Here is a 72089-nt window from a genome sequence, read left to right on the forward strand (position 1 = left end):
TTTTAATAATATTGACTTCTTGTTTTAGGTCTCGTATAGTAGCTTTTTTAATAATTTGAATTGGTTTAGTGGAGGATTGAGAAGATATGCTGTTGGGACAAGAATTCTTTTCCCTTTTTATTTTTGTAACTGTTGTGATTGTTTTGACCTTCTTATAATATTTTTCTAGGTAATTGAAAAAATAAATTTCAGTCCTCGTATCTTTCATAAAGCTTTCCCATCGAGCTATTATTTTCTCTTGTTGGGAATATGAATATTTATTAGCATAGTCTCTTCTTTTTTGTTTATTTTTCTTTGACTTAAATTCTATGTATAATTTATCAAAATCAATTTCAAAATCTTTATTTAAAACAAGTAAAGTTGGGTCTCCTTGGTTTGAAATTACTTCTTCAAAATCTGTTTGAGTTGGATATATATATATATATATAGATAATCAAATATGAAATTTATTCACAGAAAGGAGGCTCAAGTACAACATAAAGGGAAACTTACTAAAAGAGGATGAAGATCAGGGTCTTCGTATCCTGAAACTTAGAGAGAGGGGGAATAAGAGAGTAATGAAACTAGAAAACGGAAAATTGAGCCTGCCTCTTACTGGAGTCTGTGGTTCCTTTTATAGAATAAGGAACCAGAAACTGTTTACAAATAATGAGTGGATTTACTGTGGCCATGTGACTTGCTTTTACTGTGACCATGTGACTTCTTTCGGTGGGAAAGTGACTGGATTACTGTTGGGAGATGCCCTTGGTCCTCTTTGAATGACCAATGATGCCTTTTCTTTTGGTAAAGCTGACTGAATAGGAAAATGTTTCCTCATTGCGTGGGTAAGCTGGTGATGCTTTTGTCCTTCATGAGTGACTGTTAAGAGATGCTGTCGGTTCTTGATGACTTTTGCTTATGGTGAAATCAGAATTCTTTTCAGAATTCCATCAAATTATCTAAGTTGTGCATTTCTTCCAATGTCAAATTATCCCAATAATCTTGACCATTATCTTCACTAGCAGAAAAATCTGATGCTGTTGAAGAGTTGTTGCTGGTTTGTTGACTCTGGTATTTGGCCACTAATTCTCCAAAATGAGTATGGAAAAGAAATGGAACTTCTTCAATAGGTTCAATAGATCTGATCTTCTGGATTGAATCTTCACAAATTAATCTGTAATTATCTTCAGAGTAATGATCAATATCTCCCAGTTTGCAAGCAATTGACCAAGCTCTATGATGTCGGATTTGACTTCTGGTTGATTGTGAACAAGGCCATGGGACCTCATCTTCAATAAGTTGAATCGGGAGATGAATTCTGCTGAATGGCCAGTTGGCTGAGAGATACATAATATGCTGGGCTGGTATTATGCTCCCAGTATGTGTCCATTCCGGCATTTTACTCTTGATCAGAAATTGGCAACGCAAATCTCCATATTTGGCGAAAAGGTTATTAATACAGACTGCCAGTTTTCTGGTGACTTGGTCTGTTTGCTCCGGATCAGTAAAAATGATTTGTCTAAGAAATCCATGATCTAAAAGAGTCATGGGAGTAATTTCAATATTTTTATTTTTGTAAGTAGTATAAATATTTTTAAAGTACTGCATATCAATGCAGGCTTTAGGAATGCTAAAAGTTAGTTGACAAGGGCAATCAATTCTTTCTAAAGGTATATTTTTACAAAGAGGGTTGGTTCTGGGACAATTGACTCGATCTTGATTTTCTCTATAAAGAGTTTCCCAAGTGATTTGTAAGCCAGGAATTATTTTTGTAGATAATTTAGTAAGAGTTTGAAATAGAAATTCTTGAAAATGATAACCACTTTGTCTACCCAGATGTTGAATATGGCTAATTATATCAATAGGGAAATTGTTTGGAAAATATAATCGGTTTTTGGGAGACAGGTGGTTGGTTGAAATATTTTGCATAAGAACAGGCAAATGGCTAAGTGCCTCTGGTAGCTGGAATATTATGTTACTGATGTTTCTTTCTACAATCTCACTGCTCCCTCTAAGCTCATTGCTTTCTACAATCTCACTGCTCCCTTTATGCAAATGTTTACTGATGTTTCTTTCTACAATCCACTGCTCCCTCTGTGCAAATGTTGAGAAAATTGTTGCTGAATAGTTTTGATTTCATGTTGTAAAATATAATTTTTTGCTTTAAATTGAATATTTTGTCGTGAGATTTTTGAAAGTTTAGTAGTTGAATGTTGTAATTCATTGACTACTGAGACAAAAGATTTATCATTATTATCTCGAATTTTATTTTGCTCACAAAAGTAATAATTTAAACTATTTAATGTATTTATATAACTAGGATTATAACGATAATCCCCACACAAGTTCCAGAGAGCATCTAGGAGACATTGTTGGGTTTCGTCAATATTTTCTAAATAACTGAGTTTCCTAAATTTAATACTAGCTCCCTCAGGAATGACTGGTAGTGTGAATGCTCCGAAGGCTATTCTTTTTTGAGTCATCATCTGTAGAACAATCCAAGAAATCATTAGTGGGATAAATTGAATAAGTCTTGAGTTGTTGTAATTCATTTTGTCTTGGCTTAGTAAGGAATTCAAACTGAATTTTTTGTTTATTCAAAGTAGTAGTAATCTTGTTACTAGATACCGTAAATGGATAAAGTAGATAAATAAAAGGTACTCCTAATATTACTTTATCAGATAAATCCTTTACTAAAACAAAAGAAGTGATAAAATCTGTTTTGTTTTGTTGAACAATTACTTTGGGCAGCTTATATGCTATTTTCATGTTACTACCATTTGCTGAGCTTAGCATTTCTGTTGTTGACTGATAATATTTGACAGGTATTAAATTTTCTTGAATACAATTGAGATCTGCTCCAGTGTCAATTAGAGCTGTTATTTCTATAACAAAATCATTTATTATGAGCTTGACTTTTGCATGCCATTTCTGGATATTTATGCTATTTATTATTTTTAATCTAGTATTTTCATTTTCGTTTTCTAATCCTTCCATAAAATATTCTGTATTTTTACTATGGTTGGATCTAGAATTACTAGAACTGGACGATTCAGATAAAGTTTGGTCATCAGGAGTAGATGAGTTGCTTTTAGAAGTTTTTAATTTTCTTGGTTGGAATTCTAATTCTAATTTTTGGGTTATTACTTTTAATTTGGTTATTTCTGTTTTAATGAGATTTATTTCTTGTGCCAGATCTGTGACAGTGATTTCTTTGTGGGTTTTATTAAATCTTTCTATGGTTGCATTGAGATTTATTATTGGTTTAGTGTATTGTGGTTGTGTTTTATTTTGCTGAATCATTACCCTTTTGAGTTTGTCAATATATTGTCTTTTTAACTCAAAATCATCTATTTTACTAATTAGATCAATTAGTAATTCTTCTTCAGGTATTTCTCTGTTGAGTGTACTTATACTTTTATTACAGCAATTATTAGTGCATCCTATTTGTATTGGATCATCATTAGAACTGTCATTTAGAGAGTGATATTCAGATGATTCGGATGATTCTTCTAAACTGTCTTCTAAATCAGTTGTATTTGCTAATCTAAAAATTTCTAAAATATGTTTCTTTTCGGTTTCTGAGATATTTAGTTGATTGATTTTTTTTTTGACTTTGCATTCTGTTTTATAATGTCCCTTTTTCCCGCAATTATAACATGTAACTTGACTTTTGTCATTTGTAGTAATTTTCTTTTTGTTTTTTGATTGGTGACTTCTTGATTTTTCATAATATTTATCTTTGGAGAATTGAGGTTTATTTCTGGAGTATTTTTGAATTTTTTGTTTTTCAACACTTGATTTCTTTTTACTTCTAAAAGGGGCTATAGGGGGTAAACCATATTGTTGACAGAAATTTCCTAATTCATATTTAGCTTTATTCTTATCTTTCTGTGCTTGTTTATTAATTTTCATATCAATACACATTCGTAGTCCTTCTTTTTGAATAGTACGGACTATGTCACCATAAGTAAATTTATCATATTCAATTATTCCAGTAGGTTGACTTAAGACATCCCTAATCTTATGAGCAAATAGGTTAGGAAGGCCATTAATAAATTTTTCTTTCCAAAACGACTTTGTGCAGTCGTCACGGAGCATTACTCTGGACATAAAAACATCTTTGTACCATCTAAAGTCACTCAATGTTGGACAGTACAAATTACTTAACTGGTCATGGATTCTAGAGGTAATGTTACTAGGTTGACCAACAAAATGCTTAATTATAGTATAAATTAATGTATTTATTCCATCAGGTATTCCTAATCCTATTTCATTATCAAAAATTGGGAGGCCATCTTCTCCTATTTGGGTGGCATGTATTATTTCTTGTCTTGACTCATGGGAGAGGTACTTATCCCACCATGCTTTTAGCATTCCAGTGAAACCGGAGGTTAACAGTTCTACTATTTGTGGTTGACCATGGTCAAGGTTACTTAGGTAACTATTTGCTACCATGGACATATGATTTAATTTTTCTAAAATTTGATTTTCACTGAGTCCATCAATATTCCATTCGTAGAGTTTACTAGAAGATACTGAAAACTGATGAGTTATTTCTTCATACTGTAAATCGGGTGGAGTGGGGTGAGAGTACCAATTTTTGGTTAGGCTTGTTGGATTAAATGTTGGTGTAACTAATTTATTTATTCTTTGGGCAGAGAATTGTTGTTGTAGTTGGGAAATATCACTGTCAGACGAAGACTGTGATTGTTGACTAAGAATAGGACGTTTAGTAATGGTGCTAATTTGTGATGGTTCTGCTTTAATGGTTAATTTGGTTAATAATTCTTCTATTTTATTAATATCTTGTTTTGTTGTAGGGATTTTTGTCCTGTTTTCAGTGAGTCTTATTAGGGGTTTTTCTATAGTAGACTTACTGGTTGAAGGGGTGGATTTTACTGATAATTCATCCATTTTAATTTCTAGTTTATCTAATTGTTTACTAATGGTATTGAGGCACTGATTGGTATAATTATTTTGTTCAATAATTTGACTGTTGTCTGGTTTACTAGGTATTTTAAATGGTGAGGCAGTAACAGCGGAGCCTTTGTGATCTATAATTATGGTGTCTAAAGGGGGATGACTTGTGTGGACTATGGAATTATCTGATTTTTTCCATCTTACTTTTGTAATAGTATTTACTCTCTTGTAATGATTTTCTAGATATTCAAAAAATGGGACTTGACTATTAGTTTTGGCAATATATTTTTTCCAACAGACTTTTATCTTTTGCCTCTTTTCTTTGTTGTACTTTTTCCTAAACTTTGCACGTTTTTCTTTGTTTTCTTTTGACTTGTATCAAAGCCAGGTTGAGGTTCTTGGTAGTTTAATTACACTTTAATTTATCTGTTTAAATTTTTGGTTTTAGGATTTTAACTGGTCGTCCGGTTCGTAATAGTACACGTTTGGGCACCCGGTAAAGCCACCCATCGTCTAGACACCGTTTTCACTTAAGCCGCCTCGCGTAGGTTCCCAGTAATTCCCGTTGGTAAGTCCCAGGGTAGGGCAGTGGAGGGTTTGGATTAGACCGAAATGGCATGTGTGTATGTGGCGGTATGTGCTAGGTCGGAATTGGGTATGTGTGTATAAGGGTATGTTCCAAAAAGTACCAATTACGAATTAGAATACTAGTTCGAAGTTTCTAAAATTAAAGAATAATGAATAGATTATTTAGGTGTAATTCTTCAGCCAGCTCTTCCTCTATGGCTTCGTTAAACCAGGATACAGAACACAAAATAGAAAACTCTGTTGTAAAGTCTATTAGCAGTGTAACTTTGATAGGAAATTTTTTTCTGATAATTTAAAAAAATAATACAAGTCAAAAGAAAACAAAGAAAAACGTGCAAAGCTTAGGAAAAAGTACAACAAAGAAAAGAGGCAAAAGATAAAAGTCTGTTGGAAAAAGTATATTGCCAAAACTAATAGTCAAGTCCCATTTTTTGAATATCTAGAAAATCATTACAAGAGAGTAAATACTATTACAAAAGTAAGATGAAAAAAATCAGATAATTTCATAGTCCACACAAGTCATCCCCCTTTAGACACCATAATTATAGATCACAAAGGCTCCGCTGTTACTGCCTCACCATTTAAAATACCTAGTAAACCAAACAACAATCAAATTATTGAACAAAATAATTATACCAATCAGTGCCTCAATACCATTAGTAAACAATTAGATAAACTAGAAATTAAAATGGATGAATTATCAGTAAAATCCACCCCTTCAACCAGTAAGTCTACTATAGAAAAACCCCTAATAAGACTCACTGAAAACAGGACAAAAATCCCTACAACAAAACAAGATATTAATAAAATAGAAGAATTATTAACCAAATTAACCATTAAAGCAGAACCATCACAAATTAGCACCATTACTGTCACGCCCTCGATTTTCAACATAAATAAAGATAGCTTTTCATAAATAAAACCCCTCACATTATCTTACATAATACCCCAAAAGAGTTCACCAAGTCCAAATCATTAAATTACAGATCCAACTCCAAGAGTTTGAATATATTACATCATAAAAAGAAATAGAGTTAAGGTGCTATTACATTCCCAAAACATGTTTTATCAAAAGTCCATGAGTCTCTTTTGCCACTTCTTTTGAAAATATGCACTTGAATGCATGCACTTCGCTCCATTCTACTGCTCCGGGTTCACACCTGAAAAATGATAGGTTGAGCTACACTAGCCCAGTAGAGAAATCTACACAACCATTATATGCAAATGGGATGACTGGTAGGATGAATAACAAACCCAAGAGTGAATAACAGAAGCAAGGTACGATATCTCAATGGAAAAACAAAACACGACTAGTAGTTTTTCCAACGTCGATGACATAAATGAAGTACCATGACTACACACCAAGACTCTAAGCTAACCACAACACCCTATTCCGAATACTCTATCCGCTCTTTGACTTCACTTTAGTCATAACGTCACACGTTTAAAGAAAAGAACCTGTTGATACATGACTCTATGGTGTTGTTTCGACAACCAATCATTTCTCTCGTACATTCATCAAACAAACCCTTACGTTTACTCACATATATCACTCTTGCAATCCCACATCACACGTCATAAGCAAGTACTCTTTCCGGGCTGTTTATGGAGCCCCGCTACTCCTTACAAATACCTTCCTCACTAAAGGAACTAAATCACATCACATAGTATAGATCACCATACCACAATTCGTCCAATGCGCCTCACAATTCAACCGTTCATCTCAATCACATATAATGATTTCACAACGAGGACTTATTCACAAGAGGTAGTTGTTGTAGTAGTAATAAGGATAATCCGACTTCATTCAACTCATAATCATTACACCATTCATTCTTCATATAAGCATTCACACATCAAAGGATATTCTCTCGCAACGGTTCATAGATTTTCACCTTACAACTCATAAAACCATACAATTTACGCAAATGACGTATCACATATCGAACATAAGGAACATGTCTCACATACCCCTGCCTAGCATTGCTTAACTCAAAGGAGTGCCCTATGTGTTTGTTTCTCACATTGCATGTCAACACACACAACCCTCGCCCACGTATATTTCTTATGTTATCTAAACCCTTGTTTCGGTGTCATAAGACTCATACGGAACCCAACGACCACCACAAAGCCTAGTATACCACTAGCCTCGTCAAACCACTCAATTAAGTACTTAGGAAAACCTAAGAACATCCATGTCTCACCCAAACGATTCTAAGGAAAAGGATTTTCCAACATCTACGAACGTTTTCATCTTATTTTGGCTACCGAATCTTATTGGTTAAGAATTAGGAGATGAGACCACCACCATTGGAAAGTAGATTTCCGGTACATGAATTTCGATATAAAATTTGCCCAAAACGGAGTTCGGATGAATAAGTTATGCCCGTTCGAAGTTTTGCCCAAATAGCTGAATTTTCATTCCCTACCGGTAGGACATCTTCTCCTACCGGTAGGAGACCACAATTTCACGAAAATGACATTACTGGACAGCTTTTCTACCGGTAGGGCCAAAACTCCTACCGGTAGGACCTGGGTTTTCAGTGCAAGATTTTCAGACTCCACCAGAACATTTCTAACAACAAAAGCAATGATTTAGGGCACGATTCAAACACCAAATCAACACATAAACACATAACAGAAGTGAGAAATCCCTACCTCAAAGTCGAAGAACGAAATCCAAGCCCAACCAAGCAAGCCCTAGCTCCGAAAACTTCGAATCATCCGAATACTCCTCTCCGAGCTCAAACCCACGAATTTCCAAGCTCTAGAACACTTGAATGCGAGAACTTTGCGGCGGATTGAGGTGGGTTCGAGGTATTTTGGGGTGTTAGAGTGTGAGAGTTTGAGAGAGAGAGAGAGAGAGAACGAGAGAAGCCGAGAGAGAGAGATCGGGAGGAGAGAGAAAGAGGGTTGGGGATTTTGATCCTCTACACCCTCACACACACACATATATACTAGGACACACACCAACCACACTTGCACTCCCTCCACTTTTAATCCTATCACATTGACCCCAAATCAAATAAATTCAACAAATTTCACATTTACTCGATAGTCTAACATTAATAAAACCTTAAATGATTTTTTTCGAAAATACGGGTCTCTACATCCTACCCTCCTTAAAGAAATTTCGTCCCGAAATTTGCATAGAATAGATGAAAGCACACCATCAATGAATTTCTTGTCCTAAGGGCCGTGTTCACCACACAACGCTTCGTATCTGCCACTTCCGTGTCCAAAATGCAAGAAAACTGTATAATGCCACAACTAACTAGCTTAGCTTCTTACTAAACAATTGCCAAGTTCCGATGTTCATACACGTCAAATCACGAAGTTGTCGTATTCATACAAATCATAGTCATGTTACCAACTAATTTCAGTCTCAAAAACCATATCCATTCTCATTACTTCAGACTAACCAATCTCGGTTCCATGGACCCTGTCCAAACTCAAAGGAGAATTTCATAACGTCGTAGTTCAACAATATTGTTAAGCAATACATAATCAACAAGTTCTAAGATTAACTCATCCATCCTGAGATTTTACTAAATTCTTCACGTACGTTTTTCGGGAAACCCACTTTCTCACATTTCATTTTCACCTCGTTTCTTTACTTCCCGACGTACTCAAATTACCAAGACTCACACAAGTAGAGCTCTAATAGTAATACTAACTCAAGATAGACTCCCTCAAAAGACAAACGCCGAGTAGATGTTAAAGTGTCCGACACGATAAAGTCTAAACTAAACAATGATCATGAATTTCCAACTTACATTTTTCAAAGCAATGGTGAAGTGTGCGTTTTGACGAAAATTCTATCCCCTTGAAAGCTCTTATTCGAGTAGTTGCAAAGCCATTGAAACATGCTCATGTATGGCAAAGTTCTATAGAATTTGAAAGGAAATATTCATTTTGGAAAGACATTATCAACAATCAATGATTAACACCTCACTTAGTCATTTGAAGATGATGACAATTTTGACAATCATGGAAATGAACTATGATGTAGCCGACTCCAAGTCTATACCGTTATCATTTTTGAAAATGAACCATGCAAAGATTCAATTTTCACCAAGCATTATCCCCTTCAAAAAAAATTTTGAGTTCAAAATATGTACATCAGTAAGTGTAACAACTTTCTAAACCAGGACCCACCACTCCACACATTTCACTATTTTTACGCGGCGCCCTAAGTAAAGAACTCAATTCATGTTCGGCATATGTCTACAACATCCATGTAGTCTTACTTATTCAATATCTCACGAAGGATTAATTAGACTATTGAAAATCTCAATAAGACCATAATCTATAAAGTGAAAGGCATGCAAAGAAATCATCAAATCGTAAGGTATAACAAAATAAGGAGTTAAGATTAGAGATTTCAATCATCACATAACGTTACATCTAACTACGAGATTTGGGTCACCCCATTCAAACACACTTCCTATCGATCATCTATTTAACACGTAGCAAGTACCCATACGCACATCATCATCTATCCAGTATTGTGTTCCAAAAGCAAATTCCACACGCTAAGATTACATTACAAGTCAAGCATGTAGATTAAAACTAAACAGCAACCAATTTCATACACAATTACCATAATAGACTAACCGGCTGCAAACCCACCGTACGAATTAATGGCTTACACATCATCGAACACATCTACGCATCAACGGGCTCACACAGTATCCAATACAACCACGGGCTCACATAGTGCCCAATACAATGGGTTCACACAGTACCCAATATAGTACGGGCTCACATAGTACCCAGCACACTACGGGCTCACACAGTGCCCTATATGACAACAGGCTCACACAGTGCCCAAAATACCACAGGCTCACACAGTGCCCAATACCATCACGGGTTCACACAGTACCCAATACAACCACGGGCTCACACAGTGCCCTATACACTACGGGTTCACACAGTGCCCAGATACCACAGGCTCACACAGTGCCCTATCTCACCACGAGTTCACACAGTACCCTACACAACCACGGGCTCACACAGTGCCCAATACTTCATAACTCGTGGCTCTAAGAAGCCCAATAGTAATTTAGTTCATTTCAATCCCACAAGACCTTACACGATTTCTATTCATTTTATCAATCTTGAGTATTTTCATCCCACTAGTCTAGTTGTCACAACACTTAGATTTTATCAGACAAGTTCAAAGAGACAACTCCGCAATGCTATCCAACACTAGAATAGACCATACACTTCATAATAACAATCATTTGGCAAATAAGCACTTTGTATATGCATAAGTAATCTCAACATAACATATAAATTCACGTTACCTTGCAACGCGGTATGAGACGCATGACCCGACCCCGTGGGTCTTTGTACGCTCCCTCTACTTGTCGATTGTGGACAATCTACCGCTAAGTGCCCCGGATGACGACACCGATAGCAAACCCGAGGTGGTCTCTGACCATGATATTCCTTTTCCTGAGGACAGTCTACTGCACGATGGCCCGACTGGCGGCACCGATAACACACAATCGTTGACCGAGACGATACTCCTGACGTTTTAGAAAGAGTAGGTGGTTCTAAATTATGCTGTCCTGAGGTGGACAGAAACTGTTCTCTTTGTCTCTTCCTCCCTTGGCTTCCAGACGTTTCTATAGATACACTCTTACCAACGGTTTGTTTTCTTGACTCCCACACTTTCGGCTCCTCTGGTATTTCCTCCGTATACTCAATACTTCTAGCACACTCGATAATGTCAGAAAACCTTTGAATTCGTTGACCTACCACAAACTTCTTGATAGACGGACATAACCCTTTCTCAAAACGCCTACATTTCCTACCATCGGTTGCAACTAACTCTGGCGCAAAACGAGACAAGGTTTGGAACCTAGTGGCATATTCTGAAACGGTCATGTCACCTTGATCTAACCTTTCGAATTGGTTTCTAAGCTGTTCGCGATACGACTCTGGAAAATATTGGTTTTCAAAAAGTGTCTCAAATTCAGCCCAAGTCAAACTTTCCTGAACCGGCTCAATTTCCTGATTTGCAACCCCAGCTGCCCTCCTAGCGTCTCTCCTTACTCCTAAAACAGATTCCCACCACTCGTTTGCCTCACCGGTAAGTTGGCAAGCTACTATGCTCACCCGTAGGTCATCCTCTGTAATCTTGAGGGCATTGAAGATCTTACGAATTTGTGAAAGCCAATGGTCGGCCACAAGGGGGTCGCTACTCTCCCCATCAAACTGAGGTGGATTTCTACGGCTAAACTCTTTCATGGCTACTATGGCCCGACTGTCCGCGTTATCCCTAGGAGGTGGTTGCAAAAGATTAGCTGCCGCAAGTGCCGCTACAATATCCCTAGCAAGCTGATTTTGTCCGACCCCCATTCTTGAATTCCCAATCCTACCTAGTCTATTCTCAGGTCTCGGAGGCATCTCACTACAAAGAAACAATGAAAAGATCATCAACAAACGGATAAATTTCGAATCTCCAACTCCACCAATCCAGTCTAATAACTCTATGCCAATATACGGTAATATAAATGCAATGCCACATAGTTGGATGCATGTCAATCACTCAGCAGCACACAAGTCATGTCAAAATGCAATAATTTTTTTTTTGAACCCATGAGACTCAAAGTCTCCCCACGGTCTCAAGGTATTCTAAACTTATGCTCTGATACCAAGTTGTCACGCCCTCGATTTTCAACATAAATAAAGATAGCTTTTCATAAATAAAACCCCTCACATTATCTTACATAATACCCCAAAAGAGTTCACCAAGTCCAAATCATTAAATTACAGATCCAACTCCAAGAGTTTGAATATATTACATCATAAAAAGAAATAGAGTTAAGGTGCTATTACATTCCCAAAACATGTTTTATCAAAAGTCCATGAGTCTCTTTTGCCACTTCTTTTGAAAATATGCACTTGAATGCATGCACTTCGCTCCATTCTACTGCTCCGGGTTCACACCTGAAAAATGATAGGTTGAGCTACACTAGCCCAGTAGAGAAATCTACACAACCATTATATGCAAATGGGATGACTGGTAGGATGAATAACAAACCCAAGAGTGAATAACAGAAGCAAGGTACGATATCTCAATGGAAAAACAAAACACGACTAGTAGTTTTTCCAACGTCGATGACATAAATGAAGTACCATGACTACACACCAAGACTCTAAGCTAACCACAACACCCTATTCCGAATACTCTATCCGCTCTTTGACTTCACTTTAGTCATAACGTCACACGTTTAAAGAAAAGAACCTGTTGATACATGACTCTATGGTGTTGTTTCGACAACCAATCATTTCTCTCGTACATTCATCAAACAAACCCTTACGTTTACTCACATATATCACTCTTGCAATCCCACATCACACGTCATAAGCAAGTACTCTTTCCGGGCTGTTTATGGAGCCCCGCTACTCCTTACAAATACCTTCCTCACTAAAGGAACTAAATCACATCACATAGTATAGATCACCATACCACAATTCGTCCAATGCGCCTCACAATTCAACCGTTCATCTCAATCACATATAATGATTTCACAACGAGGACTTATTCACAAGAGGTAGTTGTTGTAGTAGTAATAAGGATAATCCGACTTCATTCAACTCATAATCATTACACCATTCATTCTTCATATAAGCATTCACACATCAAAGGATATTCTCTCGCAACGGTTCATAGATTTTCACCTTACAACTCATAAAACCATACAATTTACGCAAATGACGTATCACATATCGAACATAAGGAACATGTCTCACATACCCCTGCCTAGCATTGCTTAACTCAAAGGAGTGCCCTATGTGTTTGTTTCTCACATTGCATGTCAACACACACAACCCTCGCCCACGTATATTTCTTATGTTATCTAAACCCTTGTTTCGGTGTCATAAGACTCATACGGAACCCAACGACCACCACAAAGCCTAGTATACCACTAGCCTCGTCAAACCACTCAATTAAGTACTTAGGAAAACCTAAGAACATCCATGTCTCACCCAAACGATTCTAAGGAAAAGGATTTTCCAACATCTACGAACGTTTTCATCTTATTTTGGCTACCGAATCTTATTGGTTAAGAATTAGGAGATGAGACCACCACCATTGGAAAGTAGATTTCCGGTACATGAATTTCGATATAAAATTTGCCCAAAACGGAGTTCGGATGAATAAGTTATGCCCGTTCGAAGTTTTGCCCAAATAGCTGAATTTTCATTCCCTACCGGTAGGACATCTTCTCCTACCGGTAGGAGACCACAATTTCACGAAAATGACATTACTGGACAGCTTTTCTACCGGTAGGGCCAAAACTCCTACCGGTAGGACCTGGGTTTTCAGTGCAAGATTTTCAGACTCCACCAGAACATTTCTAACAACAAAAGCAATGATTTAGGGCACGATTCAAACACCAAATCAACACATAAACACATAACAGAAGTGAGAAATCCCTACCTCAAAGTCGAAGAACGAAATCCAAGCCCAACCAAGCAAGCCCTAGCTCCGAAAACTTCGAATCATCCGAATACTCCTCTCCGAGCTCAAACCCACGAATTTCCAAGCTCTAGAACACTTGAATGCGAGAACTTTGCGGCGGATTGAGGTGGGTTCGAGGTATTTTGGGGTGTTAGAGTGTGAGAGTTTGAGAGAGAGAGAGAGAGAGAACGAGAGAAGCCGAGAGAGAGAGATCGGGAGGAGAGAGAAAGAGGGTTGGGGATTTTGATCCTCTACACCCTCACACACACACATATATACTAGGACACACACCAACCACACTTGCACTCCCTCCACTTTTAATCCTATCACATTGACCCCAAATCAAATAAATTCAACAAATTTCACATTTACTCGATAGTCTAACATTAATAAAACCTTAAATGATTTTTTTCGAAAATACGGGTCTCTACAATTACTAAACGTCCTATTCTTAGTCAACAATCACAGTCTTCGTCTGACAGTGATATTTCCCAACTACAACAACAATTCTCTGCCCAAAGAATAAATAAATTAGTTACACCAACATTTAATCCAACAAGCCTAACCAAAAATTGGTACTCTCACCCCACTCCACCCGATTTACAGTATGAAGAAATAACTCATCAGTTTTCAGTATCTTCTAGTAAACTCTACGAATGGAATATTGATGGACTCAGTGAAAATCAAATTTTAGAAAAATTAAATCATATGTCCATGGTAGCAAATAGTTACCTAAGTAACCTTGACCATGGTCAACCACAAATAGTAGAACTGTTAACCTCCGGTTTCACTGGAATGCTAAAAGCATGGTGGGATAAGTACCTCTCCCATGAGTCAAGACAAGAAATAATACATGCCACCCAAATAAGAGAAGATGGCCTCCCAATTTTTGATAATGAAATAGGATTAGGAATACCTGATGGAATAAATACATTAATTTATACTATAATTAAGCATTTTGTTGGTCAACCTAGTAACATTACCTCTAGAATCCATGACCAGTTAAGTAATTTGTACTGTCCAACATTGAGTGACTTTAGATGGTACAAAGATGTTTTTATGTCCAGAGTAATGCTCCGTGACGACTGCACAAAGTCGTTTTGGAAAGAAAAATTTATTAATGGCCTTCCTAACCTATTTGCTCATAAGATTAGGGATGTCTTAAGTCAACCTACTGGAATAATTGAATATGATAAACTTACTTATGGTGACATAGTCAGTACTATTCAAAAAGAAGGACTACGAATGTGTATTGATATGAAATTAATAAACAAGCACAGAAAGATAAGAATAAAGCTAAATATGAATTAGAAAATTTTTGAAAACAATATGGTTTACCCCCTATAGCCCCTTCTAGAAGTAAAAAGAAATCAAGTGTTGAAAAACAAAAAATTCAAAAATACTCCAGAAATAAACCTCAATTCTCCAAAGATAAATATTATGAAAAATCAAGAAGTCACCAATCAAAAAACAAAAAGAAAATTACTACAAATGACAAAAGTCAAGTTACATGTTATAATTGCGGGAAAAAGGGACATTATAAAACAGAATGCAAAGTCAAAGAAAAAATCAATCAACTAAATATCGCAGAAACCGAAAAGAAACATATTTTAGAAATTTTTAGATTAGCAAATACAACTGATTTAGAAGACAGTTTAGAAGAATCATCCGAATCATCTGAATATCACTCTCTAAATGACAGTTCTAATGATGATCCAATACAAATAGGATGCACTAATAATTGCTGTAATAAAAGTATAAGTACACTCAACAGAGAAATACCTGAAGAAGAATTACTAATTGATCTAATTAGTAAAATAGATGATTTTGAGTTAAAAAGACAATATATTGACAAACTCAAAAGGGTAATGATTCAGCAAAATAAAACACAACCACAATACACTAAACCAATAATAAATCTCAATGCAACCATAGAAAGATTTAATAAAACCCACAAAGAAATCACTGTCACAGATCTGGCACAAGAAATAAATCTCATTAAAACAGAAATAACCAAATTAAAAGTAATAACCCAAAAATTAGAATTAGAATTCCAACCAAGAAAATTAAAAACTTCTAAAAGCAACTCATCTACTCCTGATGACCAAACTTTATCTGAATCGTCCAGTTCTAGTAATTCTAGATCCAACCATAGTAAAAATACAGAATATTTTATGGAAGGATTAGAAAACGAAAATGAAAATACTAGATTAAAAATAATAAATAGCATAAATATCCAGAAATGGCATGCAAAAGTCAAGCTCATAATAAATGATTTTGTTATAGAAATAACAGCTCTAATTGACACTGGAGCAGATCTCAATTGTATTCAAGAAAATTTAATACCTGTCAAATATTATCAGTCAACAACAGAAATGCTAAGCTCAGCAAATGGTAGTAACATGAAAATAGCATATAAGCTGCCCAAAGTAATTGTTCAACAAAACAAAACAGATTTTATCACTTCTTTTGTTTTAGTAAAGGATTTATCTGATAAAGTAATATTAGGAGTACCTTTTATTTATCTACTTTATCCATTTACGGTATCTAGTAACAAGATTACTACTACTTTGAATAAACAAAAAATTCAGTTTGAATTCCTTACTAAGCCAAGACAAAATGAATTACAACAACTCAAGACTTATTCAATTTATCCCACTAATGATTTCTTGGATTGTTCTACAGATGATGACTCAAAAAAGAATAGCCTTCGGAGCATTCACACTACCAGTCATTCCTGAGGGAGCTAGTATTAAATTTAGGAAACTCAGTTATTTAGAAAATATTGACGAAACCCAACAATGTCTCCTAGATGCTCTCTGGAACTTGTGTGGGGATTATCGTTATAATCCTAGTTATATAAATACATTAAATAGTTTAAATTATTACTTTTGTGAGCAAAATAAAATTCGAGATAATAATGATAAATCTTTTGTCTCAGTAGTCAATGAATTACAACATTCAACTACTAAACTTTCAAAAATCTCACGACAAAATATTCAATTTAAAGCAAAAAATTATATTTTACAACATGAAATCAAAACTATTCAGCAACAATTTTCTCAACATTTGCACAGAGGGAGCAGTGGATTGTAGAAAGAAACATCAGTAAACATTTGCATAAAGGGAGTAGTGAGATTGTAGAAAGCAATGAGCTTAGAGGGAGCAGTGAGATTGTAGAAAGAAACATCAGTAACATAATATTCCAGCTACCAGAGGCACTTAGCCATTTGCCTGTTCTTATGCAAAATATTTCAACCAACCACCTGTCTCCCAAAAACCGATTATATTTTCCAAACAATTTCCCTATTGATATAATTAGCCATATTCAACATCTGGGTAGACAAAGTGGTTATCATTTTCAAGAATTTCTATTTCAAACTCTTACTAAATTATCTACAAAAATAATTCCTGGCTTACAAATCACTTGGGAAACTCTTTATAGAGAAAATCAAGATCGAGTCAATTGTCCCAGAACCAACCCTCTTTGTAAAAATATACCTTTAGAAAGAATTGATTGCCCTTGTCAACTAACTTTTAGCATTCCTAAAGCCTGCATTGATATGCAGTACTTTAAAAATATTTATACTACTTACAAAAATAAAAATATTGAAATCACTCCCATGACTCTTTTAGATCATGGATTTCTTAGACAAATCATTTTTACTGATCCAGAGCAAACAGACCAAGTCACCAGAAAACTGGCAGTCTGTATTAATAACCTTTTCGCCAAATATGGAGATTTGCGTTGCCAATTTCTGATCAAGAGTAAAATGCCGGAATGGACACATACTGGGAGCATAATACCAGCCCAGCATATTATGTATCTCTCAGCCAACTGGCCATTCAGCAGAATTCATCTCCCGATTCAACTTATTGAAGATGAGGTCCGATGGCCTTGTTCACAATCAACCAGAAGTCAAATCCGACATCATAGAGCTTGGTCAATTGCTTGCAAACTGGGAGATATTGATCATTACTCTGAAGATAATTACAGATTAATTTGTGAAGATTCAATCCAGAAGATCAGATCTATTGAACCTATTGAAGAAGTTCCATTTCTTTTCCATACTCATTTTGGAGAATTAGTGGCCAAATACCAGAGTCAACAAACCAGCAACAACTCTTCAACAGCATCAGATTTTTCTGCCAGTGAAGATAATGGTCAAGATTATTGGGATAATTTGACATTGGAAGAAATGCACAACTTAGATAATTTGATGGAATTCTGAAAAGAATTCTGATTTCACCATAAGCAAAAGTCATCAAGAACCGACAGCATCTCTTAACAGTCACTCATGAAGGACAAAAGCATCACCAGCTTACCCACGCAATGAGGAAACATTTTCCTATTCAGTCAGCTTTACCAAAAGAAAAGGCATCATTGGTCATTCAAAGAGGACCAAGGGCATCTCCCAACAGTAATCCAGTCACTTTCCCACCGAAAGAAGTCACATGGTCACAGTAAAAGCAAGTCACATGGCCACAGTAAATCCACTCATTATTTGTAAACAATTTCTGGTTCCTTATTCTATAAAAGGAACCACAGACTCCAGTAAGAGGCAGGCTCAATTTTCAGTTTTCTAGTTTCATTACTCTCTTCTTCCCCCTCTCTCTAAGTTTCAGGATACGAAGACCCTGATCTTCATCCTCTTTTAGTAAGTTTTCCTTTATGTTGTACTTGAGCCTCCTTTCTGTGAATAAATTTCATATTTGATTATCTCTTTCTTTTCTTAACTATATCTTAAAGTGTACTATCTCTTCTTAACTATATCTTAACTATATCTTAACTATATATATATATATATATATATATATATATATATATTTTAACCGTCGGTGGAGGTGAGTTTCATAGAAACGTGCTGATGCAATTTGAAACTAAGGGAAGAATTTTTTTTTTTTGTCGTGCAAACGTCGTGCCCAGTGGTGTTTGGCAGTCTAGTTTTCAATTTCTGAAAAATCTAAGAATTTAATCGTAACATGTTGAAATTATTCCAAGTCTAACAGCAGCCTCGGTGTACGAAGGAGAAATCTTAACGGTCACAAAAAAAAATTATTCTCGTGGATATAAAAGCACTCGCACAATAACTAATTAAATCATAATTAACTTAACAAGCACTAAATATTTTAATCGAATATCGAAACAATATTTCAATTTTTTTATAAAAAAATTTGGAATATTACAGCACAATATATGATAATGAAATGATACAAAGTGAAAAATGACAGAAAATCAACTACTGCCACTGGAACCACTCCCGAGCGCTCAGGAGTTTTGCTGAGCCACCTTGCAATTTTTTGTTAGATCCAGACATATTCTATCACTAAAAATAGAAACATAAAGTTATTAATGCATACCAGTGCTCAGCAAAGGGTTTTAAACAGTTAAGAACTGGTCTTAACCATCCAAACCTTGCTTCCTTGCAACTAAAAATAAACCTAACTGAGCTTTTGAAAAACCAGTGCACACCTAGTATTCAGAAACTTACATAAAAAACAATATAGAGGGAAAAACAAGCTGCAGCAACATAACAATACTCCTGAGCATGCAGGAGCACTCTTGAGTGCTTAGGAGTGATTCTAGTGTATTGAAAAAAAAATTTATACCCTTTGCTCTTGTTGTTAAACCAAGATCATGTGGCTCATAACCACTATAAAGAACTAGTATGGGCCTTAGATCCCCCTCAGAAGTAGAAAAACAATAGATTTTGAAGTATAAAGTGAGCCCTTATACCTTTGCTTGACTTGAACTTGGTTTCTTGGACTAATTCTTTTGCTTGGAAATGGACTAAAAACAGTAGGAAAATGGAGTTCTTGATGAACTAGAGATTTGAGGCTTTTGAAATACTTGAAGATTGTTTGAAGTTTTTCTTAGAAAACACAAGTTTTGGAAAATATTTGAAGGAGGTTTAGAGATTGAAATTTTCAGAAAATAGCTGAGGGAGAGAGTGATTTTTCGTGGTGCCCCTTATGCTGACATGAGGGGGGTATTTATAGGGGAGCCAAAAATTAGAATTTTAATTTGAAAATAAAATCAAAAATGAAAAGAAAATGTTTTGAGGGGGAAACATGTGATGATCAGATTCCTGCTGGCTCAGGCAGGCCTCTGGCACATGCAGATTTGAATTGCAAGTTGAAAGTACGAAAAAAACGTGGTCAAAAGGTCAAGCCCATTATCCAATGGCCTGTCAGAGCTCCTGAGCGCTCAAGAATGAAGTCCCGAGCGCTCAAGAGTGCCACTCCCGAGCGCTCAAGGGTGCCTGCCCAACTTCAGAGGGGCATCACAGACTTTCCGGAATTCGGATTTGGGTGTTTTTTGAAGCGTTGGAAAGCTCGTTAAGTCCTCTTTCTAACCCAGTTAGTTTCATTTAAGGAATTTTTATACATTGAAATGTGTGATAATTTTACTCTCAGGGTGTCAGTAAAAAGGCTAGTTTTGGTTTGAAAAAGACCAAGAAGCATCGTTCAAGCTTTAGCCGAGTCCTATTTTGATTCCGTTTCATCATCGGGGAGCCTCGAGGGCATAAATTAAGGATAATTAATAGGTCCAAATTGGGGTGACTATAGTTGCACCTCTTTGGACGGCGCTCGGTATCATGTCTGGATGCGAGTGACGTCCAAAGATTGAGACAGCCCAATTTGAGCCCTACTAAATCCTTAATTCAAAATTAAATGCAAGTAAAGTTTTACAAGCATTCGAAACATGAGGTCGAGCTCTTTCGAGTTGCCTACGTACCCCGTTTGTAGGGATCAGACCAACGTAGTTCTTTGGGACAGATGCAAACATGCATGCTGCAGAAGGCACAAAAAATATGCAAGCAAGTAATTGACAAGACAAATTGATTGAGGAGCGCACACCGATTGCTCTGTCTCAGTGGGTGAAAATGTTGTAATCGACGCCATGCTCTAGAAACGAAATATGTAAACCGGCGAGACAAGTTAGTTTGTCTCGAAGGGATTAAAATGTGATTAAACCCCAAGGGGTGCCATCCAACGAGACAAGTTAGTTTGTCTTGAAGGGATAGAATGCAATTGAACCTCGAGACAAGTTAATTTGTCTTGAAGGGATAAGATGCGATTGAAATAATTTGAATCGACGCATATGCGAAAGATGAAGACAACCATGCCCCATTTGGTTGAGTTTAGATACTTGACAACGATGACGATAACATTTTATTTTTATTTTTTGAAAAACAAGGGACATGCCTAGGTATCCTTTTTGCTTTACTGTTCTTGGCCAGCGGGCTGGTATTTTCAGGACCTTGGGATTCGGGCTGGAGTTGGTTTGAGTTTGATTTTAATCATGGCTTGAGTTTTGAGCATTCATGCCCCAGTCTTGATGTTGGCTGTATGCTTGCTATGACTGATGATGTTGGGCTGATGTGCACCAGTGACAGACCTTAGTCCTGATTCTTTTCCTTGATTCCATTGATAGTTTTGGCAACTAGTTTTATCATGAGCACAAGTGCGGGTTCTTCCATGTATCGGAGCTTCTTCCATGAGTTGGGGCCTCAAGATCAACATGGCTTGACTAGACAGACGACTTTGTGTAAATTTGGACAAGGCTTAGACGACTCAAAAGACAAGGAAGACCTTTTAACATAGGACTGATTCTTGATGATGACCTTGATTGGACGAGGGATTTGATTTGGACTGGACAAGGAGCTTGATTACTTGAGGGTTCAAAAAATGGCAAGCATGCCCCACAATTGATGTTAGAAATTGTCATGATAAAATCAAGCTTCGATGATCTTCCCATTCGGGGCTTTGAAATTGTTTTAGCCCCATCAAATGATGCTTATTTAGAATTTTCTTTGATCTTGTTTTGTCAAAACACGAGGATTTTACCATGAACCGTGCCCCAAATTGTTGATGACAACCCATGGAATTAGAAAATGCCCCAGCTTGGATTTTGCGGGACTCACAAAATGCCTTGCCGCTCCTTCTTGTTTTCTCCCAATGCTGCGTTTTTCAATTTGAAAGGATTTTATTTGTAGCTAAGGAAAGGATAATAGGCTCAAGAATTCTCATTTTCTTTGGGTTTCGAAAGTTAGCAATCATGTTGAACCTTTTTGTGCTCGTTTTTACTTTTGATGGGCACCTTCTTTCACTTGATCTGCTTCGCATTTTGTTGTATCGGTGTATTTGGCACTTTTATTGATTTTGAACTTTCTCTAATTTTTCTTCGATGTTTTGCTTCTCATTGTACCTATGCATTTGACACCTTCATGCTTCGAATGCCGATGATAATCATGTGTTTAGCACCTTTATCTTCCTCATTTCACCCCGGTGTGGGAGATAGCTGCTTAGCGAGATTATTATCACAAAATGCAAGTTTATTATCACAATTTTGACACAAGAGGCTTGACGTTGGTTTCAAAAGATGGGATTGACCTGTAAAATGATTGACTCAAAAGATCATGACCGAACCTTTGGCAGAGGCTGCCTACGTATCCCATTTTGCAAAAGAATTAGGTCATAACGTAGTTCGGGACTATGAAACCGACTCTCTCTCTCTCTCTCTCTTTTTTTTGGTTTTTCTTCTTTGACTACAAACTTGAATTTGAAAACATACAGACTCGAAAGTATGAAAGACTCGAGGTACAAATTGACTTGAAACTGAAAGACAAAGACGAAGACTTGAAACTCAGAAACTTCCCCAACTCGTGAGAGATTCCATTCATGGATTGACTTCATTGTAATCATGGTCCATCAGAGACCTCTTCTTGGCCTTTTGTTAGCCCTGATGATGGCCATTTATGGGCTTTGAGGGTTTGTTTCAGGGTGTGGTTTGTGGTTATTTTTGAGGGTTGTTTATGGGTTTTGTGGAAGTCGCCTGGCAATCCCAGTTATGATGAGCATTAACTGGGTGATCTGATTGTTAATCTGTTCCCCCATTTGTCGGATAAAGTTCGAATTTGATCCAACTCATACGGATTCCCTGCTGGCTGTTACTCGTTCAAATTTTCCACTGGCTGCTCCATATCTTCCCACAAATTTTGAGCTTCCACGGTTGATTCAGATTGAGATGGTGGTGCTCCGAGCCGAATCAACCTAAGTTCAGATCGAGTCTATGAGGGTATGGTTTTCTTTTTGGCCCAATTGCTCAGCAAAGCAAGAAGTTGTACTCAGACGTATTTTCCTTTTTTCTTTTGTTTTATGAAAAATGTGCATAACAAAAGAAGTGCATTGTTGCCGAAGTCATCGTTCCGACTCCCTAAAGACCTATCTTGAACTAATAGTTATAGCCTCTCAAAGGTTGCCACGAGCCTTAGAATTTCTTGTAAGATGAATCCTTTATTTAGAACGACAGATTCTAAGAGATGTCAAAATGAACTAAGTATTCAACTAGTCCTCATTCGAAGTTTCAATTTTGAACTTGGAATAACTTAGTATAGACGACGTGCTACCATAACTAGAGTGGCGTTAGTGGCATAGTGCCATTAGCCGAAGTGGTGTAAGTGACATGGCACTATAACCTAGATAGTGTTGGTGTCACGGCATCGTTTCCTTGTTATTCTTTATTCTCCGTTGAATCTTCGATTAGGCATTAGTCAAGGACTTAGTATGTTTTGATTTTCCAAAGTCTCATTGTTCTAAGGACTCATGTAGTTTAGACAACATACACCGGGGTGCATGACTCACCTCGGATTTCTTTTTAATGGTGTATCCCTTGTTTAAGACCATTGATTCCAAAAGATGCCAAAATGAACTAAGTATTCGACTAATGCTTTATCGAAACCTTGACCTTAATTTGGAATGACTTGGAGTGGATGGTGTGAGACTATAACCTGAAGTGGCGTGAGCGATACGATGCTGTTAGCCGAGGTGGTGTCGGTGTCACAACGTTTGTTTCTTCGTCATTCCTCCTTTTAGTTATGACTTTGATTAAACGTTAGTCAAGGACTTAGTAAGATTTTGATTTCTCCGAGTTTCATAGCTCAAGGACTCATATAATCAAAGTAACATGTATCAAGGTATGTGACTCATCATCAGGTCTCGGCAACCTTTTATAGACCGTGCAAGCGAGCCTAAGAAAATATGGCTTTAAATGGACAACACAACAACATGACATGGATGATATGCAAGATGCGATGCAGAAAGCAGTAACATGTAAACAGGATATATCACATAATCCTACCCTACGGGCTCCTGTCCTAATTTGGAAGGTTTTATTGCTTTCTACACACGTATGAAGGCCGATTATGGTTTAAATGGGGTTTCCCGGACTAGAGTCAAGGTATGCCTCTCGATTATCGAGCGTACGCCCGATAACGGTACGAATGGCAGGTATGACTCATCATGGTCGAGGGTTGCCAAGTATTCTGGGATTCCCTGTCACCGGCAAACCGGGCAGGATTGCCAAAACACAACAGCGAGGTTGAACAAAATATATATACAAGAGATAAACAATGAAACAAAATATTTTGAAAATCCGATAAACATTTTTCAAGCTTGGCTCGCCAGTTTAATTAATTCTTGAAGAAAAAGACACAAGGGAATAGTTGGAAAGTCCCAGGTCGGAACGGCCGGAAAGAAATCCAGTTAGAATCGCCATTTCCTTCCTTCGATGAGCATAAAGCAACGTCGTTTTTGACAGACTTTTCAAGAACCGTTCACCGATGTATCAAGTTCTTTAAGCATTAATTAAATAGTCCCCAGCAGAGTCGCCACTGTGGGCTACCCGCCCGAGTTTGAAAAATCGAAAGAGTTGCCACCCGGATTTATGGTCAGCCATCTGAGAAACCGATTTAATTGAAAATGATTGTTTGAATTTGATAACCAGAGATTGTTTTTGGGTTCAGAAGCCATGTTACGAGAGAGGAAGGGTTTTATGGCACCCATCTCGCCTGACACGGGGTCGGTCTCTACTCAATATTTGTGGGATTTACTAAAAATATTTTGTTTCACATAAACATTTACCACGTATCCACAGATATATCGAATAAAGAGTGTATGCCTATGCAAGTGTACAATATATGATAATGACATGATACAAAGTGAAAAATAATAGAAAATCAACTACTGCCACCGGAACCACTCCTGAGCGCTCGGGACTGCACTCCTGAGTGCTCAGGAGTTTTGTTGAGCTACCCTGCAAGTTTTTGTTAGATCCAAACATATTCTGACACTAAAAATAGAAACATAAAGTTATTAATGCACATCAGTGCTCAGCAAAGGGTTTTAAACAGTTAAGAACTGGTCTTAACCATCCAAACCTTGCTTCCTTGCAACTGAAAATAAACCTAACTGAGCTTTGGAAAAACCAGTGCACACCCAGTATTCAGAAACTTACATAAATAACAATATAGAGGGAAAAACAAGCTGCAGCAAAATAACAACACTCCTGAGCGCTCAGGAGTGATTCTAGTGTACTGAAAAAAACTTTTTATACCATTTGCTCTTGTTGTAAAACCAAGATCATGTGGCTCATAACCACTATAAAGAACTGATATGGGCCCTAGATCCCCCTTAGAAGTAGAAAAATAGTAGATTTTGAAGTATAAAGTAAGCCTTTATACCATTGCTTGACTTGAACTTGGTTTCTTGGACTAATTCTTTTACTTGGAAATGGACTAAAAATAGTAGGAAAATGGAGTTCTAGATGAACTAAAGATTTGAGGCTTTTGAAGTACTTGAAGATTGTTTGAAGTTTTTCTTAGAAAACACAAGTTTTGGAAAATATTTGAGGGAGGTTTAGAGACTGAAATTTTCAGAAAATAGCAGAGGGAGAGAGTGATTTTTCGTGGTGCCCCCTATGCTAAAATGAGGGGGGTATATATAGGAAAGCCAAAAATTAGAATTTTAATTTGAAAATAAAATCAAAAATGAAAAGAAAATGTTTTGAGGGGGAAACATGTGATGATTAGATTCCTGCTGGCTCAGGCAGGCCTCTGGCACATGCAGATTTGAATTGCAGGTTGAAAGTTTGAAAAAAAACGTGGTCAAAAGGTCAAGCTCATTATCCAATGGCCTGTCAGAGCTCCCGAACGCTCAAGAATGAAGTCCCGAGCACTCAAGAGTGCCATTCCCGAGTGCTGAAGAGTGCCTGCCCAACTTCAGAGGGGCGTCACAGACACTCCTGAACTTAGATTTGGGTGTTTTTCGAAGCGTTGGAAAGCTCGTTAAGTCCTCTTCCTAACCCAGTTGGTTTCATTCAAAGAAATTTTATACACTGAAATGTATGACAATTTTACTCTCAGGGTGTCGGTAAAAAGGATAGTTTTGGTTTGAAAAAGACCAAGAAGCATCGTTCAAGCTTTAGCCGAGTCCTATTTTGATTCCATTTCATCATCGGGGAGACTCAAGGGCACAAATTAAGGATAATTAATAGGTCCAAATTAAGGTGTCTACAAATGTGTCAACTTTTTGTTATCCATTTTTGATTATACTACTGTGGATGACCTTAGAGCATGTACATCTGCTTAGGGAAAATAGCATTTTAGGTATTTTAGCTAAGCAAAACCTCAAAATGTACACTGCACCACGTTAGCAATAGTCTTTTTTGAGGTTAACTAAAGTAAATTTAGGTACAGTGCTTAGATAAATTTACCTAACAACTATTCACCATCTAAATATTTAATATTATTTTCTCTCTCCCCCCACAATAAAAAACCCAAAGATCAACATGAACCTAAAAACCAAATTCTTGGCCGGACGTTGGGGTAATGGTTTTTGGGTTTAATGGATTCGGAGAACTGGGTTTGGGGTTTTAAGCATCGATCGAGTTGAGTGCTTTGCACTTTGCGATTTTGGCGATCGACGGTGATTTAGGTGCTTCTATGGTTGACGCAGCAATCTTGCGAGTTCCGTTTGAACACAACCACCTCCATCGACGGCGTCAAAAATAGGTTGATCGTTGCCTTCTTGTTCGAAAATGTATACTGATCATGTATGTGTGTACATATAGAAAAGTAAAAATAATATTTTAATAAGTGATATGTAAAATAGATAGTATTGTTGTAGTGTTGAAAGAAATATGAGTAGCTAAACTAAAAAATGTGCACTATTCAGTAGCAATTATTACTCAAAATTTACCTAAACCGGTGTACATGCTCTAAGGCCATCTACAGTGGTATAATCAAATGCCAATTGTTTTTAAAGTTAACAATATTGGTGCAAAAGATTACTCACAATGGTATAATCAAATTTAGCAACATCCTTAGAAATAATCAAATTTTGGGCTTTGGATAACCAAAACTAACAACCTTTTTCAATAATCAAAATTTGTGGATCCTACACCACTTAAGTTAACTAGTTCGAAAATTTGTATACACATGTGTTTCAACTAGTATTTTCTTCTTTCCTTCTTCGCCCACTCTTTTTTTTTTTTGGTTAAAAAAATAAAATTGAAGAATAAAAATTTTATGTAGCTAAGCTTTTTCGCTACTCTATATCTTTTTCACTTCACCAACAAACTATTTCTCTTTCTCTTCCTCCAAAAGTGAAACTTATATCTCTCGATCATCTATAATTCAATCCATCGTCGCTGGATTAAGATGTTTCACTCTTCTTTCCTGTTTCTACTACCCATCCCCAAAAAAAAAAAAAAAGGAAAAAATCATAATAGGAGGCAAGGAAGTCGCCGATTTTTTTTTCAAATTAAGAAAGGGAATCTATATATTTTAACTCATAAAAAACGTAAATGGAGGGAAGTGAATGACGGAAAATAGGGGGGAGAGAGAATAAAATTGTAGTGGACCCCATATTTTGATTATGGACTAGAAGTGACCATAGTGAAGCTTAACATTGTTAAGCTTAACAACCTCTTAAGTGAATAATCAAAAGCTGATGTGTCAACTTTTGATTATCCTTTTTTGATTATACCACTGTGGATGGCCTAAGGCCCTAACTTTCCTTTCTTAAATGCCCGAGTTTTAAGAAGACTATGTAGGCTCAGCTTTTCTAACACCCCACCATGGTAAATCAGTTAACAACTGCGCTAAACCATTTTATTAGTATAGATATAGAAACTGTGAAGTGAAGAAGTTATTAGTGGGTGAGAGATGGGCAAGGTAAAGTCAGGTAAGCAAAGTGAATCTACTCTGGTATTTGTAAAGCAGGTTCAAAGTTACGAATTCCCAACGTTACCATAGCCCCAAATCAGCAAAACCCAATTTCATTCAGTTGTCTCCCTCCACTCCCTCCCCTTCCTCCACGGTTTCTCTCTCTATAACATGCATACACTCATTATGTATATAGTGCCACTTTGTTTTTGTGAATTTTTCTGGGTTAATGTTAGATCTGGTTGGTGGTGGTTAGGTTAAGGGAAAGAAGAATTTCTGGGATTTGCACGAGGAGATGAACTGTCAGTTGGGGAAGACCAAGAAGAAGTTTTCTTTATCCAAATCAAAGCACGTGAGACTTCCTTTCTTCTCCTTTCTTTCTCGTGATCAGAAAAAAGAAGGAAAAAAGAAAAAGAACTCTCCCTTTTTATTATTAACACTGTTAAAATGTTGTAGTTTGTTAAGTAAATTGAAGTATCTATAGTACTCTCCTCTTCTGTGTTTCTTAGGAAAATGATTTTGGCATTACATTTTTTATGATGGCACTCCAAAACTTGTCGACAAATTTTGGAGAATCAAAATCATTTTCCATTTAGATATCTCTGTAGATCGTTTACTACTACTTGCGTCAGATCAGAATATTAAGTACTCAACTTGTAGGTGGACAAATTCAAGTAGTGCTTTGAACAGCACTGGAATGCAACGGCTTCACGTGCCTCTTGACCGGAACCCTAGTTTGTCAACGAAACCCTTATCCTGCAAAATAGACAAGGAGTGAGTGCACCTTTGCCTCTCGTGGCAAAGGCCCTCCGATGCCTTTGTTAGTATTTCGTACTAAAGAAACCCTAATTATCAGTAGGTGAATATCGAATAATACAATGTATTGCGTACCTTTTACCTCTAGGTTTACCTCTTATTTATAGATTTATGGATGCTTGCGGCCCAAGTATCCATGTTGCCCTAGGTTTCCTACCTCATATAGGAAAACTAGGATCTCTTGGATTCTCGTTCCCTTATCAGTTTATTTCCTTAATCCTTGTAGGACTCTTTCCATATCAAGCCAAACATCCCATACTCGTTGGGTATCTTTCTTAGATCCTATATTCTTGGGATCTCATCCCTTAACGGAATACCAGTGATTCTGGACCCTTCTAGAATGTTCCCTCTAATAGGACTTCTCTCATCTCATGACCGAACAGACGGCCTGGACCAGTTACTTCACATGTAACTGGTCCTAAGGAAGTAATTTTGGACCATTTCCTTTCTAAGGAGCTTTCCTCCTGTTCTGCTCTCTCTTGCCGACAAGTGTCTTGAACAGTGGCATCTCATGTCATTTTCCTTGTATTTGGTCCAATAACATCTCGTGTTATTGTACCGAGAATCGTACGACCTCTCTGGACCATTGACTTCTCATGTCACTGGTCCATATCGCGTTGACCTTTTCTTTTGACCGTGCTCGGGCTTGTTTTGGACCTGTTCGGGATTACCTCCCTACATTTGCTCCCCAGCCTTACTCGTTTATATTTTATTCAGATGACGAGTAAAGCTCTTTTCTCCGAGCAAATTCATTTTGTTCCTGCACCCTATTTCATATATTGGTGCAATGTTTCATCATTTTGCCAAGGCGAAAACATCTTTTCGTGTGGCCATCACAGGCTTTTTAGCCCTAATCTTTACATGTGTCGATCATTGTATTGCTTTACATTAAATGCAGACAGACGTGTTTTGGGGAACGGAACACTCCAAACGGCGTCTGGGGTGACGTTTCACGTACGCCACCCCACTTTTAGGGTATTTTTGGGTTTTCGTCCCATTTTCAAAACCCCAATCTCTCTCCTAGACTCCCTCTGCAGAAAAAGACAGTTCAAGCTTTTACCCGCCATTGAAGCTCTGTTCATCATCTCAAGGCCTCCTCCTTTCTGCTCTTTAGGGATTCCATCGACTATTTTCGTAAGTCATCATTCTTCTTCTTACTGCTCCATTTCTCTGGTGGATTGTTTACAATCACTTTTTAGGGTTTTATCGTCCCCTTTTCTTTATATTTCAAAGAACCCCAAAAACCTTTCTGGTAATGGGAAGATTTCGGAGACACTGTAATACTCCTCAAACCATGGCTAGTTTCAGATCTCGATATGGGATTCCTGACAACGTAGCTACTGTTTTGGCTCCTGAGGATGCCATTCGTGAAAGTTTCGATTTTGACACCCTTCACATTCCAGTAGTAGCCGTCGTTGAAGGCGGAGTTAGGTTTCCCTTAGCCCCTCTGCTCCGCCAAGTCTTAGCATATTATAGGCTTTCCCCAATGCAGGTTTCTGCTAATTTCTTTCGAGTAGTTATGGGCATAAATGCCCTAAACCAGATGTTAGGGACTTCTTTAGGTTTATACGACATTCACCATTTATATAGTATCTCCAGAACCAGGGATGCCCTTACATATTATTTGAAAAGTAGGGATTCTAGAAAGAAGCTAGTCCTTGAACTCCCTGACTCTGCTCGAGGGGATGACGACGACTTTCTGATCGTTATGGGCAACTTCGAACCCAGAAATGAGGACGGCCAAGTGATTGGTTTCCGTGCCCCTCACATATTCGGGAGCCCACGTTAGTGCTCTCCCCTTAATTCATATGTTTTGTCCTTTTTCATAGGAAAAGCTTTTTCGTGCTTCTAATTATCTGTGCTTTGCTTTGTTTCAGCATCAAACATTAACCGAGGTTATAATATCATAACCCCTCAAGTGCACGTAGCTGATATCAGACGAGCACTTGCTTTCAACGGTGAAGGGACATACCTTGCTGGCCGAGCAAGAGCGGCTCAGGTACTACTCAGCTACAAAGCATCATACGGGGGTTTTATTGATCGGCGTACCCGTGCAGCTGACAACCCTGCAGTAGCTGGTCCTTCAAGACCAGTCCCCGAACAAGAAGAGAGGCGTTCTCGGACACCTCCAATCTCTGACGAACCGATCCCTCTTGCTGAGGAGGCCTCCATTTCCACATCCAGCTCTTCTTCTAGTGATTTCACCCCCTCACCTCCGGAGATGAACCGGCCAATTGATTTAGGCAGCCTCTTCACCATTCCTGGTCGGGGTCGTAACGTTGCTCGGGGCCAAGGTGGTCAAGGTCATGGCCGTCGTATCCAGACTCAAACTGATGCTCCTATTGGATTTTCTCTAGAAGAAATTGAAGCCCTCCACAGAGAAAAACGTCAACGGGTGGAAGAATCCCAAGAAAGACCCCCACCATCCTCCTCATCTCCTGCTCCTGCTTGGGCTCCCTCTTTCTCTCATGGGAACCGAGCTATCACTGCTCGGGACACTGTTGAGACTGATGGGACTGCACTTGCATTATCCCAGGCCTTCTTATTGCCTGGAGATATGCAGAAAGAAGTTGCAATGTCTCCAGACGATCTCCTGAGCACTTTTATGTCCCATAATGCCAAGGTAAATTATTCCTTTAAAAACCACATCGTACCACATCGTTTGGTATTTATGTTTATCATAGCTGGTTTGATCATTCCAGGTGATGCAAAAGATGGTGGCCATGGCTCAAAAGCTCAGTCAGTCCGAGCCCCAACGTGCCAAACTTGTCAATGAGAACACCAAGCTACAACGTACCATTATCAGGCTTGAGAAAGAAAGAAACCAAGCCCTGGGGGTAGCTGAAGGACTCAAGGGTCAACTGAAGGGGGCTGAGGATAGTCTGAATCAGACGCTGAAAGAACTTGAAGCTAGCCAGAATGAAGCCAAAGCTGCATTGGAAAAAGGACACAACGAAGGAATCAAAGTTGCTACAGAAAGCTACACAAGCCAGATGCCTAGAATTCAGGACCAAGTTTGGGTGGCTTTCTGGACAGCCTGCCTTGCAAAAGCGGAGATTCCTGAATCATCTCCCCTTTGGACCAACATTGAATTACCAAGTGCTGCTGCTAGCTGTGAGGAAGATATTGCAGAGGAGAGGGATGAAGAGCAGGCGGTGAACGTGTCTGAACAACCTGTTGCTGAAGTGGAACCTCATAATGACATGACCAACCCTGGCCAAAAGGAAGTCAGTGGTGGTCAACTTGGAGATGAAAATACCACAGAAGACTTAATTGCACCAGCAGCTCCTACAACTGCTCCTACAACTGTGCAAGATCTCACTGAAGATGAATGAGTTCTGTCTTCGTTTTTCTGTTTTGGCATCTGGTTTGAATTGTTCCCTTCAAGATACCAGTTCCAAATGTTTTTATCATGGGTGTTTGAAACGTTTAAGTATTTCGTACTTATGTAAGTCTTTCGTACTTTTAAGCATGTATGAAGCCAAGTATCTTAAGTTTCTCGTACTTGTGCATGTTTCAAGTATTTCGTACTTGTCTAAGTTTCTCGTACTTTATGCATGTATTCGTATGCATCTCAAGTGTTTAAATTCCATACAAGTATTTCCATACTTGTATTCGTTTAAGTTTCACGTACTTAAACTTGTGTTTAAGTTTCACGTACTTAAATCAATAAAAATCATACAAGTGTTTCGTACTTGTGTTTAAGTTTCAATAAAAATCATACAAGTGTTTCGTACTTGTGTTTAAGTTTCACGTACTTAAACTTGTGTTTAAGTTTCACGTACTTAAATCAATAAAAATCATACAAGTGTTTCGTACTTGTATTTAAGTGTCACGTACTTAAATGTATACCCTGCTCCCCAATACGAATGAGGGAAATGAATCTCGGAGTTCGTATTTAAAACAAATACCAAGAACACAACAGTTACACTAAAAAAGTAACTTCATTCATAATCTGAAAAACTCAAGAGGGCGTTATTTGTACCCCTTGCAACTAGAATAACAAAACTAGAACACAAGAGAGTTTTATTCGTAACTCTCACACAATCACGATGTGCATAAAAAAAAAGTTTATTCATATAAAAAACTTTCTCAGATTATGGACATTCCAAGGTCTTGGGACTGGGTTCCCGTCCAAGTCTGCAAATCGATAAGCCCCAATGCCCGCGATTTCTGTAACTCGATAGGGGCCTTCCCAATTTGCCCCTAACTTTCCCTCATTAGCCACTTTAGTATTGCCGAGCACCTTTCGCAGCACAAGGTCTCCAACACCAAACTCTCGTGGGTGTACATTCTTGTTGTAACTTTTGATGAGCCGCTCTTGGTATGAGGCCAAGTGCACCAGGGCCCGCTCTCGTCGTTCCTCGGCAATGTCTAATTCAATCTCCAAGGCTCTATCATTTCCTCCACTTTCAACCAAAGTGGTCCTGTTGGTCGGCAGACCTATTTCCAATGGAATAACAGCCTCTGTTCCATATGCTAATGAATAGGGGGTCTCTCCCGTAGACCTCCTAGGCGTTGTTCGGTATGCCCAAAGTACCAATGGCAATTCATCAGGCCATTTCCCCTTTGCTTTATCCAACCGCTTTTTAATTCTATCAAGAATTGTTTTGTTAGAATCTTCTGCCTGCCCATTACTTTGAGGGTAGGCCGGAGTTGAGTAATAATTTCTTATCCCATACTGGGCACAGAAAGTTTTGAACTTCTTCTGAAACTGGGATCCATTGTCTGTAATCAATGAGTATGGGACCCCAAAACGAGTAATGATGCTTTTCCACACGAACCTCTCTATCATAGGTTCGGTGATTTTAGCCAATGGTTCTGTCACAATCCATTTGGTGAAATAATCCGTTGCAACTAGCAAGAATTTTCGATTCCCAGTTGCTTTATGCAATGGACCCACTATGTCCATTCCCCATTGAGCAAACGGCCAGGGACTCGTCAGAGGCACCAGATCCTCGGCTGGTGTTCGAATCATTGGTGAAAACTTCTGACACTTCTCACAATTTTTAACGTACACCTTGGCGTCTTCTTGCATGTACGGCCACCAATATCCTTGGGTGATTGCTCGGTGGGCGATGGACCGGCCCCTTGCATGGCTTCCACAAGTTCCTTCATGAATTTCGTGGAGGAACTTTTGCACCATCTCAGGATGCACACAAAGCAAGTAGGGTCCTGTAAAAGACTTCCTATACAGTTTTCCCTCTGGGGATAACCAGAACCGAGCAGATTTGGTCCTTATTTTGTGAGCCTCTTTTTTGTCCAAAGGGAGTGTTTTATCTCGTAAAAACTCCACAATTGGGTCCATCCAACTTGGTCCTTGGTTCACGTCCAAGACCATCTCCACGCTTCTCCCAATGCTCGGCTCAATCAGATACTCCACGGCTATTTTTCTTTTAAACTCAGATGGTACAGCTGCGGCCAACCATGCCAATGAATCTGCATGAGCATTCTTTCCAGAACTTATCTGCTCAATATACACCCTTTCGAAGGTATCGAGCAGATCTCTGGTCACTTGTACATAGGCCGCCATCTTCTCGCTCCGGGTTTCATATTGCCCGGACAGTTGATGGACTACGAGTTGTGAATCAGAATACACCCTAACACGTTCAGCTTTTAGGGTTTTTGCACTTCTCAAACCAGCTAAGAGTGCCTCGTACTCTGCCACATTGTTTGATGCATTGAACCCTAGCCGACAGATAGTTCCAACATTGATCCTTCAGGGGGTAAAAGCACAACCCCGATTCTTGATCCAGTGTTGCAAGCTGATCCATCAACGAACAGTTTCCATTCCAAGGGATCTTGTTCTGCAATTACCCGTTTCTTCGTTACAGGTGTCTTCGCTTCACACTCCTTTCTCGTAGGAGGCAAAGGTGCAACTGTGGGTGAGAATTATGCCACAAAATCAGCCAACACTTGGCCTTTGATTGCTGTGTGCGGCTGATAATCAATATCGTATTGGCTTAACTCTACAGACCAAGTTGAGATCCCTCCCGAGAAGTCTGCCTTTCGTAGCAATGATTTTAACGGGAACTCCGTGTAAACCACAACTTTATGACTCTGGAAATAATGTGGCAATTTTCTGGTTGCTGTCCTTAGTGCTAGGACTAATTTCTCGAGGGGCAAATATCTTGTTTCGGCATCTGGTTCTGGAGTCGAAAGAAGGGGAGGAGAGGCCAAATATCCCTTCAGATCCTGGAAGGCTTGTTCACATTCTGCTCCCCATTTGAACCCTTCCCTTTTCTTTAACAGCTGAAAGAAAGGTCTGCACTTGTCACTTGACCGGCTAATAAATCGATTAAAAGCTGCTGCCATCCCAGTCAACCGTTGGACTTCTTTCGTTGTCCGAGGACTCTGCAGATTCTGTAAGGCCTTTATTTGGTCGGGATTCGCCTCTATCCCCCTTAGAGTTACAAGATGGCCCAAAAACTTTCTAGAACTGACTCCAAACGCACACTTCGAGGCGTTGAGTTTCAACTTGTATTTCCTTAAAATCTCAAATGCCTCTCTCAAATCTGCAATATGGCCTTGCCCAGCTTTACTTTTCACCACCATGTCATCTATGTAAACCTCCATAATTTTGCCAAGCAATTTTCTGAACATGATGGTTGCCAATCTCTGATAAGTTGCCCCTGCATTCTTCAATCCAAAGGGCATGACATTGTAACAGTACAACCCTCGTGGTGTAATAAAAGAAGCTTTCTCCTGATCTGGCCCAAACATGGCAATCTGATGATATCCTCGATATGCATCGAGAAAACTCATTCGCTCATATCCAGCAGTGGCATCTACGAGTTGGTCTATCCTTAGAAGTGGAAAGCTATCCTTTGGGCAGGCTTTGTTCAGGTCTGTGAAGTCTACGCAGACTCGCCACTTTCCATTCTTTTTCTTCACCACAACAGTGTTGGATAACCATTCTGGGTAATAGACTTCACATATTGCTTTGGCCTCCAACAGATGATCGACCTCTTCGATAACTGCATCCACATGCTGCACGGCTGCCCTCCGTTTTTTCTGAACGATTGGCTTATGCTGAGGATCAACGTTTAAATGGTGGCAAATTACGTCTGCACTTACCCCAGGCATTTCTTCTGGTATCCAGGCAAATACGTCGACATAAGTCTTTAAGAAACTTATCAATTCAGTCTCTTCATCTGCTGGCAGTGATTCCCCAATTAAAAAATACCTATCAGGATCAATCTCGTTGATCTGTATTTTCTTTAAACCTTCAACTACCCTTTCGGCTGGATCCTTTCCGATATCCTCGATGGTCGGCTGATCGGGGACTTCTACTGAATTGATATGGTGGGCATTTTGGATGCGTTTTACGATGGATACTAAACATTGTTGAGCTACCTTCTGGTTACCTCTGATCTATTCAATCCCATTGGATCCTGGGAACTTTACCATTTGATGGTAAGTAGAAGAGACTGCCCTCATCTTATGTAACCATGTTCTTCCTATAATCATGTTATAGGAGGATGGTACGTCCACCACTAGGAAGTCGGTTCGTAGCACCACTGTCCCAGCCCGAACAGGCAGAGTTACCTTGCCTAACGGCCAAACTGCTCCTGCTCCAAATCCGACCAAAGGAGTTACTGATTGTACCAAATCTTCTTGAGTGAGCCCCAGTTTCTTGAATGCATCGTAGTATAGCACTTCAGTGCAACTCCCTGAATCCACCAGGATTCTTTCCATATCATATTCCCCAACTCGTAGGGTTATGACCAAAGCATCATTGTGAGGTACTTGGACTCCTCCCAGATCTTCATCCGTAAAAACTATGCCCTCGTTGTCTGCCCCTTCGTTGCGCCCTCTTTTCTTCCCCAACTGCATCACATGTTGGTCATGTTTCACTTGTCTCTGAAGCAATCTCACCTCATTTCTCGTATAAGGTTCGGCTAATCCATGTATCAGATGGATTACCCCTTTTGGATTTTGTTCGTAATCCAACTCCATTGCTTTGTCTTTATCCTTGGGATCTTCTTGGATAAATTCTTTGAGATAACCTCGCGAAACCAAATCATCAAGATGCCGTTTAAACATCTCACAGTCCTCAGTCATATGGCCCTAATCCTTATGGTAACTGTAGTGCTGATTCGTAGCACGTTTTGCATCTTTATTCCCACCAAGAGTTGGGGGCCATTTGAAATAAGGTTGATTCTTTATTCGATAGAGAATCCTGTAGATGGGCTCTTTCCAAACCGTGTTTATTGAAAAGAATGACTTGGGATCCGGGGCTTGTTTATCCTTATACTGGTCTTTCTTCGCCTGCCCATAATCTTTTCTTTCACGATAAGTTTTGGGCTCTGGCTTGTCTGCTTTCTTTATAGGCCCCTTTACTTGCTCAGCGGCCAGCTTACCATCCTCCGGTAGAATGTCATCCTCGTTCCTGGCGTGCTGCTCAATTCGCTCCATCAGTTTTGCCAATGTCTGCACGGGACTCATGTTTAGGGACTTACGCAGTTCCCCCTGAACAGGTAAGCATGTCTTGAACATGGCTATTGCGTATTCTTCGCTACAACCTTCAATCTCGTTGAAGGTTTCCCAGTACTTCTTTGCATATGTCCTGATCGGCTCATCCTCGCCTTGCTTCATAAAGGAAAGGCTCTCAAAAGTTTTCGGAGCTTTCCTGCTCGTCAAAAACCGTGCAGTGAATTCCTCGGCCAACTGCACCCATGTTTGGATGGAGCGTGAGCCCAATCTGTGAAACCAAGACAAAGCAACCTTCCCTAAACTCAACGGGAACATCTTGCACATGATTGCATCATCTCCTTCATGCATAAACATTGCCTGCTGGTAATGCTGTATATGTGCCACGGGATCAGCATCTGTCTCGTAGAGGATGAACGTTCCGTGTTTTACTCTGGTCGGCAACCTAGCCTCCTGTAACTTTTTTGCAAAAGGGGAGGATGCTATATTCTGAAGTGCTTTCTGTGCTGCTTCCCGTGCAGTCATGGTTTCATCCTCTGGTCCTTTCTTGGATCTAGTTCTTTCCCAGTCGGAATCAGGTCTCTCGTACCTGTCCCTATGATGTTTCCTACTCCCTTCCTCCTCAGGGGTAGAGCTTCGACCTCTGCTTCTCCTCTTTCTCGGAGAAACCCTCCTTCGCTCGGGTGTTCGGTTATTGCTCCTTCCCTTTCGTGGGGAAGCTTTATGTCGCCTTGGGGTCGGACTTCTGCTTCTGCTCCTTCTTCCTCGTGAAGGAGCCTTTTTGTATTGTACCAAAGCATATTCACTGCCTCTAGAATTTCTTCGAGATAGTCCAGAATCCTCCGGATGTTTCCTGATCCTCTCTAGTTCTCTGATCTCATATTCTCATTTTTTGATCAAACGAGCATACTCCTCGATCTCTTGCCTCTTTTTGTCAAGAACGTCTTCGCTACGGTACACACTCCTGGAGTGTGCAATCGATTCGTCCCCTCGATGGGATTTAGTCCTTCTCGTGGATTTCGATGCCGTCTCTCCATCTCTATTTTTGGAGTTGCCATGGACGGCAAGGGGGCGGCCCTTACTCGTGGTCCTCTTGTGTCCTCCCTCGGGCTTTCTCGGAGCCCCGGGTGGAGATTTATCCCCTTCTCCAACTAACACATCCTTTGGGTCGTGTGGTGTTGCTGGATCTACTTCCACCATGGTCGTATTTCAAAGGGAACTCTTTCGTTTCCCATAGACGGCGCCAATTGTAGGTGGACAAATTCAAGTAGTGCTCTGAACAGCACTGGAATGCAACGGCTTCACGTGATCTGGTGGTAGCCCCGGTACGCATCCAAGAAGCTGAGTCGCTCGTGTCCGGAGGTGGCGTCGACGAGCTGGTCGATACGGGGAAGAGGAAAGAAGTCCTTCAGGCAAGCGTCGTTGAGGTTTGAGTAGTCGACGCAAACACGCCATTTGCCGTTCTTTTTCTTGACCACGACAGTGTTGGCCAGCCACTTGGGATACTGGACCTCTCTTATTGCCCCTGCGTTCAGGAGTCGGTTGACCTCTTCAATGACGGCCTCGGAGTGAATAGAAAAGGACCGTCGTGCCTTCTGTACGACCGGTCGTTTGTCTTTGTCGATGTTGAGCTCGTGGCAGATGAAAGAGGGGTCAAGCCCGGGCATCTCATAGGGGGTCCAGGCGAACACCTCAATATTTCGGTTGAGAAAAGCTACCGTCTCGTTCCGATCAGTATCACTAAGTGAGGAACTGACAAGGAAGAAGCGGGAGCCGTCCTCGGTTATTGGGATAGTGGCCACGTCTTCAACGGTTTTGTCGTCGGGTGATCTACCGACGTCCTCCAGAACTGGAGCTTCGGGGGCTTCGATGAGATTTACCCGGGAGGTCTGTTTGGTGCTTCGGACGGCGTTGACGTAGCATTGCTTGGCCGCGGTCTAGTCTCCGTACAAGTCTTCCTGGTGCCCGTGAGTGCCAATGAAACGTACCATTTGGTGATAAGTGGAGGCAATCGCTTTAAGCCTATGCAGCCAGGTTCGACCGACAATGGCGTTGTAAGGGCCAGGGACGTCGACCACCACAAAGTCCATTTCGAGCGTTACCGAGCCGGCACGGACAGGAAGAGTGATCATACCGATGGGCCAGACAGGAACTCCGTTGAAGCCGATAAGGGGAACTTCGGAGGGACGGAGGTCGGTCTCGGGAATCTTCAGATCCTTAAAAAGAGAGTAATACATGACTTCGGCCGAGCTACCCTGGTCTACGAGGACGCGACGGACGTTGAAATTTCTGATGCGTAGCGTGACCACGAGGGCGTCGTTGTGGGGAAGCTGGACGCGGTCGAGATCCTTCTCGGTAAACGTTATCGTCCATTTGGAGCCGTCATCGGTTCTAGGGCGCTTTGGTTCGGGGCCGACTAACATGACCTGCTTGGAGGAGGAGGCTTCATTCAACTCTGCCCGGATGACTCGAGCGGCCTCGGGGTTCAAGGGACCGTGTATGACGTGGATTGTCTGCACTTCTTCCTCGGTATTTGCTTCGGTCCGCTGTGCCCGAGCCGTCGTCTTCTCGTGATCGATGAAGTTGCCGAGGTGGCCACCAGCAACAAGCTGTTCCAAGTAGGCCTTGAAGGGCTTGCATGCTGTGGTGAAGTGACCTTGTTCGCTATGGTAACTGCATCGAACGATGGGATTCTTGATTTTCCCATTTTCGGTTCTGAGCTTTTGATTGGGGAAGGAGAAAAAGGGCTGGTCCTTCACTTGGTCGATGATCCGGTAGATGGGAATGGTGAAGACGGTTTTTTCAGCGTTGAAATCGCTTGGCTTCGGTCCCCTCCTCGGCGACTGCTTGATTGTGTTGACCTGTTTTTTCGGTGTTGAGACAGGTGCGAGGACCGGTATGGATACCGAGGTGTTTAATGTCTTTGAACTTGTAGGCTTCCCGATGCCTCTCTCTGCCTTGGATTCGATGAGCTGACACCAGCCCTCAATTTGAGTCATAAGGTCCTTCATAGAGTTCAGCTTATGGCGAGCGAGGTCGTCGTAGACTTGCTTGTCCTGCGAGGTGAGACCGAGCTTGAATCCTCGGGCAGAAATGACACCGTCGCAACCTTCTATCTCATTGAACAACTCCCAATAACGGTCGGCGTACTGCCGAAGCGTTTCATCGTTCCTCTTGCGGAGGGCTAAGAGGGAGTCGATCTCCTTCTCGTGCTTGTTGCTCGTTACGAACCGGGCCATGAAAGCGTCACAGAGGGAGTCGAACGAGGAGATTGACCGAGCCGGGAGTTGATTGAACCAGGTGAGGCCCAAGTTGCCGAGGCTTGCTGGAAACACTTTGCACAGGAAAGCGTCGTCCGAGGGTTCATTCCGAAGAAACAGAGACATGACAGCTTTATACTGGACCAGATGAGTGTACGCCTCGGTCTTGCCGTCATATTTGGCAAACTTGGGTTGGGAGAATCCTTTGGGGGGGGTAACCGAGTCGATCTCTCTTGTGAAGGGAAAGGTCGTGAGTCGCGCAAGTCGCGCATCGCGATGAGGTCGGATCGAACGGTCGGGGCCGTCTGGACGCTCAGTCGCTGTACGCTTCTTGGGGACGAGTTTGTCCAATTGTTCGTGCTCCTTTCTCTTTGGATCAATACTAACCGATTTTTTGGGAAAACGCTCCTGGCGATGATGTCGGTAGCTATCCCGAGCAGAAGGCTCGAGGCGCTTGGTTATCGGGCTCCTGCTGTGTGCGCCGCCGGGGTGCGAGACGATGGGACTTCTGGCTCGAGGGCCCTTCAGGCGCTCGCGGTATCCTCTAGTCTGGATCTCGACAAGGCCATCATCTCCCCTGGATGCCCTTGTGAGGCTAGGGGTAGATTCCCGGCCTATCCTGCCCACAAGGACGAAGTGGGTGGAGGAGGCAGAGACGCTCCCACCACCGAGCCTGTCAAAGGCCGATGGTCTCCTTCGAAGTTGCGCAGGAGAGCGAGAACGGTCCCTGCGCGATGTGTCTTTTGGAGCTCGTGTGTCCACCGCTCTTGGTGACTCAAGACGATCCTTGACTGAAGGGCGGGGTCTGTGCTCTAGCAAGTGACCGGCTTCGTGACTGTGTGGGGGGGGGTGCGACGGTTTGTTCTTCCGCCGCGGCTCCCGGAGGAATGAGATGGGGAGATGAGGAGGTGTTTGATCTCCGCCAACTCGTCTCGGACGTGTCTGTCGCGGTCCACGACCGTCGTGAGATCGTCGATTTTGCACTCGAGATGGCGGATGTAGGAGTGGAGCTCGGAAGATGGGCCTGCGTCTGGAGCTGACGCTCTGGCGCCAATTCCGACGGACACATGGGTCTTTCCAAGGGCGGCCGCTCCGCCAGAAGCCAGCCTGTGGTCCATGAGGGAACCGAGCCCGTGGGCGGTACCACCGTGATGTGCGTTGTCGATCTCCACCATGTTTGATTCTGGACGTTTGAACGGAGCAGAAAGGGGGAGGTGAAAGTTGAAAGGGTGGCTAGGTCCCCAGCGGAGTCACCAATTGTAGGGGTTCGATTTAGGAGGAGGGACCTTGGCCTGAACTAATGCTTCTCTACCGCTGCTCTGTTCCTCCGCCGCTTGGACCTGCAACAAGTCACTAAGGCTGGAATAGCCTAGTGACCCTTCGACGATCAAGTTAGATGTAAGGAGAGATGCTTTTAGGTCTAGGGTTAGGGTAAGATGGCATACCTCTCAAAGATGAGTATCCCTTTGTATTTATAGACCTAGGTTAACTTGGGCTCCAAGCTAGTGCGTGGAGGTCACGCTTAGGTAACCGCCCTCGGTGACATCATAGATGACGCACGGGATTAGACGGTTACGAAGCACATGGGCAGACCTGCCCAGATGATCCTTTTCGCCACGTGTCGCTCTTGGTCCCCTCCTGCTATGCTGCATTCTGCCAAGAGACTCTAACGGAATGCACACTTCGGTAATTAACCGAAGTGTCAACAGGAGACCTGACGCCGAGCGAGTAAGGAGAATGCATACTGTCCCGTCTGATATGAGACCTCGGTTAATGGTGGTCCGGTTAGATAACTGAGGCCATTACCGAAGCCTCCACAATTGGGTTTAGGGAGGTCTGACACCTGGACATGCATGCTCCCGGACACACCTATGCTCGATACTAATAACAATTAACAAGTACATGACGCACTACAAACTGTTGGACCTGTTTGGTAAACTATGTTTTATTAGTAGAAAAATAATATGTTGTTCTTTTTTGCTGTTAAAAAAAAGAAAAAGAAAAAGTATATGCTAAAGATTCAGGGCTCCAAAAGTTGCAAGATTTATGGGATTCCATCAAATTAAGGCCGGTAATCCTTGGATAATTTGGGTGTTTTGTTTCTGCTTCTGTAATATACCTACCTGAATTTAGTAAGAAGAGGCTAGTGAAAAGGCTTTGCCTCAACAATTTGGTGTATTGGCTTCAGAAAATTGTTAGGTGCTGCCGAAAGCCGAAGTAATGTGGCATAGCCAATGTCATTCTCCCGACTGAACGAAACATACACCATGTTGGTTGATTACCCAATAAAAGTGAATCATAATGTCCCTCCCGTAAAATTCTATGCTGCGACATTGGTTTGAGTACCATGTGGAAATGCCACATGTACTTTGGGATCACGAGTCCTCTTTCGCTATTGTCCTCTGTCTAGTGCCACCCAGTTTGTCAAACCACGTGGCACTATCCTTGTATGTCCCATGACTATCAGAGTCACTAATCTCTTATTATCTCCCCTTTTGCCAAGCTTTTGTCTTGGATCATCACACTTGTCTTTTTTATCTACGTAGATTGACTTTACACTATATTGCCATCCTATCCTTAATCTGATGTGGAAGTTATTAGGTGTTCATGGTTCTCTTATTATACTTAGGCCCTGTTTCTCTAAGGTTCTTATTTTTTAACTACTTATTTTTCATTTTACGAGACATGTCATTCTCTCACAATACATCACCTTTAATTTAAAAAATAAATACTTATTTCCCTTGGTGGAATGGGGCTTTTCTCTCATTTCTTAACTAACTGTGGATGGAAAAACTAATGGCAAACCTATTAACTTCTTGAACAGGCGGTATCTAATCATGCAGGGAAGCCCATGAGGTTGGTTATAAATGTCAATCTTCTGAATTTTTGTTTTGAAATTTCTTGAGTATGAAATGTGACTATGGATCGTAAAAAAAATTCTGGCTGTTTTTGAAACTGTAAACGAAGTAAGTCTGCAATGATTGGGTTGCCTGTTGAAGTTAAGACACCTGCCATGATTCGAGCTGAGGAGATCCAGTCCAGTTTGGGATGTGAATTTCCTAGCTTTGTAAAACCATTGGTTCGATCGCATGTTTCGAGATGTTTTTGGATGGTAATCATGACTCCTCTGCATTTCGATTTGCATTTGAATTCGGAATCTATTGTAATGTACAGAGTTCAAGTCAAGCCAGAGAGTTTTGTGGGACAAACTCACTCTTTTGTTGACAGGGGCTTCCTGTTCCCTTCAGCAAGTCGCACCTACCTAAAAAGGATACCTCAGTAATTTTGGAAGATGAAAGTGGGGAACAGTTTCATGTGAAATACATTAGTTTCAAGTGAAATACATTCAAGGAAGGTGGGCACTTAGTGGCAAGTGGAGAAGCTTTGCAATGGGACACAAATTGCTTGAGGGTGATGTCTTGATCTTTCAGTTAGTTGAACCAAACAAAATGAAGGTAACATTTGAAGTTGTATTTATTTATTTTTGATGGTTCAGTATGTATCATGTCTTAAACAAATGAAACCCTGGCGATGGGTTGACTATAGTATTAGGTGTAGTGCCTATTGTCCAATATAAAATCTTTCTATATATTCACAAACCTAGGTTCATAGCTTTTTGTTACAATACCTCCTAGAATGCAACGCTAAGTATGAATCAGCCTGGGAGCAGGAGGAAAATTGAATAGCGAATGATGAAACTAAATAAGTCAATGTTAGTGGTGGCATCAAATGTGCTGGTTTTATGAGGTTAGTGGAATGAAAATGGTGGCAGCTAGCAGGGGAAGTACGAATCAAAATATGAATTTCTCAGTTTTCGCTACTTCTGTAGAGGTAGAGGATACATATGGAACCATTTTTCCTTTTTAGTTGTAACAGCCGTGTTTGATGGGTTGAAATAATATCAATAGTCACTATGTTCAATTTGATCGTGTCCCTACCCTTTGTTTGGATCATGGATTTGTGGAGGGATTTACAAAGGGAAAGGAAAAGGTAACAAAAGTATGTAATCGAGAGTTCGTTTCTTCATTGTTATCTCTCCTTCTGTAATTAACTCCGTCCATGAACCCTTGATCCAAACACATTCCTAGCATTTTCTCCACAAAGACCTTATCCATTCTGACTACGTGTTCCCTCATATATGGCACATCCATTTTTAGGGCCAATGGTTTGACTGAGGTAGATGGTGCTCTTAGCCTTCTTAACCTTGATGCTCACGTCAAACAAGATGATACAGGTTAGTTGATGTATTTACAGCATTCAGTGGTCCAAGTATAATTTTGCAGAGTCAGCAGTCAAGAACAACTTTTTCGAACTTAAATCGTAATGGTTTGGCTTGAATGTTGATCTCAGAAAAGGACGATGCAGATAACGGAACAATAGCTCTGGATAATAAGAAGAGGAAGCGTCCAATCTCTCTTCCACTTGCTATAGTCAAGAAGGCAAGCCTCCAAAAATCAGTTCCTAAACTCACAGAATCCGTTGTGCAACTTGAAAATGGTTGTGAAGAGGTTGGTTTATCTGGGATGTCAAAAGCTTTAAGCACTTCAATATTTTGGTTGATGGGTTGTCCATAGATTCAGAGATTCCAAAACATATATGGGTCAATTACTTCAACCTCTGCCAGAGTAGAAGTGCATTCCTTCATGCACGGCTTTTCCGTGGCCTTAACATTAAGTTGGTTTCTGGTATTATTTCTGAAACTGTCAGTATAGCTGATGCCATAAGAGGATGTACCCTTACAATTTCTCGGGACAAATTCGAAGTGTGGGAAAAAAGCTTGAAGTCTTTTGAGCTCGTGGGAATGAATGTCGGTTATTTGCTTGGTTACGGTGCCTTCTTAGCCTTGCTATTAAAACAGAGGTTGATGTGGATGTCAAGAAGTACGTAGAGGCTAAAACTAGAAAATTTCAAGCGGATGATGAGATACGAAAGCTTGAGGCTAAGGTAGTTGAGCTGAAGGCGGCATCCAAAAAGTTGGGTGCAATTATCAAGGCTCTAAAATCTAAGGTCGAGGGCTATGAACACAAGTTCCAAGAAGAAGTTGATGCTCCGTGGTAGTTTTTGCTCTATGGCTTTATCTTCTGTATGATGTTAATATGTTTGTAATGATGATGCTCCCCGGCAATACCTTCTGAATTATGTTATGTTTTTGTATCCTAGTCCATGATGTGTGGCGGGAAAAGGTGGGAAAAACTATGTTTTTTCATAGCAACCAGCCAACCATGTAGTTATATATCGATTGATCTTACATGAAGAAAATGGTGCCTAATAAGAACCTTGTCTTGCTATGTTATGTGTAGATATCCATACATATATCTATGATCTTGCTTCTCGAATTGATAAGTTGTTTTGTACTTATCAGTTAAGCTTAGATTGTAATGTCTCTTGGTTACTGTTCAGACCTTAAATTGAGTTAAGCCGAAATTAAACGACCGAAGTCAAGTTTCACTCCCATGGTACTAAAGGAGATCGAGCTTGGACAGCGGTGGAGATGGTTACAAATTCATGTCCTTTCTAACTTTGTAAGCAGGATTTTTTTAATTATTTTTGGATTCATGCTGCCCTTCCGGATCTAATTTATAGAAGATGAGAGACTGAAGTTTTTTTGCTGCAGAATATGTGATGCTAAGAAGATGGTAGAAACGGTTCAAATGCCTTACAAAAATTGCTTTGTTTGAGACATTGTTCTGTCCGAATTAATCGCTAAATTTGTTTGCACCCAGTTAATAGCGACTCCAGAATCAAATTTCTATCATTTGATTGTGTTTGCATACGCGGGTTCCTGATCCAAACACCTTAAAATTTTTCAGACAGGCAAGAATTTATAAATTTAATTCAGACATTGAATGAAAGGAAGAGAGCCAAAATAATTAGAAAAGCACATGAGCCACATGTTATTGAAGTAAAGATCCAACTTTTTGAAGAAAAGCCATGGAAACCCTAGCAAAGTTTGAAGTTGTTGTGTGTCATCATGCTCAAAAACTCATCCAAATCAACTAGTCCATCCCCGTCCTTATCCACCACCCCTTTCACCATCTTCCGGCACGGCTCCAAGCTGCACTTCTCTCCAATTTTCTTCATAACCTCCCGTAACTCCTCCGTGCTTATTTTCCCATTCCCATCCAAATCAAACACGCGGAACGTGTTGTGAATGTCGCTTAGCTTCACCCCTCCTCCTCCCCCGTGTCGTTATTCACTTTCATGAACTCTTTGAAGTCAATGAATCTGTCTCCATCTGCATCCATCACCTGAAAAGCCCTAGCCACCTCTTTTTCCGTGTTTGCAGCGCTCATGGCTTTCATTGCTAACTTGTACTCCTTGCAGGAGATCTTTCCATCCTTGTTTGTGTAAAATTTGTCAAAAACTTTTTTCATTTCCACCATATTTGGTTGGAAATTTACCTGAGTGGCCGACAAGTTAGACCTTTGCCTTTCTCTGGGTAAGCTTACTGGAGTGGGAATCATGGAGGAGTTCATTGAATTAGAACTCCTATATTTGAAACTAAGAAAACTGATTTTCGACATTTTCCAATGCTATTTGGTGTTGTATGAGTAGAAGATGAAGAAAGTTGATGATCTTAAACTGAAATCCGACCTCCTTTAATAAGAGCTTTAGATTCCTAGCTATTGCCTTTCTTCCCTTCCCCCCCCCTTTTTGAGAATATATAATACAAAGATACTAGCAGTCATTCTAAGCAATTCATGGGGTAAATAATTACCAATTCACTATTCAAATTTCAAAGCCTCGAATTAATTTTTGTTTTTATTTTTTGCCAACAGGATAAGTGTAACGACCCTGATTTTCGGTAAATAAAAATTTCGTTAAATATTTGAATTTTATTTTAATTACTTGGTATTACTTTTAAAATTCCTTTTTAATTTCTATAATCCGTCATAATTAGATTTCAGCCCTTAAAAAATTATATTTCTTAACTAGAAATCCTACATGGTAAGTAGAATTAGTTTTCAACCGATTAGTTAGAGGAACTGAACTACCAAATTACCTAGTTACAATTCCCTAACCCTAGATGGACATTTTTGACCATCTTTGAGCCTTGTGAATCCCTTCCAACCCTAATTGAACCATTAGGCCATTAGAGGTAATCATTATACCCCATGACTAGTCATTCAAAGCCCATACCTATCACCTTTATTTCTCTACCCATTGGTTAATAAATGTTAGGGAAATCTTTATCTTTTGGATAATGGAAGCTAGACATGCCAAAGAATACAAAGATTTGACAAGACAAAAGGGAGCCATCATTTTGCTTCCAAAAGAAACAACCTTAACCTTGTCATGCATGTCAACCTTAGACTTATAGCCCTAAACCTAATAATTACCCTCCAAGACTTACTTTCCTAGATTTCTCTCTCTCTCTCTCTCTCTCTCTCTCTCTCTATATATATATATATATATATATAAAGGAGCTATATATATATATATATATATATATAGAGAGAGAGAGAGAGAGGGTATATATATTATATATATAGAGAGAGAGAGAGAAAGAGGGTATATATATTATATATATAGAGAGAGAGGGTATATATATATATATATATAGAGGAGCCGAGAGAGAGAAGTGTGTGTGTGTGTGCATGTGTTTTGTACACTCCATTAAGCTACCTCTTTTAGCCAACTTCACACTCAAGCATGACAACTCATTTATAGGCTTCTTTAATCATAAACCTAGCCCATGATTTTGATATTTCTTGCAAGCAACCCCTCCTATGACAAGACAAGACCATACCTATCATAATTACCCTTTTTAACATTGGACAATAATTGCTAGGGAAAATTTTATTCATTGGGTAATAGAAGTTAGTTTTGCTATAAATAGGATCCCTCACTTGCCATTCAACTCACACCTTGAAACCTTTCAACTTCTCAATAAAAGTTAGTTTTGCTATAAATAGGATCCCTCACTTGCCATTCAACTCACACCTTGAAACCTTTCAACTTCTCTCTCTAGAAAGTCTTGTATTCTTGCATTGTTCTTACTTGTTCTTCTTTGTTCTTGAGTTCTTCAAGAAACTCATCCTAAGCCACCACTAAACCACCACTCGACCACCCTCCTGATCCAAAAGTTTTAGTAGTTTAGTCAAGATCTAGTTTCGAGAGAAACCTTTCTCTTTCGAAGCTATCGGAAGCTCATCGTAGGAAGTTACTTCGTTCGACGTACTTACTTTTTCCATAACCGTACCTACCGCCAAGAAGAACGGTAGATTTCTCCGTCCTCATTATCTCTAAGTGTATATAGTTTATCCTTACTCTCTAATTCTAAGTATAAATAGAAACTTGTATGATGCTTGTATGATGAAATGCATGAGAACTTGAAAAGCATTTTACTAAAAGTTTAAAAAGGAAGGGGAGTATGTTGAATACTCCGACTTTATTTTCCGAAGAAACATGTGTTATTTTGAACTTCCCACAAGGGAAGAAAGAACGGATTTTGAAAAATAGGAATTTAACGTTTCATTAGAAGTAGTCGTATTTTAATCTTTAGGATGATTATGAGCATGTATACATGAATTGTTTGCATTACTTGTTGTGTGATAAAGCATAAGTGATTTTCATTTCAAAGGCGTCCATACATGTGGCGTTATGCTTTAAGTGGTATTTGAGCATGATCAGTAATATAGAGTTGGATGATCTTACTAGTTTTGTAACGCCCCGAATTTTGGGTACGTTAAAAAGACATTTTCATTAAAAACCTCAAAATAGAGTCTGGCTCTTATTACAACAAAACTCCCACAAGAGTTTAATATTTATACAAATGGAGGGGGGTTCTAGGGTTCCTAACTACAGCTCCTCCTGTTTCTCCATTCTTGCCAGCTCCTCAGCTTCAAAAGCCTCCACGGTGATCTGCTTACCCTGATTATCTACAAAATCTAACACATTATACCAGCATCACCACCGATATAATATGTCAGGGTCACCAAAAAGGCAACACCGTGAGCTACAAAGCTCAGTAGAGTAATCCCATACCCGCTAACCCATAACTTACAAACAACAGGTTAAACAAACATCGATTTCCACATGATACATGTATACACAGCTAACAATGACACATCCACATTCGCTAATCAACTATCGTTGGTGTCCAAGATTTTCTTTGTTTCTCCTATGCGACTCATCGTAGACTATGTCAACATTTTCATTTACAAATCAACCTTTCAAAAACCACTTTGTTTAAACACACCCAACCTTTCAAAATCATTTGCATTGGCTCCGTACCGTGGATAACCAAGCTACACACCCAACCTCGGTTCCGCCGCGCCGGTCTCCCGAGTATCCTCACAATGGTTCCGCCGCGCCGGGTTCCCATTGGCACACAAAAACATTCGCATTGGCTCCGTACCGCGGATAACCAAGCTATACCTCACCATGGTTCCGCCGCTCCGGGTTCCCATGGGAATGCACACATTTCAAAACCCTCGGTTCCGCCGCTCCGGGTTCCCGAGTATCCCACAATGGTTCCGCCGCTCCGGGTTCCCAATTGGGGTTTTCAAAATCTAAAAACCTCGGTTCCGCCGCTCCGGGTTCCCGAGTATCCCCACAATGATTCCGCCACTCCGGGTTCTCATTGGGTTTTTCAACACACACCACACAATGGGCTACCACGTCCGGCCACATTGCGGTTTTCAAAAATTCAAAACCTTTTTAAAACACGTCTTTTACACACGCACACAACTCACATAATGCCACCCAAAACCGGTCATTATGTTGTTTCAAAAATATTTCCTTCCTCGGAAAACATTTCCCTTCATTAACCACACCCTAGGTGTCATGTTTCTACTTTCTCGATTCTCGTGTCTCGTTACATGCAAAGACTCCGCGGTAGGACAAGACCATCCAATTCTATATTATTTATCACGCTCAATCACCACTTATAGCATAACGCCACATGTACGGACGCCTTTGGAGTGTATCACTTATGCTTTATTCAAAGCACAACGCCACATGTACGGATGTCTTTGGAGTGAAATCACTTATGCTTTATCACACCATAATTAATACAAGCAACTCATATATGCATTAATCATCTTAAAGATCAAAATACAAATACTTATAAACAAACGATAAGTTCTATCTTTCGAATCCGTTAAGGATAATCTACTTTCTATCATACGGTTCTATACGTAGAGTTAGGGGCAAGGGTTTCTACCTTACTTCTTGGCGGTAGTCGGCTACGGAAGGTTAGTCGGCCACGGAAAGTACGTCGGTGGTCGGGCGGAGTAACTTCCTACGGTGGTCTCCGGTAGCTTCGAAAGAGAATGGTTTCTCTCGAAACTTCTTCTTGACTAACACTACTCTACTTTTTGGATCGAAGGGTGGTCGAGTGGCGGTTTAGTGGCGGCTTAGGTTGAGTTTCTTGAAGAACTCAAGAAGAACTCAAGAACAAAGGAAGAACAAAAGAAAGAACAAGAATTTCTAGAGAGAGAAGTTGCTAGGTGAAGGTGTGAGTTCAAATGCTTGGAATGGGGTCCTATTTATAGGAAAAACCTTGGCTCTCTCTCCTCTCTTCATGGCCGGCCCCCCCTCTCTCTCATTCTTCAATTTTTGACACTTGTCAAGCACTCATGGAAGGTCAAAGGCTAACCCTAGGCTTGCATGGCTAAATGGTGTACCTTGGATGGATTATGGAAGATTTGTTGGAAGATTTGGGTACTAAACAATCCTAGAAGTACAATGGGGAGTTATGTTTGGTTAGGAGAAAGATTCACCCATGGACTTGAAAGATGTAGGAAGATATGGAAGATCAAGGAAAGTACGATCCCATCTCCTTCTTTCTTCCTTCCTCTCTCTCTCTCTCTCTCTCTCGGGTCTCTCTCTCTCTCGGCATCTCTCTCTCTCTCCCTCTCTCTCGGTCTCTCTCTCCTCTTTCTCTCTCTCTCTCTCTCTTGTACTAACTTGCAAGAACACAAATAAAATATAGGTACTTTTGGTACTTGGGTCAAGGAAACTTAAAGGCTAAGTTTCTCCTACTAACAAATAAATAGGCACATGTTTGATTAAATAAATAAACTAGTTTACTAATGTACTCTAGGAAGATCAACTCCCCAATAAATAAATCCAATTGGGTACAAAACCCTAATATAAAATAATATTAAGGTACCTAGGAAATCTTAGGCTTTTAAGACTACTAAGTACTTACATAATAAAATATAGGTACTTCATCACATGGGCAATTAGGAAAAAGACTAGCTTAATAAACCCATGTACTAGTTGAAAGAATAACTTTATTACCCAATGGATAATAAATCTCCTAACATTTATTGTCCAATGGACAATAGCTACTAGGAAACTTTTATAGTAAAATAATCAAAAAGTACTTTAAAGTAAAGTCTATAATAGTACTTTGTTGAAATCTTTCATTAAACCCTTTTAATATAAAGAATTGGATTTCTATTATCCAATGGATAATAGTTCCCCTAACTTTTATCGTCCAAAGGATAAAGAATGTAACCAAAACAATAAAAGAAAATAATTAAACAATTTCTAGTTTAGGTTTTGAAAAGGTTCAAAAGGTTCAAGATGACTAGTCAAATCATCTTTATTGGAAGGTTCCCTAGTCACATCGGTACTTTATTGGTCAAAAGACTCTATTACCCAAAGGTCACTAATTTCCCTAACGGTTACTACCCAATGGACAAAAGAGTACAAGTACTTTTTATCTTTAAAATAAGATTTTGAAAATACTACATGTACTTTAGTCAAAAGCTTATTGTCCAATGGACAAAAATTACCCTAACACTATGGACCAAAGGGTAAAGGCAAAAGGTTCAAAAGTTTCAAAAGGTCCAAAAGGTTCATCTAGTAACTAGGTGAGTTGGTTGCTCGGTTCCTCCAACTAGTCGGTTAGAAACCAACTAAATTGGTCAAGTAGGGTTTCTAGTCGAGAGTTAAACAATGACCAAAATTTAACTACAACGAAAATTAACAAGAATCATATAGCCACTCAAGAGAAAATAAGTAATTCCAATAAAATTCAAATATTTAACGAAATTTTTATTGACCAAAATTCAGGGGCGTTACAAGTTTAGTTTCAAGATTACAATGAATGATTTATGATTACGTATGTGAAAAGTCCTACCGCGGAGTCTTTGCATGAAAACGAGACACAGAAATCGAGAAAGTAGAAACATGACAGCTAGGGTGTGGTTAATGAAATGATGTGATTTGCAAAGGAGAAATGTTTTGGAAACTGCAATGTGGCCGGACTTGGTAGCCCATTGTGAGGAGTGCGTGTATAAACTATTTTCGAAAACCCAATGGGAACCTGGAGCGGCGGAACCATTGTGGTATACTCGGGAACCTGAAGCAACGGAACCTAGGGATGAATTGTGGTTTGGTTATCTGTGGAGAGGAGCCAACACAATTGGTTTAATGATTTTTGAAAACCCACATAGGAACCTGAAGGGGCGGAACCGAGGGTTTTGAATTGTGGATTGGTTATCCATGGAAAGGAGCCAATGTCAAATTTAATGTTTTTGTGTGCCAATAGGAACCCGGTGCGGCAGAACCATTGTGAGGATACTCGGGAGACCGGAACTGCGGAACCGAGGTTGGGTGTGTTAAAATGATTTTGGAAATGGTAACTTGGTAAAGGAAAGGCGAAACCAGTAACACAGTCTATGAAATATCGCGTAGGAGAAACTCAGAAAATCAATGACACCAACGTTAGTTTGGATAAGTGAGCGTGGATGCGTCATTGTTAACTGTTTGATAGATATGCAGGTACTAAGTAGAAATTGCCCTAAAGTTTGTAAGTTAAGGGTTAGTGGGTATTGATTATTCTATTGAGCTTTTGTAGCTCACGGTGTTACCTTTGGTAACCCTGACATATTATATTGGTGGCGACGCTGGTATAATGTGTTAGACCTTATAGATGAACAGGGTGAACTCGACACCTTGGAAGCTTTTGGAGCCGAGGAGTTGGCTTGGATGAAGGAATAGGCAGAGTAGTAAATAGGAACCCTAGTTCCCCTTTCATGTTTGAATAAAAGCACTTTTGCAAGAGTTATGTTGTAATATCGAGCCAGACTCTATTTAATTTTCAATAAAATTGTCTATTTAACGTTCCCAAAATTAGGGGTGTTACAATAACCGATTCATTGATCAATGGTACGAAGAAAAACATCAAAGGGCATATCCATCCTTATACAAAGGCGTAGATAGTCAATTCAGTGGATAGGCCTCCCATGTAGAGACACCTACACAACCATGAAAGAATGATAGAGAAGAGCATGTTAGCAAACTATAATACTGCATACTAGTAGGACTGTAGGAGTATATTATTCTAAGGGCGTGTTTAGTTCATGAATTCATCTTGGGGATTGTTGCAAAACAAAGGATTGTGGTTGGGCGCTATCGGATAAGCAATAGCATGAGATATAATGAATGAGACAAAAGATGGAATGTATAAGTTCATCACTTATCAGAATTATTTTAGCTATAAAAAAATGGATAGGAAGAAAGAAAAAGGAAATTGGAGTTCCATATTGTTGTTAAATGGTGAGCCGTCGTTCTTTTTCCATTGTAATCATTTTTTCCATATCCCACAATTCATATGGTGGCTGAGCCCTAAGTTCTCCAATCCACCTCCTAAAATATTCTAGGTTATCAAACATGCCCTAACCTTAGACTCTCTTAATATTATGTTGTGTGCTTTTTCCTCTAAAGTTGTGCTCTTTTTTATATTTTAAACTATAAAAAAAAAACTAAGTTACCGTTATTGTTTATAAAATTGACAAGGATACTTTTTCAGATTCGGAAGTACTTGGCACGAAAGTTTCAAAACAGAAAAGGCAACTTTCCTTATAGTATTGTATTTCGAACTACCTCAAAAAAATTAAAAAAGAAAGAAAATAAATACTCCTTAGGAAAACTTTCCTAATTTCGGTTGTCAAAGTCCGACTTGAACTAGGACCAAAACGAAGGAAACCCATATCCCAATTCTCATTGGATTTGAAAACAAGAAATTTCCCCATATATGTATATATGGAAACTGATTTTTGTGCTCTACTTTTTACTGATGGCGCTCCGATTTTAATGTAAAGTTACTAGTAACTTTATGAATAAAGTGGAGTGCCATCGGTAAAAAGTGGAGCGCGAATATCAATTCCTATATATATATATAAATTTTCCTATCAGGTGTAGGGAGGTATTCCCGAACAGATAAAATAATGGCTGAACACGTGGTCCGAAGGATCACGGGATAAATACAATGAACCACCACAAGTGGAGATTGGCGATATAGACCAATGATATGAGAAGTCATTGGTTCAAGCTATCTGTTCGGCAGATAAAGATATATAATTATATTATTCCAAATAGACAATAGCGGACCAGTTACATGTGAGGTAACTGGTCCAAGCAGTCTGTTCGGCTATGAGAGAGCTGGACAGGAGAAGAGCTCCCGACCAGAGTAGGAGCAGAAGAAGTACTCTGGAAGAGTCCAGAACCATAATATCCCTTAAAGGATGGGATCCCGAGAGTATAGGATCTGGAAAAGATACCCAACGAGAATGGGATGTTCGGCCAGTTATGGAAAAGAGTCCTAAAAGGACTCTTAAGCAATAAACTGATAAGGGAACGAGAGTCCAAGATATCCAGGGTTTCCTATACGAGATAAGAATCCTAGGGCAATAGGGATGCTTGGGTAGCAAGCATCTATGAATCTATAAATAAAGAGGTAAACCTAGAGGTAAAAGGTATGCAATACATTGCATTCATATGATACTTCCTATTGAGATTTAGGGTTTCCTGCTAAGTACGTGATACTAACTTAGGCATCGGAGGGCCTTTGCCACGAAAGGCAAAGGGGCACTCACCCCTTGTCTGTTTTACAGATTAGGTGTCCGACGAGAAGCTAGGCTTTCGGTCAAGGAGCACGTGAAGCTGTTTTATCAACGTATAGCTATTTACACAGGGCAGTTTTTGTCCACCCACAATTGGCGCTGTTTGTGGGAAATGAAAGAGTTCCATTTGAAATACGACCATGGTGGAAGTAGATCCAGCAACACCACATGATCCAAAGAATCTGCTAGATGGAGGAAGAGATAAATCTCCACCCGGGGCTCCGAAAAAGCTCGAAGCTGGACTTAGAAGGACCACGAGTAAGGGTCACCCCCTTACTGATCATGACAACACTAAAAAAATAGAGGAAAGAACGACCTCAAGATCCATGAGAAGGAGTAAATCCCATCAAAGAGATGGGTCGGTTGCACACTAAAAAAGTGTGCACTGCAGTGAGGATGTCCTCGATAAAAAGAGGCAGGAAATCGAGGAATACGCTCGTTTAATCAAGAAACGAGAGTACGAGATCCGGGAGTTAGAAAGGATCTGAGAACACCCGGAGGATTCTGGACTCTCACGGAGGAATTCCAGGGGAGATGAGTATACCATGGTGAAATACAAAAAGGTTCCTTCACGAGGAAGAAGGAACAGAAGCAGAAGTCCCACCCTAAGGCGACATAGAGTTTCTCTCCAAAAAGAGAGGAGCCGAACACCAGAATGGCGAAGGGCTACTTCAAGGAGAATGAGGAGTAGGGGCCGAAGTTCTACCCCTGAAGATGAGGGGACTAGAAAACATCATAGGGACATGTACGAGAGACCTGATTCCGATTAGGAAAAGAATAAACCCAACAAGACAAAGGGACTAGAAGACGAGACCATGACTGCACGAGAGGCAGCATAGAAGGCACTCAGTAATATTGCATCTTCCCCCTTTTCAAGGAAGCTACAGGATGCTAGGTTGCCGAGCAGGGTAAAGCACGAGACGTTTGTCCTCTACGAGACAGATGCTAATCCTGTGGCACACATCCAACACTACCAGCAGGCAATGTTTATGCATGAAGGGGATGATGCAATTATGTGCAAGATGTTCCCATCAAGTTTGGGGAAGGTGGCTTTATCTTGGTTTCATAAGTTGGGTCCACGCTCCATCCAAGGATGGGTGCAGTTGACCGAGGAATTTACTGCTCGATTCCTGACTAGCAGAAGGGCCCTAAAGACTTTTGAGTGCCTCTCCGTTATGAAGCAAGGAGAGGATGAGCCAATCAGAAGCTATGCAAAAAAGTACTAGGAGACTTTCAACGAGATTGAAGGTTGCAATGAGGAGTACGTGTGGGCAGCGTGCCCTTTGGAATTTCCGGATTCCAAAATGCAAGGGACCCAGATCGAGGGAGCGCGAGCAGGGAAGCAAGCGCTCGCAAAATACAGAGTCGCCACTCGGGTTTGAAGGTCCAACACCCAAGGAACCGTATTTCGAAGCACTTGCCACGCTGTTTGATTTGAAAAAGTTTAAGGAACCAGTCCGTCATAACCATATCTGGGTTCGGGAGCCAGGTTACGAGAGGGGAAGGGTTTTATGGCACCCCTCTCGCCCAATCCGGAGATTGGTCTCTACTTAGGCATTTGCGAAAAATGTTTGTTTTGCGATTCTGTTTCATTAATCAATTTTTAGCCAATTAGCGCGGGGGAACAGTTAATCGGGGATTTAAAACTGTAACAGTTTGCAGGATGTGATAGATATGGCATGGATAGGCGAGATAACAAGTAATAAATGGAATGAAATTCAAAACATCGATCAAACATCAAGACAGTGCTGTGTATGACTTTGGCACGAACAAGCGGCCAGCTTGCATGCGTGAATCCATCTGCATGCAAGCACACCGTAGCGCGACAATTCCATACACTCGCGCGAGTGTTGATGTCTCACCAATAGTTTGAATTTTACCCCCTTCTGAGCTCTGGAAGGACCAGTGCTCACCCAGGTGCAAACCAAGCAGTTTATATGAACTTGAAAGTAAATAATATTACAACAGATGGAAATATTTTGGAAACACGACCCCTAAACAGTGGGGGTGACTAAACTGAGGCCAAGGCCAAGCTGCTCATGCAAGGGCAGTCCCTGGAAATTAGAGAACCATCGCGCAAGGGAGTGAGACACGCGCGCGATTGTTCTGACTAGACTTCCAGGAATTGCTTTGCATGCTTAGGGCTCTGAGACATGTTCTAGAGCATCCCAAGAGCATTCCGAACCAAGTGAAGTTGTAAACTAAGCTAAACTATGATTTTTAGCATGCAAAGCAGTGAGCTAATACTTCAAGTAAAACAACTTGAAAGTGACTATGAACATGACAATAAACTTAAAGACCAGCATCCCTTCCCCACGTGGTCCAATCTCGTGCAGACAGAACTGTCGCGCGAGTGAGCGGGACCATCGCGTGAGGGAATGCTTGGCAACGGCTCTTGAAACCTTGCTAGCTTTAGGGCCAGAACTGGTATTGATTACCAGCCTTGACCCTGCCAGCCCCCCTCAGGGGTTCGAACAGTAAGCAGAAAGTATTATACCTTTGCTTGAGTGTCTTGGAGATGGCTTGAATGAGGTGGTGAGGCTTGGATAGTGATTATGTGGGAGTGAGTGCAATATGGGATGCTTGTGTTTAAATTTCCTTCTTCTTTCTTGAGGAAATGTTGGTAACCCTTTGAAATGAAGCATGGGGGGGGGGGGGGGGAGGGGGGGTGGGTACTTATAGAAGGAGGAGTTGGTTGGTGGCCAGGCAAGGCCATGCAACCAGCCAACAAGGTTGGTCACAATTGCTTGGTGGAGAAGTGGGGTGGCAAAGGTGATGGGAGAATGGGGTAGAGGTGGTGCACGGGGAGCCCCCCAGAACGCTGTTCAGTCGACGAAACGGGGTCACATAGGCCTGTAGCCCCCTGATCACCACGCAATCCGGGTGAAAATGAAAGGTGTTGACCATCGCGCGAGACAATGAGTCCATCACGCGAGTGTCAAGCTAAACCCCGCGAGGGTCAGTAGTCAAAACTTTGACTTTGACCACCACTTGGCAAGCAAAGCATCGCGCGAAGGTTCTAGTGCCTCGCGCGACTATAAAACCTGAGGTCCAGGTTTGGATTCAGGGCTAAGGATGGGTTCCAGACACGCCAAACTCAAGCCATTCCATGTTCTCAAGACTGTTTTCGACCTGATTCATCATCGAGGAAACAAGAAACCGAAAAACGAAGTAAAACGATCGGAAAATCAGATTGGGGTGTCTACAGTAGTCCCTCTTTGACGGCACGCGGAGCACCATTGGCTGGTACGGGTAACGTCAAAGATTTCTAGACACCCATCCAATTTACCCAAAAGCCGATTCGAACGAGAAATGCAAGCAAGTATATGCAAATACCGTGCACCAATGGATCGGTGAGCAGATTGATTGCTGATCCGAATTTGGACGGATAGATCGTCACTGATTTGAAATTGGACGGATGGATCATCGCTGATTTGAAATTGGACGGATGGATCGTCGCTGATTTGAAATTGGACGGATGGATCGTCGCTGATTTGAAATGGGACGGATAGATCGCCGCTGATTTGAAAATCGGACGGATGGATCGTCGCTGATTTGAAATTGGACGGATAGATCGCCGCTGATTTGAAAATCGGACGGATGGATCGTCGCTGATTTGAAATTGGACGGATAGATCGCCGCTGATTTCAAAATCGGACGGATGGATCGTCGCTGATTTGAAATGGGACGGATGGATCGTTGCTGATTTGAAAATCGGACGGATGGATCGTCGCTGATTTGAAATTGGACGGATGGATCGTCGCTGATTTGAAAATCGGACGGATGGATCGTTGCTGATTTGAAATTGGACGGATGGATCGTCGCTGATTTGAAAATCGGACGGATGGATCGTTGCTGATTTGAAATTGGACGGATGGATCGTCGCTGATTTGAAAATCGGACGGATGGATCGTCAGTGATTTGAAAATCAGACGGATGGATCGTCGCTGATTTGAAATTGGACGGATGGATCGTCGTTTGATTTGAAAATCGGACGGATGGATCGTCGCTGATTTGAAATTGGACGGATAGATCGTCGCTAAGGAAATAAAGGTCACCTTGAAGGGAACCTAAAATCAATCGCAAGGCCCGGGTAAGACTCCTAGGCCATCATTAAAGCGATACACATGATCGGGCCTGAACCAGAGGCTGAACTTAGTGAACGGCCCAGCGGGACTGTCGCGCGAGGAAGCTATACCATCGCGCGATGGTCTTCTGTTAGGGCCTGGGTCTGAAACCAGCCTAGACCCAGCCCATGGCTGCCTTCTTCTTTTTAACCGACGGGGACGTTCTGAAACCGCTCGCAGCAGTTTCGAACTCCCCTCAACTCTATTCTCTCTCAAACTCCCCCTTTCCAACCCCTTGATTTCGTCCCAAAACCAAGTAAACCTACACGCGTACCATCATCCATGGCTGACCGCGGCGTTAATCGGGGTAGCGGGGAAGTAGTTGATCGTCCGGAGGACGAGGGAAGACCAATGGTGGTCGAAACAGAGGATCGTCCGCCAGCGGGGGCTGTTGTATATACCAGTGCAGAGGTAACGGGTGGCGGCGATGGCGAATAGGGCCGCATGCAGGAGACTGGTAGCGAAGGCGATCATCGCGCGACGCAGTCAGACCGTCGCGCGACAGAGGATGTCGGGGCCGTGAGGGCTGGAGTCGTGCAACTGGACCCGAGTGAGGCCGTGAGTGGCTCGGTAGTGGTTGGTCGCAGTGGAGGCGCCGAGGATGGCGGTGCCGAACCAAGCGAGACTCCGTTGAGGGATCCAGCGAAAGGCAAGGGCGTGGCGAGCGAGGAAGAGGACATCGCAGAGGTTCCGGAGGAGGAGGTACTGTTTCGGCCAGGAGCAACGTCATCGGGCCACAAACCCATCACAAGACAGGACCTCGCAGAGTTTCTGAGTGAGGAGAGACTAGCCCGGCTCCTCGAGAAAGATCCCATGATTGGGGCCGCTGTTTTGGAGGCTCGAGAGGAGCGAGAGCGGGTGACAGCAGCCTCAGAGGCCGCAGCGAGGGCCGAGAGGGCAAGAGCCGCTAAGGAGGAGGCACTGAGGGACGCAGAGACCGAGGAGAGAATTGGAGCCAGGGCACGTGGGCCCAGGGTGACAGCGGTGTCTGAGGCGGAGGGTTTGACTCGCGCTCCATTTTCAGTAGAAGGATATAGGCCACCGGTTCCACACTTGTTTGTACCGTCGGGTCTTGCAGCTTACAGGCCACGGCAGGCGGAGTACGACCCCGAGCTCGTTCTGAGAGACCCTGATACCCACATTTCAAGCAGCTGGGTTGAGGTAAATTTCTGATAATCCCTCATTTCCTTTTGTGATTGCAAATTTAATACAATGTATGTGCTTAAATACCGAGAGACGTAGTGTAATCCTTTGAAGTAGGTTCGAACGACGACACCATAGTTTCACGTTGAATGCTGTGCATGAGACATAATAACTTGAACCAACCATCTACTGCCAAGTTGCATTGATTACCTAGAACTTGAGAATGAAAGCTTTACAAGCTGATATATCTCTTGTTGCTTATTTCCATGTCTAACGCAGGAGAGAGCAAGACAGAGAGACATTCGAGGTTTTGGGGGTGCCTGCAGCTCCTTGGCATTGTACCAGGGTTTGCCCGAGAGGGTGAGGCAATTGGTGGATGAGGCAGGCTTCGGGGAGTTCATACAGACCCTTACTCCGGCCAGAAATGACCATGCGGTCCTGGTTGCGCTTGCAGAGAGGTGGAGGGATACCACCAACACCTTCCACCTACCGCTTGGGGAGATGACGGTGACGCCTACTGACTTTGCGGCGATTACTGGTTTGAGGGTTGGAGGTGACCCTATCCCGTTTGATTCGGGCATTCAGGAGGACGAGGCGGCCCTGGAATGGTTCTTGGGAGAGTTGCCCAAGGTTGAAGAGAGGATGGCGAGATATGGACAGTTTACTCGGTACCTTGCAAAGGAGGTGGCGACTAAGCAGGAGGCGGAGCAGATGGCCCGGGCGTACTTGCTGTACCTCTTTGGTGCCACCCTGTACCCGAATAGGCGTAGCAAGGTTCACCTATTGTACTTGCCTGCACTGAGAGACCTGAGGACAGCCTCACGCTTTGACTGGGGAGGAGCTGCACTTGGCGCAACTTATGGCTTTATGGGGGACTCATCGAGGACTGAGATGAGCACCGCTGGGTATTGGCAAATTTGGGAGGTATGATTATAATAGAGTAAAACACATTTCCACTGTACGCTTATCTATTTGAATACATAAGCTGCTTAAAAATATTCCTGCATTGCACTAATGATTTGAACTTTGATAACTGTGCAGCTCTGGGCCTATGAGGTTTTGAACATGTGCCGTCCAGTGACAAAGAGCCTAGACTTGGGGATCCTCCCGCGTGCTCATATCTGGAGCAAGAAGAACATGAGAGAGAAAATAGGGAGAGGCGACCTGAACGGCTTCAGGATATACCTAGACGAGCTCCGACCCTCACAGGTATGACATGACTTTATCAAAATAGAAATATGCATCCCTTTTATTGCTTTAATGCTGTCGCTGACCGATGCTTGCATTGCTTACTTGTGCAGGTAGAGTGGGATCCTTGGAGAGTGGCAGAGCCAAAGCCTGAATACCTGGCCAGAAGCAGGGTTGTGACGGCGAGCTGAGTGCTGCTGGAGTCGGCCTTTGGTTGGCAGTGGTACTTGGGCGACCGAGTGACACGCCAATCACTCGGCCATGCAGGGTTCCAGGTGCCCGGACCGCTTCCACCACGGGCCTCACACACAGGGGAGTACACGCTGGCCGAGTTAGAGATCTTCACGCGGCCTGACACCGACTTGACATGCTACTTGCGTCCCGGCATGGACTATGCAGTTTACCAGAGAGAGCGCTTGGCGGGGCCGCTGAGAGTGCGAGAATTCAGGGAGGTCCGGAGTTAGGCCCGCAGAGCTGCTGAGGAGAGGAGAGCCATCACTGTGAGGCAGAGCAGTGGTGAGAGTCGCGCGAGACGGGGTCCGAGCGGACCTGTGAGAGGTGGGCCACCAGAATTAACGTGGCAGATAGTAGTGGTGGACTCTCAGGGCAATCCGGCTCAGCTACACCTAGTCCCTGCCAGAGTTGAGCCAGCGCCCGTCACTGTGCCAGTAAGACATTGTAGCCTTTATTATTGTACTTCCATGAAATCTTAAAACATTACTCAATTGCTCATGTCCAAATCATTCTTGCAGGTGCCCAATGAGTGGGTGAACGAGGCTGTTCGGCGTATGCTCGCACTGGAGAACGTGATAAGGCGAGCGACAAGTGGCCTGCCTTTGGACTTGCGCTACCCACCACCGGCAGCTCAGAGATCTCAGGTACATACCCCAGAAAAATGATACATTCCTGCATTCGATACTTGACATATGCATGCTTTGCTCGATACATAGTATACTATAATTGCCGTCAACTTTGAAATTGATTGTACCTGCTTGCAAACATATAATACATAGAATGTATACTAAATGTGCAAAAATTTATAATGCAGACACAGGGACGGGCGGCTCCTATGAGAAAAAGTGCCAGAGAACCTCCACAAAAGAAGCTAGCAACTAGGACTCCTGCTCCTCCACCTACTACTAGACCACAAACGCGGGGCATACAGCCGCCAGTTGCGAGTGAGGAGGCGGCCCGAGAGGCCGTGGCACGCGCTGAGGAGAGGTATCAACTGAAGATGCGCCAAAGGCCCTCGCAAGATGAGCCAGTCCGCAAGAAGCGGCTGATCCTGCCCGAGGATTCCGAGGAAGAAGGGGAAGAGGAGGAAGAGGAAGAAGAAGAAGACGAGAAGGCGCCCGACAGCAGCGGTTCAGACGACTCAGCAGACGATCCTGGTTTTAGACGGGATCCTAGAGAGAGAGACGACGACGACGACGATGACGGAGATGGTGATTGGTTCGGAGAGGACTGAGGGCTACTAAGAAGCCTCGTTTCTCTTTCCACATTCTTGATTTTTGCTTTTGGGCCTGCGCGCCCGCGTAGATAGATTGAAGGCTGGGGTGCCTTAGCTGATACTTGATACATGTTTTTGAGGCTTGCGTGCCCTTTTGACTTGATGGGCGAGTGTGCCCGCGTTGACATGATGACTTTTGCGTGGCCGATGTGCCGCACACACAGTGATTTACTTTGACATAGACAGATTATGGCTTAGCTAGAAAATTTGCATTTTCGGTTCATTTCACTCTTGTAATGAATTTAGAGTAAATAAGCATTTGCCACTAGTACCATGTCTGCATTGATAACGTACTGAGACTGCTCACAAACACATGCATACGCACAGACAGAACTAACTCAGAGAAAAAACGGAAATGTACCTTAGGATACGGTCAGGATACGAGGATACGAGGGAATGGAATATTGGACATTTATAAGCCAAAACCCAAAATATTCTAACTTGGATAAAAAGGACACTTCCGTGAGGTCATGTATACACAAAATGACCTACGAGGGCTGACGGAATCGAGAAACACATCCCGAAACGCAAACTCGACCCAAAACTTTACGAAGGACACAAAACGGACACGAGATGAAAAGACATTACTCTATTATGTTCCGGACTGAAACCGACACCTCCGTACAGTCATATTAGGTTACCATGACTTGTACGGCCTGAGAAAAAAGGACACGAACCTTCGGACCAAGTTTCGAACTTCCGAAATGCTCATTTGGCCTTGAAACAGGCCACCGAGGATTCAAAAACCTCGTTAAACGCAAAATCTCGAATCTGATGCTTGGAAATAGTTGCATATGCTCATAGTGACTTGCCGGAATCATAAAAGTTGCAAAAGCACCCTTGGAACAGGAAGCAACCAAAATTGGACAGTAGCTGGTGCAATCTGTCAAAATGCAAGCTGAACCATCGCGCGAGACATTGAGTCCATCGCGCGATGAAGTGGATGTTGGTAACTCGCGCGATGGAATGGTACCATCGCGCGATGGTCTGCCCGTGCCAGGCCACCCCTGTTTGACCATTTCAGATTTTTAGGACGGCCCAGCCTTGTCATCACCCTTTAACTGCTCAGAGTACTTCAGGGACAGTGCAGAGATGTCTTCACTTTGGAGAAGAGGATGCCACGTTGTATGGATATTTGCACTGGGAAAGGACAACACTCTATGCATTCTGTCTATAAAGAGGCCAATGCTCTGCAAATGGAAAGCATCCCTCCCTCAGTTTGAGAGTCCTACGAGAAGCAAAATGGCAAATAACCTTCCGGTCTTGATTAGCCCATGGCTCACGGCCTTTGTTGCTGGAGATTGGCTGTCATTTCGGTTCCACAGGCTGGCCCCTTTCCGTTTTCTCAGCCACGTGAGGGTTCGTTCTGAATTTCTGAGGGCAGCCCTGCAATTCTGGGACCCAGAGGTTCACGTGTTCAGGTTTGGGGTTAATGAGCTGTGCCCAACTGTGGAGGAATTCCAAGCATACCTCCAAGGAGTCACCTCGAGCGTGATTGTCGTGCCGCCTTATAGGAAAAGCATGCCAAAGCTCCTACAGTCCAGTCTTGGCATTACCCGGGGAACGGCCGAAAGTTTACTAACCGGAGGGCAAATCAACATCATGCGCCTAATGGAGTGGTATGGGCCAGAGGGGAACGTAGAGGACATGGCCGCGTAGGCTCGGCGCCGATTTGCCCTGGCAATCAGCGTGCTAGCTGCTTATTTGCTGGTGTCCCCAAATGGGCAAGTCAACCCCATGTTGGTGAGCGTTGCAGCTCAAATGGGTGCCCGAAGAAATGTGGTGCCACTGGTTCTGGCAGAGACACTCATAGGTTTGGATTTGATTTCTACTGGCCAAACAGACATATTCGGCGGTAGCCCGCTCCTACTGCAGGTTAATCCTCACTCAGCTCACCTTTTTCCGATTTTCTCACGTTCTGTTTTTACCTCATCTCTCAGTTAAGGTTATATGGAAGCTTCTTACTTGTCTTTCCTCTCAAGCTTTATATGACCTCTCACTTGTTTTTCCACTCATGCAGCTCTGGCTATCTGACAAATTGGGGTTGCTTACAGCACCGGAAGCAAATTGGCCTCACCTGCCCGACCGAATGCATTAGCGGAGCATGATCTATCCGAAAATGTCTGAAAATCAATGGTGCGCATTTATGAGAGAAATGCTGCCGAACAAGATCATATGGCGGCATGAAGCCTTAAACATTCCAGACATGGCCCTGAGTTCTGTAGGTTTCGAGAGGGTAGTGATAGCTGGACTGACTGCTTTCACATTCTATATCCCCAGACGCATCCTTCGTCAATTAGGAATGAGCCAAGGGCTCCACCGAGCTGGGATTGAAGACTTCCAAATCCCTGCTTTCACTGCCCAAAATTTGAGAGGACATGAGCACAACTGGGGCCTGAGGCAACTTGGAGGAGCTGACCCAGACTTCAGCATAAAACTTACGCACCGATACTGAGTATGGCTAAGAAGGGAAATTGCAAATAGGCAAAATGACAACTGACTTCTGACGAACCCTGATGATCTAGAATAAACCGTGAGCCCGTTAAGACCTCGAGCACTTTATTCTATTTTCATGCTTTACTCTTTTTAAGACTACTGAGCCTGTGTAATAGAAGTTATAATTTGAGTAAAAATGAGAGTTTGAGAGTTTTTCCCTTTTGATCCAAGTGTCGAACCGCTGTATCGCCCGAGTATCGAGTCAACTTCTGGTAATAGTAAACCGAGGATCAAGTTGATGGATTGTGACCGAATCTCACAGAGAGATTGCTTACGTATCCCTTTTCGGGGAATCAGGTCAGCACGTAGTTCAAGCTAGGGTTCACTCGAGTATTTTAGCTCTCTTTTTACGCTCTAAATTTTGCCTAGTGCTGCCACTTCGGGTTTTCAGCCTAGCGAGCTTTGAATGATGCCTATTTATTTTTGCCTAAACCGTCTTCTCAGGTTTTCGGTCTAGCTGGCTTGCTCTAATTTTTGCTTGGAACCGCCCACTCTTGTGGTTTTCGGCCCAACGAGCTTCCCTCAGGGATAGTATCGTTTGAGTTGATCCAGGTTAACCAGAGAACTGAATTCGTTGCCATCGAGATCGATGAGCTAAGCCGCTCCCCCAGAAAGGATGGTCTTGATGATGTAAGGTTCGGAATGCTTGGGTCGAAATTTGCCGCGGGGGTCAAAAACTGGCGCCCGAATCTCTTTTGTGACCATGTCTCCTTCGACCAAGTCTCTAGACTTCACTTTTTTGTTGAATGCCCGGGCGATTCTCCGCTGATACCCCTGAACATGATACAAGGCCCGAAGCCTCCTTTCATCAAAAAGCATGAGTTCAACAAATCTCCCACTGAGCCATTCAGATTCCGAGAGTTCTGATTCCACCATGATTCTCAAAGATGGTACCTCAAGCTCTATAGGGAGAACTGCTTCCATCCCGTAGACCAAGGAATAGGGGGTTGCCCCCGTTGATGTTCGGATCGACATTTGATAACCCCAAAGAGCTAAAGGCAGTTGCTCGTGCCAGTCCCTGGCGGACTCTGCAGACTTTTTGATGATTGTCTCGACGTTTTTGTTGGCTGCTTCAACTGCTCCAATCGTTTGAGGGCGATAAACCGTTGAGTGATGGATTTGGATCTTGAATTCTTCGAACAACTCCAAGACCCTGCCTTTGAAATGACTCCCATTGTCGAATATGAATGCTTGCGGAACCCCGTACCGGTAGATGATATTTTTCCTGATGAAGTGAGCAACTTGAACTGCAGTTAGGGTTTTATAAGATTCGGCGTCCACCCATTTGGTAAAATAATCTATCGCCACGAGGATAAACCTATGACCATTTGATGCAGACGGTCTGACCATGCCAATGACATCGATGCCCCATACAGAGAAAGGCCAAGGCGAAGCCATGCCAAACAGGTTAGAGGGCGGAACATGCATTAGATTAGCATGAATTTGGCATTTGTGACATCGCCGCACGTAATCCACACACTGAGATTCTATAGTAGACCAGAAATAGCCTTGGCGCAAGATTTTCCTAGCGAGCATGATGCCGCTCATATGAGGACCACAGACCCCCTCGTGGATCTCCTCCATGATTCTGACGGCCTTGGTTCCGTTGACACAGAGCTTGTGCATTCCACAATGGGATCTCCTATATAACTTTCCTCCACAAATGATGTACTGGGCGGCTATCCTCCGTAATGCAGTCTAATCCTTTTTAGAGGCCTCGGCCGGATATAAGCCACTCTCGACGAAGTTCCATATGTCATGGTACCAGGGGAGGCCATTATCAACATCATCGATGGCGTTGACATATTGATAAGCAGGGCGGTCCTGCTGTTCAATTAAGACTGGGCGAAGTTTGACCCCCAAGGGTAGTTCGACCATGGAAGCCAAAGTCGCAAGCGCGTCGGCAAACCGGTTCTTCAAACCGGTGATGTGGGTGAAGGTCACTTTGTTGAAGCGAGGAATTAGCCCCTCCAAATCCTAATGGTAAGGCTTCAACCCCTCTTCACGCACCTTCCAGTCCCCATTGGCTTGAGATACAATGAGATTAGAGTCCCCGATGACTTTGAGCCTTTCTACGCCAAGCGTGAGTGCAGCCTCCATACCCACAATACAGGCCTCATATTCAGCTTGGTTGTTTGTAACATCGAAGTTAAGCTTGAATGCAAGCAGAATGTGAGAACCATCAGGGACGACTAGCAAGACCCCGATCCCAAATCCTTTCTGATTGGCCGCCCCATCGAAGTAAAGAGTCCAAACGTCTTGAACAACCGTTAGCACTTCCTCATCTGGGAACACAAAATCTGCATCTTCCGGTCCATCCACAAGGTGATCAGCCAAAAACTCAGCAATGGCTCATCCCTTCACCGATTTTCTCGTGACGTATTCGAGATCGAATTCTGCCAAGAGGAGCAGCCAATTTGCTAACTTACCAGTGAGAGCTGGTTTCTCAAACAGATACTTAAGTGGATCCATTCGAGAAATCAACTTCACTGGGTAAGCGAGCATGTAGTGTCTCAACTTCTTAGAGGCCCAAACCAAAGCCCAGCACGTTTTTTCCAAGGCAGTGTAGCGCTCTTCGGACCCAACCATTTTCTTACTTAAGTAGTAAACGGCCTTTTCAACTCCCTGGTCCCCTCTTGAGCTAGCAAGCATCCCATGGATGTAGAACTCACGGATAAGTATAGAATCAAGGGCTTTCCAGGCACTGGTGGCATCAAGACAGGCGGGTTTTGCAGATAGCTCTGAATTGACATGAAGGCCGCCTGACATCTGTCTGACCATACGAACGGGGTATCCTTTTTGAGTAGACGAAACATCAGCTCGCAAGTTAAGGTTAACTTGGCGATGAATCTGCTGATGAACTGAACCTTTCCCAAAAAGCTTTGCACTCCCTTTTCAGTCTCTGGTGGCTTCATTTCAAGCACCGCTTTGATCTTTGATGGATCGACCTCAATCCCACCCGAAGTGATCATGAAACCAAGCATCTTGCCTGCTGTGACCCCGAAGGTGCATTTCTGTGGATTGAGACGCATGCGGAACTTTCGGAGCCTCTCGAAAAACTTCCTCAATACAGGAACGTGCCCCTCTCGAGTTTTTGATTTAGCAATCATGTCGTCCACGTAGACCTCAACCTCTTTGTGCATCATGTCATGCAAAATGGTCGTAGCAGCTCTCTGGTAGGTAGGACCGGCATTCTTCAAACCAAACGGCATGACCAAGTAACAATAAGTCCCCCATTCAGTGATAAAAGTCGTCTTCTCACGGTCTTTCGGCGCCATGAGAATCTGGTTATATCCGGAGAAACCATCCATGAATGAAAGATGGGCATGGCCCGCCGTATTGTCGACCAGTACATCGATATGTGGCAGGGGAAAATTGTCCTTGGGGTTCGCCTTATTCAAATCCCTGAAATCCACGCACACTCGAATTTGTCCATTCTTTTTAGGAACTGGGACAATGTTGGAAACCCATGTGGGGTATTGAGAAACCATAAGAAAACCGGTGTCGATCTGCTTAGTGACCTCCTCCTTGATCTTCTGCACCCAATCCGGCCTCATTCGTCTCAATTTCTGCTTCACGGGTTTGGCATTCGGTAGCAAGGGGATTCGATGCTCCACTATCTCTGGGTCAATGCCAGGCATGTCCTGATGGGACCACGCAAAAATGTCATGATCTCTGAGAGCAGTTCTTTGAAATCATGACGTTCCTCTGGAGACAAAGTGGAGCCCACCTGAACCATTCGGGGATCATTCTCATCTTTCAAGTTTATTAAAACTATTTCTTCTTTTAACGGCTGAGCATGCCTTCCATCTTCCCTTTCGATGAGGGCACAGATTTCCTTGGGAATGTCCCCATCGAAATCTATCCCTTCATCGTCGGGGTCAACACAGTTTATGTAAAGATCATTCAAGTAGTCAGAAGAGGATTCCTTCATTTCATAAGACCCTGCAGGGTCGCCAAGTACAAGGGAATCAAACTCAAAGTAAAAGCCATGACGTGGAGGGCCGAGAGGCACAAACTCCTACTCAGAGCTAGACTTAGACTCAGACGACTCAACAGACTCAGTGTCAGACTCTGATACATCATCAATGCAAGTAAGGCATGGTTTGAAAATGCAATTTTTGAGGCTACCCTTGGCTTCTGTGATGAGGGTGATAGGATCCTTGAGATCATCGGACCCGAGCATGAACACCTCGGCCTCTTCAGCTTCCTTGGCCAAACCCACTTGGGAGAACTCATAAAACAGCTGCTCCAAGCTTCCCTGATCAAAAGACATCAGCCAATCAGTCTTCAGCTTGGGCTGGCTAAGCTTCCTTTTGAATCTTGCCCTTGCTGGTTCTTCATCACTAGAGGACCAAGTGTCATCAGCGAAAACCTCAAACCCAGGTAGCAACTCCCCAGTGACTGAATCGACGAAAGGCTCAGGCTGCCCGGTGTAGACATCATTCCCCACCTCGCGCACAAAGTAGCTGTCGGGTTCACCATAGAGAGATCGAGGTTTTCCCGTGCATTTCCTTCTTTTGGCATCCTTGGTAGAGGAGGAGTACCCCAGACCAAAGCGGCCCTCGCAGGAAGGAAAGGCAGGGAACTCCGGGATCCCTTGTTGGTGAATCCCAAGACCAAGACCAGGTAGATAGGACATCCTCCTCATGATGTCTAAAGCAACAGAGCTTATGATGAAGTCCCCATCCACGTTGATGGCCAAAACCGAACCAGAAGTATCAAAAGAGAAACCCCCGAGATCAACATCTTCGTCGCCATGCGCAATCCCCAAAACAGGTGTGCCATCTTCCTTAAGCGGGCGAATGCCCGAGTCCCCGCAGATAGTTAAAGTTCCGGTAGGGAGTCCCAACATAACCTTTTAGTGAAGAGTAGACGGTACAGCCATGATGTCAGATCGGTGAAGCCATGGCCTTCCTAGCAGGAGATTAAAGGTGGCAGGGATATCAACTACATGGAACTCGACATCCATCTCAAAACCCTCAGCATCAAGCTTAAGCACAAGCGTGCCCTCGACCACTTGACGAGTGCTGTCGTATGCCTTAACAGCTAGGGTGGAAGGTGCAAAGTCCTTCTTGGCTAGCCCCAAACGGTAAGCCACTCTCAATGGGCAGACATTGATCGCCAATCCATTGTCGATAAGAACAATTGGAATCCAAACCCCTTTACATTTAATAGTGATGTGCAAGGGGCGATTGTGATCAACCCCTTCGATCGGTAGATCCTTGTCAGTGAAGACCACGGTGTGCTTAGAAGTAGGTGGGAGGATTATAGATATCATTGCTTCAGGTGTGACATCCGGTTGAATCTCAAGACGAAAGAGAGTGTGGCAGAATTTCCGACGATGCTCGCGGGAGGAACAGATTAGTCCCCAGAGTGATATAGCAGCAGGAATCCGCTCCAGCTGCCTTTGAATCATGTCATCATTCGGGGAGCTAAGAGGTACCTCAAATGGTGCAAACCTTGAAAAAGCAGAAGGTTCGTTCCTTTGGTTAGAAGAATTGGACGAGCTCCCAGCCTGCAGATTGGCAGGCTGAAAAATTCGTCCACTCCTCGTAACGTTGAGAACGTTCTCTAGAGAGGGCACCACTTGAAGGTCTTGACTGTCATCCCAAAGATCAGCAGGGACTTCCCCCAATTTGCATTTTCCTTTGTCAGAGGGCGGTGGGGCTATAGGTACTTCCATGCCTAAACCTAGGTCTTCAGCCAAATCCTTCAACAACAGCGACTTCCAGAAGTCTAGATCCTTAACAGCTACAGCCTCCCCAATGGGCTCCATATTAGCAACAAACGGGACGTCCCAAAGTCCCCCATCGGCAAAAGAGTGGTTAACAGTCCAAACCTCGGACCCAACTTGGATATTAACCACATCATCAACGTCCCAAAGGTCAACTGGTGGAACAAGGTCTGTAACCATAATGCTGCAATCCTCCTTAGTCAGATAAAGCAGTGTGGGGCACGAGAGTTCCTCGCTAACGATGTAAAATGTAGGGTCGTACTCGGTGTTAGTTACAGAGTCAACCAGCCTGTCAAGAGTAGAAGGGAGAAAGCATTCCCCCAAGACATGGGTTTCCTCCTGAATGAGACCCTCTTCTATAAACTGAATCTCATGATTGGGCAGAGCATATCCTTGAAGAGGATTGAGGTCAAACTCCAACGGAAACTGCCACGCGGGCTCAGGATCCCAATAATACTCCTCCTCAGGCAGAATGGGCTCAGGCTGTTGAAATAGCATGCTCAAAGAGAATCCATCCAAAGGATCAAGCATGTCTAC

At 42.0% G+C, this 72089-nt stretch overlaps 1 protein-coding gene, 3 long non-coding RNA genes and 2 pseudogenes across 4 annotated transcripts; 2 read left to right on the forward strand and 4 right to left on the reverse strand.

Moving 5' to 3' along the window:
• Positions 1–6374: 6374 nt before the first annotated feature.
• Positions 6375–8558, reverse strand: LOC131326269 (uncharacterized). Its single transcript, XR_009199954.1, has 2 exons — positions 8149–8558; positions 6375–6650 (listed from the first exon to the last, which is right to left on the reverse strand). It is a non-coding gene; the product is annotated as an uncharacterized LOC131326269 (long non-coding RNA).
• A 1616-nt stretch (positions 8559–10174) lies between these two features.
• On the reverse strand, positions 10175–11907 carry LOC131327623 (uncharacterized). Its single transcript, XM_058360771.1, has 2 exons — positions 10795–11907; positions 10175–10273 (listed from the first exon to the last, which is right to left on the reverse strand). The coding sequence occupies exons 1-2, from the start codon at positions 11905–11907 to the stop codon at positions 10175–10177; spliced, it is 1212 nt and encodes a 403-aa protein (XP_058216754.1).
• Positions 11908–12174: 267 nt separating this feature from the next.
• Positions 12175–14358, reverse strand: LOC131326270 (uncharacterized). The gene is made up of 2 exons (XR_009199955.1): positions 13949–14358; positions 12175–12450 (listed from the first exon to the last, which is right to left on the reverse strand). It is a non-coding gene; the product is annotated as an uncharacterized LOC131326270 (long non-coding RNA).
• A 13643-nt stretch (positions 14359–28001) lies between these two features.
• Positions 28002–44996, forward strand: LOC131326271 (uncharacterized). The gene is made up of 7 exons (XR_009199956.1): positions 28002–28132; positions 28235–28330; positions 43312–43343; positions 43455–43599; positions 43716–43942; positions 44645–44721; positions 44838–44996. It is a non-coding gene; the product is annotated as an uncharacterized LOC131326271 (long non-coding RNA).
• A 4-nt stretch (positions 44997–45000) lies between these two features.
• LOC131327624 (B3 domain-containing protein Os01g0234100-like) lies at positions 45001–45888 on the forward strand (annotated as a pseudogene).
• A 539-nt stretch (positions 45889–46427) lies between these two features.
• LOC131327625 (calmodulin-like protein 30) lies at positions 46428–47199 on the reverse strand (annotated as a pseudogene).
• Positions 47200–72089: the final 24890 nt, after the last annotated feature.

Source organism: Rhododendron vialii, chromosome 5a (assembly GCF_030253575.1).
Source record: "Rhododendron vialii isolate Sample 1 chromosome 5a, ASM3025357v1".
Lineage (NCBI taxonomy): Eukaryota > Viridiplantae > Streptophyta > Magnoliopsida > Ericales > Ericaceae > Rhododendron > Rhododendron vialii.

Bases quoted from the DNA above. Each gene is read 5' to 3' on its own strand.
- LOC131327623 (XM_058360771.1), bottom strand. From the start codon at position 11,907: ATGCCTCCGAGACCTGAGAATAGACTAGGTAGGATTGGGAATTCAAGA. The intron at 10,274-10,794 runs GTGAATTTATAT...GTGAGCCCGTAG, and splicing joins ATACCGCGTTGCAAGGTAAC to TGTGCTGGGTACTATGTGAG.